This window comes from Sebastes umbrosus, chromosome 1 (assembly GCF_015220745.1).
Source record: "Sebastes umbrosus isolate fSebUmb1 chromosome 1, fSebUmb1.pri, whole genome shotgun sequence".
In the NCBI taxonomy this organism is placed as follows: domain Eukaryota; kingdom Metazoa; phylum Chordata; class Actinopteri; order Perciformes; family Sebastidae; genus Sebastes; species Sebastes umbrosus.
The window spans coordinates 6,815,831-6,887,919 of record NC_051269.1 but is presented as its reverse complement, the minus strand read 5'-3'; the positions used below and the strand labels follow the sequence as shown (position 1 = coordinate 6,887,919).

General features: G+C 38.9%; 4 protein-coding genes, 1 long non-coding RNA gene and 1 other non-coding gene across 6 annotated transcripts; 2 read left to right on the top strand and 4 right to left on the bottom strand.

Moving 5' to 3' along the window:
* Positions 1-14,077: 14,077 nt before the first annotated feature.
* On the top strand, positions 14,078-18,438 carry LOC119484662. The gene is made up of 6 exons (XM_037763639.1): positions 14,078-14,347; positions 15,482-15,517; positions 16,243-16,352; positions 16,440-16,586; positions 17,146-17,247; positions 18,148-18,438. Exons 3-6 carry the CDS (start codon positions 16,281-16,283, stop codon positions 18,436-18,438), a joined length of 612 nt encoding a protein of 203 aa, XP_037619567.1. The 5' UTR covers positions 14,078-14,347; positions 15,482-15,517; positions 16,243-16,280.
* Positions 18,439-20,393: 1,955 nt separating this feature from the next.
* LOC119486142 lies at positions 20,394-20,840 on the top strand. Its single transcript, XR_005206465.1, has 2 exons — positions 20,394-20,537; positions 20,794-20,840. It is a non-coding gene; the product is annotated as an uncharacterized LOC119486142 (long non-coding RNA).
* A 9,408-nt stretch (positions 20,841-30,248) lies between these two features.
* Positions 30,249-46,604, bottom strand: ahcy (adenosylhomocysteinase). Its single transcript, XM_037765683.1, has 11 exons — positions 46,447-46,604; positions 42,266-42,456; positions 39,272-39,347; positions 38,772-38,924; positions 36,483-36,595; positions 35,795-36,002; positions 35,366-35,453; positions 34,724-34,841; positions 34,422-34,544; positions 34,227-34,298; positions 30,249-31,497 (listed from the first exon to the last, which is right to left on the bottom strand). Exons 1-11 carry the CDS (start codon positions 46,472-46,474, stop codon positions 31,366-31,368), a joined length of 1,302 nt encoding a protein of 433 aa, XP_037621611.1. The 5' UTR covers positions 46,475-46,604; the 3' UTR covers positions 30,249-31,365.
* Positions 39,017-39,149, bottom strand: LOC119499111. The gene has a single exon (XR_005209286.1). It is a non-coding gene; the product is annotated as a small nucleolar RNA SNORA17 (small nucleolar RNA).
* A 4,856-nt stretch (positions 46,605-51,460) lies between the features above and the next one.
* On the bottom strand, positions 51,461-67,742 carry chmp4ba (charged multivesicular body protein 4Ba). Its single transcript, XM_037765881.1, has 5 exons — positions 67,362-67,742; positions 57,527-57,704; positions 56,479-56,593; positions 54,069-54,180; positions 51,461-53,961 (listed from the first exon to the last, which is right to left on the bottom strand). Exons 1-5 carry the CDS (start codon positions 67,540-67,542, stop codon positions 53,897-53,899), a joined length of 651 nt encoding a protein of 216 aa, XP_037621809.1. The 5' UTR covers positions 67,543-67,742; the 3' UTR covers positions 51,461-53,896.
* A 1,208-nt stretch (positions 67,743-68,950) lies between these two features.
* On the bottom strand, positions 68,951-71,618 carry LOC119486098 (uncharacterized protein C20orf85-like). Its single transcript, XM_037765962.1, has 4 exons — positions 71,427-71,618; positions 70,153-70,234; positions 69,779-69,880; positions 68,951-69,409 (listed from the first exon to the last, which is right to left on the bottom strand). Exons 1-4 carry the CDS (start codon positions 71,483-71,485, stop codon positions 69,254-69,256), a joined length of 399 nt encoding a protein of 132 aa, XP_037621890.1. The 5' UTR covers positions 71,486-71,618; the 3' UTR covers positions 68,951-69,253.
* Positions 71,619-72,089: the final 471 nt, after the last annotated feature.

Sequence of the window (72,089 nt, the reverse complement as noted above, 5' to 3'; positions counted from 1 at the left end):
CTGTTAAATAAGACAAACAACGTTTGCGATGTAAAGCCAAAGCTCACAATTTATGTGATCTCACTGTACGGTCCGATCATCAGCCGCGACCTGAGTGATCACACTGTGTGTCCCCTTTAATGCTTTAATGACTGTGGACCTCATGGAAGAACATTTTCCTATTCTTGCCTTAACTTTCTCGTTCTTGTTTTCGTACCGTGGGCTCGTACGAGTGTGCCACGTCAGATTCAGCAAACACTCCTAACTTCAGATAATCGTGTAAATGACCTGCGTAAACATGATGAATGCCACCTGTGCATAAATGAGCGCATGAGAAATGTGAATCAGCCCCAGTGATACTCTCCTCCAAAGGCCCGTTACACTCCCCGTTGACCTTATTACTGTCGACACAGAGACAAATTAACCTTCAATTGGTGTGGAATTTAAGTCGTTTTGCAGTTTAAGATGTTGATATTGATGTTGTAGTGTTATACTATAGAATGAATGACCAATTTAAATTGATGATGATGTTGTTAGGTTATATGAATACATTTATAATTATATTCTAATTATAATTGCAGAGTCAAACAGGATAATGTGACCATAAATATGAAGTGTAATTTATATGGGATTTTCAAACTCAAGTAATGAAATATACAATCCATTGGTGAAAAACTTTGGGTGGTATAACAGCAGATTAACTGAGTCCTACGACAGGTCTGGACCACTCTGTGAATTGTGTTCATACCTGAGAGAAAATTCAAAATAAAAAAAACGTGTTAAGTTCTCCTAAATCACTCGTACGAGCCGCTTAAGAACGAATCTGTTCGTACAAGAGGTTTTTGCGTGAGGCTTGTTACCGAGGATGTGCTGTGTGTTGTCTCTTGTTTGTTTGTATTCCTGCTGTGATCTCAAAAACAATAAAAATATTTTTTAAAAGAATGATACAAAAATAAAAATACACTTGAACTTCTCACTAAAACAAGACGATTATGATAATTCAGTTATAATATTTTGTTACTCTTGGATGACAACCACGCTGTCAACATCTGAACAGAGAGAAGCCTCACGTTACTCCACACACATCACTGATCCTTTTATTCCTTAAAAATGATAATAACTCATCCCACATGCCCAAACCACGACTCATTCTGGTGTTCTTGTGAGAAAATGGTCCAGCTTGGTTTTCGGTTATTTATATTTCAGTGTAATGACACTGTTTTAATGCAGTGAATGTGATGATGTTGGAAAACTTACTGTGATTATTAGCTTTATGTCAAGTAACCTTAACCTCACCTGATCTGTATCACTCTGTTGAAACTTTTTTTAAATGTTAGTAACACGCCAGTGTCATGGAAATAAATCATTTAAAATATTTTTAAAAAATGTATCTGTTCAAAATGTACCTTAAAGGGAGATTTGTCAAGTATTTAATCCTCTTATCAACATGGGTATGCTGTCCTCACTCAAAGTTGTTGCAGGCAACGTGTTTTTCAGCTATACAGCCAGCTCAACAATATATTCTCCAGCATTGTATTCTCCAAGGAACAGACGAGTTGTTGTGTTTGGCAGGATTTAATGGAGGAAAATATGTAATTTTATAAAACTGAAAAAGAGCACAAAATAAAAACATCAGATAAGTGTGCTTGTAAGTACTAATAATGTTTCTAATACATCAATAGAGAAAAGATCACTAGCATAACTAACAGGTGCATAACAGTATGTTTACATATGAACCAATGCTTTAAACATCAATAAATCTCTATGTAGTTGAAAACAAACTAACCATCAAAATACTTTACTCAACCTAAGAAATGGTGACATAAACATGTTCACATAACTGATAATAGTGAATAACTTACAGATGAAGCCGGTTTTGTGGATTTATGGCACAGGATTAAGAAGATTGTACACAGATGATTCCCAGAGCAAAAAGGAGCTTCCTGAACACCACTTCCTGTTATTCTTTGTTTACAATGACCTCACTTCCTCTTCAGTACAGCTATTTGCAGACGCCACTAGGGGGTGCCAAAGGACATACAAAGGGAACACTTTACACTGGTTCCAATACAATGGGAGTGGACAAATATGCTGCTTTATGCAAATATATGTATATATTTATTATTGGAAATCAATTAACAACACAAAACAATGACAAATATTGTCCAGAAACCCTCACAGGTACTGCATTTAGCATAAAACAATATGCTCAAATCATAACATGGCAAACTGCAGCCCAACAGGCAACAACAGCTGTCAGTGTGTCAGTGTGCTGACTTGACTATGACTTGCCCCAAACTGCATGTGATTATCATAAAGTGAGCATGTCTATAAACGGGAGACTCGTGGGTACCCATAGAACCCATTTACATTCACATATCTGGAGGTCAGAGGTCAAGGGACCCCTTTGAAAATGGCCATGACAGTTTTTCCTCGCCAAAATTTAGCGCAAGTTTGGAGCGTTATTTAACCTCCTTCACGACAAGCAAAACTGAACCCACTACAACCTAAAAATCACAAATTGCCTTAATGTGTTAAAGAAATTAGTGTCGTTAAAATGAATTTTAAAATAAATGCCAACATTTGAAAACACAAAAGAAACAGAACTAAGTGTGTTTTAGAGCCAAACAGTTCACATTTTAAAAAGCACGTTTTTGGTTTTATAACTTCATATTTTCTGGCTCGTTCACTTTTTTTACACCATGTTATCTTTTCCTTTTTGCTCACTTGTCTTCTGTCTACAAAATACTCTGTGACTATTGTTATATAGATGAAAGGAAATTTACTCATTGAACACTTACTGGAGTTAAATCGCCTTCGATCAGACACGCAATCCTTAGAATAATCTCAGGCACACCCTGCTGCTTGACCACATGATGCAAACAGAAGTGGACGCTTTGGTTTCGGGTTGCTGTTACTTGAAATATTGCAGGACACTTTTTCCACAGTGAGCGTGGTTTATTCTTCGGTCTCTATGGGACAAGAGTGATCTGCTTCTCAAGGCATTATTACAATCAATGTGTAAAACACCTGCATCCGTTTCCTGTGTAAAATCCCACTCGACGGCGAGTGTTGATTCATGTGTAAATCATTTTTTCAATTAATCATTTAGTCTATAAGTTGCCGTAATAGAGGTGACGTTTTTAAATGACTTGTTTTGTCCGACCAACAGTCCAAAACCCAACGATATTAAGATATAAAAGCAGCAAATCATCACCTTTGAGAGACCAGACCCAACATGTTTGGTGATGCATAGACAAGATACAGATACATAACAAAATAATAAAACATAAAAAAGCTGCTTGGTAGGAGATGAGATTGACTGTGAAAGGCCAGCATCACAACACATTACAGTCACGAAGCGAATAAAGCCCTTTTATTGACATCGACGCCAACATCAGACAACGATAACTGCTGAAATTATTGTCATATTTAGCGGTTGTGCCTGTCTGTCACACAGATTAAGGCTCATTATGTTTTAGTTTTTACTGGTAAATACTCCGACCAAAGTTAGTTGGGTGGATATAACGAGGTATTAACCACAGAAAAAGCTCCTACAGGACGTGTCATTTTGTAGTTCCACTTTCAGAATTTGTTAAACCAAACGGATAAAAACGAATGGGGGTCATTTGGTGTGAAGTGCGCCACTCGGCTCATCATATGAGAGACAATAAAACGACAATAAACGGGGGTTCTAAGTCTCTCACCTTTCAAACAGCTCACTGGATTTCCGCCCTGATCATAATTACACCCATGCACCGGAGCCGATTCCAAGGTCTGCCTTCACTTTCCATTAAGAGCGATTGTTTTTTGTAACCAGATATAAGACATGGACTTTGCTCAACTGACAGTTGTACTCGGGCAGAGAGGGCTACATGGACGGCCAAGGCGTGAGAACAAAGCACCAGTTTGGCTGCAGATGTGGATCTGGTGGGACACCAGCCAAAGAGGAGGAGAATAATGAGCTGTTTAAGAACACTGTCCAGACCTGAGGGGCTCATTAAAGCTCCATCTGAGGGCGGAGTTCAAATCGCATGACTCATTACAGACCTTTTCCTCCCTCTCGCCGGGTCCCGATACAGGAGCCGGATCCTCTGAAGGACTTGGCCCGTGAAGGTGTGTCCATCAGGTCAGGCTGACCCTGCTCTACTTCCCAAAATGAGAGGCCGACGCTAATGGGGCTTTTGGGCGACTCATAAATCAATCAGTCTCATTTCACTTCAGCACAGGAACGACAGCTAGCGAACAATGTTCCAGTTTAAAGGGAAACATGTCATTCATGACACCGTGTCAGCTGAGAGACAACAAACAACTTTTATGTCCTGCAGTGGCGTCGTTTTATTGGCCACCTGAAAACAAGCACCTGGTAGATATGACGTGGCTTAACAACACTTCGTGACTTTGTGGGTTTATGAGAATTACGCTTCGTTAAACAAATGACAATTAAAGAAATTAGAAGACGCTGAAGGCTGCGGTTGTTTTCGTCAGTTCCTTGGCCAGTCCCTTGACTTTGGACAGACCTCTGCAGAACGTTAATGACGCACTCAGCCACGAAATCTGGACTTCGGAGGATGAACTGGGACACTGCTTGTGTCCTTTCTGGGAAATGCCAAAAACACAATATGACCTAATCCAGCACAGTCACACCAGCTGCCTCTCAGCTATATGACCCAAGTCCTTGTGATATTGATTTCACTGACAATAGGACCAGGCGCCTGGGCTCTTTTAGTGTGCTTCTCGAAATAAGAGAAACAGGCGAAACATCCGCAGACCGCCACATGTGTGGCGCAGAATCACGCAGATCATTTTCAATTCCAAGGGCTTTACTGTTTTTACAGATAGTTTCTTCTCCCTGTTATTTCAGCTCTGAGCAGTCGTACCCAGTTTGTCTGGACCCTCAGAGGCGTGTAGGCCTGAGAATTGATTTCAAAATACTGCTGCTGGTTTACAAAGCACTAAATGGTTTAGGGCCAAAATACATTTCTGATCTTCTGCTGTGTTATGAACCATCCAGACCTCTCAGGTCATCTGGATCAGGTCTGTTTAGTGTCCCCAGAGTCAGAACTAAACATGCAGAAGCAGCATTCAGTTTTTATGCACCAAATATCTGGAACAAGCTCCCAGAAACCTGCAGGACCGCTCCAACTCTCACTTCTTTTAAAACAAAGCTTAAAACTTTCCTGTTTGCGGGTGCCTTTTATTCTGACACTGCACTATAACTTTTACTCTTTTGAGTTTTATGCAATTTTAGCTTCTATCCTAGCTTTTATTTTTAGCTTGTTTTTATTTTCTAATCTTTAATGTTTTAATGTTTTTATGTTTTTATAACTGTTTTAATTATTTCTTAATGTTCTTTTGCATTTTGTCGCAATGTTCTTGAATGTTTCTGTAAAGCACTTTGAATTGCCCTGTTGTTGAAATGTGCTATACAAATAAAGCTGCCTTGCCTTGCCTTGCCTTGCCTAGGCAGGAGTGGAGTTTCCAACAGGTTCGACAGTTACGCAGTACGATGCTGAGACTGGGTAGTACCCGGATCTTCCGGCAATCTTCCGGCAATCTTCCGGCGATCTTCCGCATCCATTGGGCCCATGGACACGGCGCGGTAGCGTCCGCTCGGTCACATGGCTCGGTCACGGGGTCGCGCCGTTGTCACGGCTCGCTAACTCCGCCTCCCAGCCCTCGCTCCAGCCTCGGTCTGGGTCTCATTCACATGAACGGAGGAAGAAAAATAACTCTGGATTCAGCTATTAGTGCATTTTACAACTTTAGAACCTAATGGTTTAAATAAGGACTATTAGAGTGTTCATACTGGGAAGTTCATTCACCTCAAAATAAATTATCCGCTGAGTTACAGACGTCTCTTTCCCGATGTAAGTCTATGGGGAAAAAGTCTTTTTGGGCCCAATGGGATCAGGTGACGGACACGGATGTTGTATTACCGCCGTTTCCCCACTACGAAAATTGGGATCAACGACCGGCGCTCTTCCTGGAGGACTTGGGACAAACACAGAAGGCTCTTCTAATTTTTCATCTTCATCTCATTTGATCATTCCAACACAGGGATATTTTCCCAGCATCATGAACATCTGGATTGAAGCTAAGTGGTGGGTGAGAGCGGTGTGAAAATGGTCGACAAACGCCACTTTTTTCATGTATGTATCATAACAACGGCTTGTATATCCACCCTCCTCTGTCTTCATGTTTCTCTTTTTGAATGATGAATACAGACTACCGCCGCCTGCTGGTGTGGAGAGCTATTTCTTCTCAAGCAGGCGCAGAACATACGTGGTAGTTGGCCATCGGCAGTAGTCTTTGCGGTGTGTTCGAGGCGTGAGGCGACGCAACAGTCGGCCTTCGTGGCAATTAGTTCTTTGATGTTGGATTGGTGTGTCTGGGCCTTTAGGTTTAGGCAAGAAAACTACTTAGTTAGGTTTAGGAAAGGATGGTGGTTTGGCTTAAAATCTCCAGAAGTGGTGTAGCTTAAGTAAGTAACTTGCACAACAAATAAATCAACATTGACTTCGGAAGTCCGGTATTTTTTGACCTCCTGTCTACGTGGCGTTTTCCTACGAATGTCCATCAACACGTGTCAATTTCTGCTCATTACAAGCATACAGTCTTTTCGAAATAAACATGCAACTTCACAGGACAAAGCTTAGTTAGGTTTAGGAAAAGATGGTGGTTTGGGTTAAAATAACTACAGAAGTGGTGTAACTGAAGTACGTAACTTATGTGACAAATAAATCAACGTTGACTTCCGGTTTCCGCTGCTCTTTATACTTCCTGGTTCACAATTACGTTAATTACACACAAATAGATTTTGTTGGATATACACAAGTTACAGTGCATTATTTTTTGTAGGTATAAATACGAATGAGATGAAAACAGCCTGCAACACTTAATGCAACTCAGGAAATGTCTCATAAGATAATATTACAGTAAAATGTATCATCGAGCCTTTAAAACAGCACTCTGAGTGACTTCAACATATAATGCTACGCTATCATTCACACCTTTCTAAATATGCATTATTCAGCAAACCTGTAACTCAGAAAGATATAAACCACATGTGAACGGTAGCTATAAAATGCTTGTATTTAATAGAAAAATAAACACCAAATCGCATCTATTTGTTCTGCAGTGGCGCTGCGATGGGTCAGTAGGGGTTGTGTGTTTATTTCAACATCTGGTATTTTACTGCTAGAAGCCGAGGGACAATAAATGGTGATAAGTGGTGGTGGTGGTGGTGGTACCATAAAAACCTGCAGTCTCAATCACAGCTTCACCTCCAACTAATGTTTGACTTGCAAGGGCACAACACCCCTTAAACCGAGACCCGGGTCCCTCTGAAAGCAGAATTAGAGCCTTTAAGGGTTGCAAAAACTGATGCTCATAAATCTTAATGGTTCATTATTTCTGCTTATGCTTTGGTTTGGAATTAGAAATAAAAAAAAATGGAATCGAACTCATGCTGCTCAACAGGGAACAGGAGAGGTTGTTATAAAATCAGTAATAGCGCCATTTACATTTCTCCACAGTTTGTTCCATTGTTTGTTTTTAATTACTAATAATTTTGCAAATATTGGCCTGACGAGTGCAGCGAGAAGCTTTCCCTTTACCCTCAACCGAGACCAGTCGTGTTCGCTGGTGAGAACTGTTTCCGTCTTATATCACAACCCTGATGTTAACACTAGAGTCCATGACACACTGTCAAAACGGAGGCAAACACTGTGCTTCTGTTTCATAAATCAGGGAGAAAGTAAGAAGACGTCCCGTACAAAAAGTTTATCTTATGAAGTAAAGTTCAAGTATATTAACCCCAAGTATACTTTATATATTAAGTATACCGATATCAATGTACTCGTAGTATACTTGAAAGTATTTCAATACTTATTGAGACTAAATTGGCTCACTTTTTAATTCATAAAAGTAATAATACTTTAATGTAAGAATAGTAAACTTTGAGTACTCAACTAGTTCACATCTGAGTTGTATTTTCTACTGCAACTATACTATGAACTGGTTCTAAGAATAACTATAAATAGGTATACTGTTAGTTTAATAGTTATATACTTTTAGCGCACTTTTTAATTTATAAAATAATACTTTTAAGTACACTCTAAGTGTAAAACTAGTAAACTTTGAGTACACAACTAGTTTACATCTAAGTTGTATTTTGTACTGCAACCATACTATGAACTATACTACAAGTTAATAGGTATATTGTTAATTGTATAGTTATATACTTTTAGCCCACTTTTTAGTTTATAAAAATATACTTTGTATACTTTAACGTATAGTACTAAGCCAATGATTTATGTAGTACATAAAAAGACTTGCTCCTTTTGCGATTTGACTTGATGTTTTGTGATGATAAAAAAAAAATGTGTTTTTGTCACATGCCTAGACATTTCTGTATACTTGTTAGTATAAGCCAAGCATACTTAGACTATTCTGTATACTTGTTAGTATAAGCCAAGTATACTTAGACTATTCTGTATACTTGTTAGTATAAGCCAAGCATACTTAGACTATTCTGTATACTTGTTAGTATAAGCCAAGTATACTTAGACTATTCTGTATACTTGTCAGTATAAGCCAAGTATACTTAGATTTTTCTGTATACTCGTTAGTATAAGCCAAGTATACTTGGACTTTTCTGTATACTTGTCAGTATAAGCCAAGGATACTTACAGTAACTATATCTCTGATAAGTACATAAAAAGTAAACTGCAAGTATACTCCCTTATTTTAAGTTTAAAATGAGTTTTAAGTTTAAAATGAGTACTACTTAGCTATACTAATGGCACACTTGTATAAAGTTATATTTGCTAAGGGGTCTCCTCTCAGTGTCTCTCTCTGAGAGCAAAAGATATAAAACTGCTAAACTAACACACTTTAGCTTTAACTGCCGTCTTTAAATTTCAGTGTGCTTGTTTTAAATATATGATTCGTGAAGAATATAATATATGTATGTTTTATGGGCAGTGGTGACCTAAAGGTTAAATAAGCAGGATTGTGATCAGGACGTTGCTGGTTGTTAACTGTGAGAATGTCAGCAGAGCTTTTCCTCATAAAGAAATCAAAGCTGTCAGTGATACTCCTGTTAAAATATGTGCCTTTATGAGTTTTATTTGTATTGTTTTGTTTCTGCCCACATGTGTGTTTACTGTGTGGAATCACGGGCGGCTGATCCTTCGATGAGGCTGCTGTGATCGGTCCACAGCAGGAGCTGCTGACAGTTTGATTTATTGTTTGTTACATGTATATTAAATAAATGCAAGTATATCTAATTCATCTGTAATTAAATATCATTATGTGTTTAACGCAAAAAATCCCCGCAGAAAACATGGGTTTTATGAAATATGACGGAATAAAAGGGCAGAATTTTGATGCTCTGGTTAAAATAAAAACACAATTTAGTCGTCAGGAAAAAATGTTGGCTTTGTACAATTCTGCAAATCAGGGATACGTTGAATGTGGATGTTTTTGCATTCAGTCAGAGCAAGTTACGTAGTACAACGAGTGACCGTTGTTGAAAGAATAACAAGCAAAATAGTCAAATTTTTTGCACGAGGTGCATGGGTCACACAAACATAGGACTCCCACCCAGGAGGCCGCTGTTCCTGTTTATAGGCTTGTTACATACATTATTTATTTACCCTAGATGTGTTGTTGTGTTACGTTGTTGTGTTACGTTGTTGCGTTACGCTGTTGCGTTACGTTGTTGGGTTACGTTGTTGGGTTACGTTGTTGCGTTACATTGTTGCGTTACGTTGTTGCGTTACGTTGTTTTACATTGTTGCTTTACATTGTTACATTATGTTGATACATTTTGTTGTTGCGTTACATTTTGTTGTTGCGTTACATTATGTTGTTGCGTTACATTATGTTGTTGCGTTAAATGATGTTGTTGCATTACATTATGTTGTTGCTTTACATTATGTTGTTGCATTGCAGTACGTTGTTACGGTACGTTGTTGCATTGCGTTGCTGCATTACGTTGTTGCGTTGCGTTGCTGCATTATGTTGTTGCGTGACGTTGTTGCGTGACGTTGTTGCGTGACGTTGTTGTGTTACGTTGGTGCTTTACGTTGTTGCTTTACGTTGTTACATTGTTGCTTTACATTGTTACATTATGTTGATACATTATGTTGTTGCGTTACATTATGTTGTTGCGTTAAATGATGTTGTTGTGTTACATTATGTTATTGTTTTACATTATGTTGTTGTGTTGCGGTACGTTGTTACGGTACGTTGTTGCGTTGCGTTGCTGCATTATGTTGTTGCGTTACATTGTTGCTTTACATTGTTGCTTTACGTTGTTACATTGTTGCTTTACGTTGTTACATTATGTTGTTGCGTTACATTATGTTGTTGCGTTACATTATGTTGTTGCTTTACATTATGTTGTTGCATTACGGTACGTTGTTACGGTACGTTGTTGTGTTGCTGCGTTACGTTGTTGCGTTACGTTGTTGCGTTGCGTTGTTGCGTTGCGTTGTTGCGTTACGTTGTTGCGTTACGTTGTTGTACGTTGGTTCAGAAATGTCCATATTCTACATATCCGTGGTTTGCAGAAACTGGTTTGTTAACTTTATATTTAGTTGCATGTTTGCAGGCTAAAGATTTACTGAATCTGAAAACTTCCTTTACTTTTTGTCTTGTCTGTTTAACACAGTGTGTGTGTGTGCGTGCGTGCGTGCGGCCAAATCAAAGATAAGATAAGCCCAATTCCTCGCTGTCAGAGATTTTATTGTCTACACTTTGTCGTCTCTTGAGTCCATCATTCTTCTGACATTTCAAAATAAACGCCTTGCTTTGCTCTTTTGTTTTTTTAAACTGTAAACTCTCACACTGCGGGAAGAGAAGAAAATAAAACTAAATGAAATACTCAGAACCCCAGAGTGTCCTAATGGTGTGTTTAACCCTCAAACTAGATGTAGTTTGTCCACACTGGCTGCATGTAAATGATTCAGAGAATTTGAAAACACTGACTGTGGTTCACACACAACCTCGAGTCAGATCACCCAGAACGCAGTCATCAAGAACGCTGTTTAACGGTCTGGTTCGTCTCTACAGAGCAGAGTTACTAGACGTTACTCTGGTTCCAAGTTTAAGTTTAATTTGAAACCTGATTCTCAGTTTTGGATTATCTAAATTAAGTAGAGAAGCAACTAAAGCTAAAGATAAGCTTATTTCTATGCACTAGTTGTAAACCCTGAAGCATTGGCCTATATCACTTCTAAAAGAAAAAAAAAAAGAAACTCAGCCCTGTGGAGTCCCAGGTAATTTTTATATCTTTGTACACTTATTGGAAACAGAGCTCCTTCGTTTTAAAGCCCCATAATCCAATACTTTGTATGAAGTAGAGGAAAAAGGTATAAAAAAATGAAAATAGACCATCAAAACATCACGTCTTGGCCTTCAGCTTGCATGACATTAATGATGGTGGGTTTACATTTAAGGTCTGAGGCATTTTGCCTTAGAAATTTAATGGATCCTGGTTTTATTGAGGAGTGTCTGTGTAGTTTATGGGGATTAGTTTAAGGGATGTATGGTGACTGGCTTTGATGTTTTCGTTCAGCATCATAAAGGAAACGGTTTTATTCACGAAAGGCAGCGTCTTCCTGCTGAAAGGACTGAACATTGTTTGGCAGGTTTATATGAAGATTTGCCTACCTAAAAAAAGTGAGTTTAAAATAAGATACAGAGGGAATAAAGATATAAAAAAGGTACCGGCGTTGAGTCTACTTGGTATAAAGACTTCAAGAACCTTTAAAAAGGTCAGAATCTGCACTTGCGGCAGATTTATTTTGTGTATGTTATACAAAACATAAGCATTTGTTTTAACAGAAGGGGTGTAAATCGATTAAAATATTTAATCAAAATCCATAGTCCATCCATAGTTAATGTCAATGACAAATATTGTCCAGAAACCCTCACAGGTACTGCATTTAGCATAAAAATATGCTCAAATCATAACATGGCAAACTGCAGCCCAACAGGCAACAACAGCTGTCAGTGTGTCAGTGTGCTGACTTGACTATGACTTCTCCCAAACTGTATGTGATCATCATAAAGTGGGCATGTCTGTAAAGGGGAGACTCGTGGGTACCCATAGAACCCATTTACATTCACTGATCTGGAGGTCAGAGGTCAAGGGACCCCTTTGAAAATGGCCATGACAGTTTTTCCTCACCAAAATTGTGCGTAAGTTTGGAGCGTTATTTAACCTCCTTCATGAAAAGCTAGTATGATATATGCCAGTATCTTCACTCTAGCTTTAAAACTAAGCCCACTACAACATCTGAAATATCGATAGCATCAATGCATTTAAAAATTAGCGGCGTTAAAACAAATTTGCGTTAACGTGCTATTATCATGTTAACTTTGATAGCCCTAGTCTCTAAATCCATTATTTTTTTCACTCTTGTTTTCAACTCATTCTCACTTCCAAACTCGTCAAATACTAATGGTCAGTATCCCTCCGCATTGGTACCCCTCTTTCATTATTTTTGGATGGACCAGGGACGGCGTGTCAATTTACACTCGATGCCTGCATAGTGTCCTTTCAAAACACAACTACTTAGGTTAGGAAACAGTCATGGTTGGCGTTAACTGCACGACTCACGGGACTCATGATACTAACGAGTCACGTGACTTTGACTGACGTGACAAAACGAGTAAACCTTTTCGTTTCACACGGGACACGAACGACAGTCTCCTGGTTGAAAGTCTTGTGTTTGTTTGTGCATCAAAACTCCCTCACGCACAGACACAACACTGAGGACGTGACTAAGGTGTCTTTACTGGTAGCTGCGGCGCTGAATATGAGTGATGAGTCATTCATAATAATATGATAAGTTGTTTATCAGAGCTGTGGTCTGAAGCAACTCAAACATTTTGACATTTTGATCGCTCACTTGCTGAATTTATTTTAAATGTTTTGACTCATCACCTCTCGAGCGGAGAAGATTTCCCCATTTAATTTTGGCAGCCTTCTCAGCGGGGGACGGGACGCTCCGCTCGGCTCCACCAACTCTTTCTGAAGGAGGCTAATAAGATAACCGGCTGGTGGTTTGGCTCCTGCAGCGGGGGCGTCTGTGTTGGACTCGGTCAAAGTTCAGGACGCCTGCCGGTTACATAAGCAGAGGTCCGGGAGGGAACGGAGGCTCCAGAGAGTGTTGCACCATCAACAAACAGCTGAAGTGATCTCACACACTCACACGCACACACACGTCCATGTTTAAACCAGCCACTAAATGGGAACAGTGAGAGGTGGCTGCTTTCTCTGGTCTCTGTTGAAAGCACGTTTCCTGTTCACGGGTCGCCAGCGTGACGTAACAGCGCGACGTAACAGCGTAACACAACAGCGTAACACAATAGTGTGACGTAATACAATAGCGTGACGTAACAGCGTGACGTAACAGCGTGACGAAACAGCGTGACGTAACAGCGTGACGTAACAGCGTGACGTAACAGCGTGACGTAACAGCGCGACGCGACTTAACAACGTGACGCAACAGAGTAACACAACAGAGTAACAAAACCGAGTAACACCACAGCGGAACGCGACAGTGGAACACAACAGCCTAACACAACAGCGGAACGCAGCAACGTACCTTACGCCCTTAGCAGATTTTCTTATGCAACGGAAGATATCAACGTTGATATTTGGTTTCACACGTGCTTGACCCCTCCCAGCCACCCTTTATCGCAGGTTATACTCGTTATTAACTTTCAATAACGGTCGCTCGTTGCACTACGTCACTGGCGCTCTGACCAAATACAAAAACGTTGACATTCAGCATATCTGTGGTTTGCAGAAACCTGCAATACCAAAATGTTTGTTCTGGTGACTGGGCTGATCTTTCATTTCTCTCCAAGTCATTAAAGAGGCATAAATATACTTTTTGCTATGTTGTTGCTTGTTACCTTCTTGTTTACTAAATGTGACATGAACAGCGCCCTGCTTGTGCAGTGGTCTATGTGTTTCCACACTGTAAAAACTGGGATTGGGGTTAATTAATATTTAATTAATAAATAATAGTAACTTTTACATAATAAAAAAGACTTTGGGTAGTTTGGAATCACATTGAGCTGAATTGAACAAATTACAATGATTTATTAATTGTATTTTACTTTGTTTTGTTTGAATAAAATCAGCTTTGAATCACTGAGTAGAACTTAATTATATTTTATCAGTTACATTAACGATGCAGAAAATTGATAAATTTGACTCATTGGGATGTCTTTAGTTTTAATCACTTTACTACACTTCCGCCCACGGCATTTTGGCGCCACATGGACTTCCAGCATTGTCTGCCACACATTGAGGGACCGACATTTTACCGTTTTCACAAAGGTAAGACCTGTTTAACTGTTTTTAGTTATTAACGAACAATTTATAGCCAAGTTGCTGTAGCAGTTTAACATTGTTTTACGTTACTGCAAGTTACCAAAAATGCCAACTTTACTGCACTGTAAGTCAAAAACCAACTATCTAATGTTAACTTTAGCTAGGCCTGTATTCATAGTCAGTCTGTGTTATCTTTGATTCAACTAAAGGCATGGACCTAAAAAGAGACTGACTCTATGTCACAATTTCATGTGACTTTCCCAGGTGTAACATTATACCACATATAATGCCCTTTGAATATACAAGCTAATCTACTTTTACACATGTTCATAGGAGCTTCCACCCATCCCCCACACTAACGAGCTAGCTAACGCCAGCAAGTAGCCAGACCCCACACCTGTTTAAGTGTGCATTAACATGCACAATTAAACTTAAACAAACAAACTTTCCTGCTCTCAGAGGTGATTAATTATAGGAGACATTGACATGACTACATTTCGTTTTCTCAAGTAAACTGTTGAAAGCAGTTACCAACTTTTCAGCTTTTGTTGCCTAAAATCAGTTTAATCAGGGTTTGTCATTACATTTTGAAAGTGCGTTATTTCCTCTTTCTTTCTCTCTCTCTCTAAAGTTCGTGATTGTGTTTAGTGAATGTTCTGGTTGCTGTTAATCACTAATTCACAGAGCCTCGCAGTTTAATGTCTCTCTTCACGGTGCTGTGAGGCCACAGCGGGATTCAGATGGTAGAACCGACCCGTTTTACGTTGACTCTGTTGGAGTAGCGTTACTTTCAAACAGTGTTTGCAGCTCATGCGGACAGATTACACCAAGCCTCGTTAGTGAATGCGGATTTGAGGTCAGTAAACTAGTTACCGCTTGAGCAGCGCAGCGTGGCTGCAGAGCTGCGTCTCTTCTACAGATTACTGGTCTCGTCTATTGTTTTCCTTGTGCTGCCGTTCACAGCAAAGATAGACAGTCAAAATGACCGTTTGACATTTTATTGACATCATACCAGCAACATTACTACAGTTTCAATGTCTAGACATCTGTAGAATATGCCACAGACGGTGAAAGTGATCTTTTGACTGTATATTGACATACCAGCTACATGAATTAAAGCTAATATGAATGTCTTTCCAGGTGCATCAAGAGTCTTTGACTGAAATCTATCAACAGGTATGTATCACACTTATATGCAATACACAATCTGATGTGATACAATGTTTCGCATACAGTACATGTTGTGTAATGTTTTGTACACCGTTTGTTTTGCAATACAAAATTTGATTAATACTAGCTTTTTTTGTTTCAACTTTTGCTGGTTAGAAAGCAGATTTGCTTCAGTTTTGATTATCAGTGATGTTCAAAAAACCCTGTAGTTCCAACCTGAATTTGAATTAAAGCAGCAGAAAATGTAAAATACTGATCACTCATTTCTCATAAACATATAATTAAGCTATGATACCACATGGTTTGTGCATACTTTTCCACACCCTAGTTACAATTTATATTACTCAAATTAATCACATGTTCTTCTTGTAATATTGTAAATAATAGTAATAATAATTTATTTTGAATTTTTTTTAGATTTCAGACAAAAACCCTATAAACTAAATTTTAATGTAATATATACAGTATCAACACATACTAAACAACAAATACTAATATTACATTTATGTTATTGATTAAATACAGAATAAGGAAATATTTGTAATTGGCAAATTTAAATATACTTTAATTACATTAACAATCTAATTAATAAATTAATTAGTTCTATTTTTTTTTCTATTCTGGTGGCACACTCCAGCCTCTTAATTACGTTACTCACTGTATGTCTTGTCTCATCTTTAAACTTCTGCTTGTGATGCTATTGAACTTTTGTCTATTCACATTCTTGTCATGCTGGCAGAGATGTAGGCAAAGCTCCGAGTGATGATTGATGACCGAATTGAGAAGTTGGTACTTCCATCAGGAATCCCGCAGTGTACAGTCAGATGATTTAACCCAGAAGGTAAACAATCAGCAAACACGGATGTCATAAAATTGTATAATAGTAATATTTGAGGCTTTAAAGCTGGTTTTATTACTGGTCTTTCAGATCCAGGATGAGTTTCACAGAATCACAACTGTGCACCTTGAATCAAAGTGCATGTCCAAGCTGGATGAATACACTCCCAGGCTTCTGAACCTCTTCTACTCCAAGGGCGGAACCATGGGGTTGAGGCTGCAGGCTATCCTACTCAAGGTATCCTTCAATGAGTATTATGTTTGTTAATATTATTTTTTAGGAATTTTGTGATCAAACCGCTGGAAGATAATTTGGTAGATGATATCAGATTGATATCACTCACATGTCTGTACTATAAATATGAAGCTACAACCAGCAGCATAGCTTATCATAAAAAACTGGAAACAAGGGGAGACGGTCCAAAGTTAACAAAATTTGCCTACCAGCACATTGAGAGCTCACTGATTAAAATGTAATGTGTTGTTTGTTTAATCCATACATAAAGAAAGGTGTAAATGTTGTAGTTTTATGGGAGTTTATGTGCTATGCACTCTTTCTTTGATGGGACCAATGACCTCCTGGAGTCCCCGCTGGTTCCCTGGAAACCTCAGTAATAACGGGAAGTGTTTCAGTAGACTGGTCACTTGGACAGCACATTAAGGATGCTTGATAGGAGTTTGTTAAACAGTAATATAAGCCACTTAGTGTTAAAAATTGCATCTTCTGGCCAGTTTGAGGTCAGTGGATGATTTTTACTTGAATAGAACTTGAACTATGTTTATTTTTGTCATTCCAGGCCCCAAGCCTTCCAAGCATCAACATGACCAGAGATGTTGTCATTCAGTGTTTGATGGTGTACCTTGGGGAATCGACGGATCAACTCTTAAAAGAGTATGATGTAAGTTGAATGTTAAAATATAAAGAAACTGATCTCTCTCTCTCTCTCATTTCTCACCTTGTACAGTATGTCTTGGGAAGGTCAAATAACACAATACGATCTTAACTCTATTTCTTCAGTAATTTTTGACAAGGTTTTTATAGGTTTGTTGAGTCTTGTAAGTAATCATTGTTCTCTCTGTGTGTAAAGTCTTTGTTTTCCATTACGGAATTCGTACGTACTACTGTAGAAATAGGTGTTACTAAATGCTCACCATCTCATTCTGATTTTACCAACTGACATAATTCAAGTTATCAGTAGTTGACTTCTTCTCTTTAAAATTTGGCCCTAAAAGTTCCTAGCTAAGAGTTTTTTCCTAAGAGCTATTCACAAAGCAGCTGAGACACAGTTTTACGGAGAGACTGAGGCAACTTCTAAAATAAATTAAGGAGCAGAGTTGATCCAGTTGCTGTGGATTACTTCAAGTTTCAGGAGTGAGCGTACACTGCCATAGAGGACTGGTTGACAGGTGACCAGCCTGTGTTATTGAATGTAGAATAAGCTATTCATCAATACACAAGTGCAAGGAAGAAATTAATTTATGGAGCACTGGATTGATTTAATTTCAAAAATTTCATTTATAAATATTTACAACTGTGAGTCAGTTCAGACCATCATCTCTGGTGTCACTGAATTGTTTTGATTTGTTGGTGATCTGATTGGATCTTTTTTAACTTACCTGGCATAAAAATATGCTTTTGCAAGTACATTATTTCAGATTTTTCTAAAACACTGATGTGCAACAGCTTTGACAGCCCCAGATTTTCTTCTCCAAAGGGTTAGAAGCAATTTGGGAGATGTTCAATTAGGACCTTCTCTATCGGCTGCATACTCTGAAATACAATGTTTGTGCTATTCCAGGATGCTGATGAAGACAGTGTGTCACAGGACCTTGCTGTACAGAGGATGAAAATCTACAACATCAAGACTAATACGTCAGAGGTTCCCGACGACATCGGTATTGTGATCGAGGGCATGAAAGTTCTGACTGCTCTGGGTAACTTTCCAAGGGCTTGCTCCTTGCTCGTTGGGTTGGCATATGCAGTGAACCTCGCCTATCCAAAGGAGCTCAGGTACACGCTTGAAGTCTTCCAGAAACTCTGCCTCAAGGTGGATTGTTTGAATTTGTCCCCAAAAGTGAATAGCCTCTAGAATAAGCTACTAGCTTAAGAAAATGGACCCTTGCAGAATGAAGGGAATTGTTAAGTAATTGTGAAAACTGTCACATTGTTACTTTCAAGGGTTAGTTATTTTTGTAAAATGCACAAGTTTCAGTGTTGCAGGTGGTTATTTAGAAAGAAACAATCATACTCATTTGAGGGGAGTGGTATTATGTTTTTGACTTAATAATGCCACAGGTAGCTGTTCTTGTACCTTGTGATTCTACTGTGTACACCAGGGATGCAAATTTAATAGGTTTTAATTGGGGAATTTTAACAAATGAATAATGTGATTGTCCAGAGTCCTATTTTAGCCAGTAGTGAAGATGTAAGGCAAATGTAAGCACCAAACTGTAAGTCAATTAACATGTGATATTTTATCGCTTACTTTTAGCTGTTTGAAAAACATAATGGCCCTGAGGATTTCAATTAGTGCATGTCATAAAAAAATATTTCATATTCAAATTTAAAAAAATAATTGCAGTCTGAAAACATACAACGTAATTTAAATGCAATAAACTATCAGGACTAAACCTTTAATCACATCCAAAAAAAGGAATCTGTGCCTGTAATAAAGTGATGGGCAGAGGTTATAGGTCATTGTGCAGTTTTGGTAAATTTAGCCTTTTCATCACTCCAAGTGAACATCTGTCTGTCAAGTAGTCTCAAGTATACATTTGTCAGGTAAATATTAATTGTATCCCTGTTGTACACATGCATGGTTTCTTTCTTTGTTTTATTATAGCCCCTCTCTACTTTATTGTTGTATGTTTGCACTTTGCACTTGAAAAACATTGGAGAAACTTAATAATTTATAAATGGCTCAAATAAATGTTTACCTGCTGTACTTATGCATTGTGATCTGTTGGCCCAACCAAAGTAAACTGTGGCACCAAAAAGGCATGATATTTAGTAGATTAGACATAGAAAATTTGTGGCAACAAAGTGACAATCAATATTATTGAATAGATCAAAGCAACAATGTGTTAAAATGTTAGTTGATATTATGTATTTTATATAGTGAATCCAAATCATTTTTACCCAAATAATTAGTAAATATAAATGAATTTCCCCCAAATAATTAGTAAATATAAATCAATTTTACCCTGATATTCAGTAAATATAAATCAATTTTGCCCAGATAATTAATAAATATAAATCAATTTCACTAAGATAATTAATTGATATAAATCAATTTCAACCAAATAATTAATAAATATAAATCAATTTCACTAAGATAATTAATTAATATAAATCAATTTCACCCGGATATTCAGTAAATGTAAATCAATTTCACCAAGATAAGTAATTAATATAAATCAATTTTACCCAAATATTCAGTAAATCTAAATCAATTTCACCTAGATAATTAATAAATATAAATCAATTTCACCCAGATATTCTGTAAATATAAATCAGTTTTCCTTGTGAAATTAATTTGGATTTACTTAATTTATTCAATACTTTTTAATCAAATTTGTAGTAGTAAAATCTACTCAATTATATTACGTGTCACTTTGTTGCCTTAATTTTTTTAAGTTAACCATTGATCACATTTTTTAGGGTGCATATAACGTGTCCAGACTCCCACCCTTTACTCAAGAGATGGCAAGGGTTATATAAATGATCCTTCGTTTTGGACTCATCCCTCAGAGGTCAGTCAAGAAGACAATTTGCATGTCAAAATTGAACTCGACATCAGTGCAGATGTACTTTACCTCAGCAAGTAAATCCACTGACTGCTGCAACTGTGTTTAAATGAACTGATTTTGGTGCAAAATTTCAATTAATGTCACTTTGACTTGGCCCTGAGTCTACATCGCTCAGACTGACGGCCGTGATGCTAAACAGTTTAACTTGGCTTTATCTGGCGATGCTCTGAGTTTTTATGTAGCCTGAATGCAGCATTATAAGTCCCTATTTATAATCAGTGAGAATCAACTGCAAATAGCTGTACTGAAGAGGAAGTGAGGTCATTGTAAACAAAGAATAACAGGAAGTGGTGTTCAGGAAGCTCCTTTTTGCTCAGGGAATCATCTGTGTACAATCTTCTTAATCCTGTGCCATAAATCCACAAAACCGGCTTCATCTGTAAGTTATTCACTATTATCAGTTATGTGAACATGTTTATGTCACCATTTCTTAGGTTGAGTAAAGTATTTTGATGGTTAGTTTGTTTTCAACTACATAGAGATTTATTGATGTTTAAAGCATTGGTTCATATGTAAACATACTGTTATGCACCTGTTAGTTATGCTAGTGATCTTTTCTCTATTGATGTATTAGAAACATTATTAGTACTTACAAGCACACTTATCTGATGTTTTTATTTTGTGCTCTTTTTCAGTTTTACAATATTACATATTTTCCTCCATTAAATCCTGCCAAACACAACAACTCGTCTGTTCCTTGGAGAATGCAATGCTGGAGAATATATTGTTGAGCTGGCTGTATAGCTGAAAAACACGTTGCCTGCAACAACTTTGAGTGAGGACAGCATAGTAAAAAGATGACCACCTAATGTGGGATTTTAAAAAGGATTTCAAGATAGACAAGCTACACTGCACTTCATCGCCATGGAAACCACAGTCAAGTCATTGTTTTTTGTTGTTAATTGATTTCCAATAATAAATATATACATACATTTGCATAAAGCAGCATATTTGATAAGAGTATTAAATACTTGACAAATCTCCCTTTAAGGTACATTTGAAACAGATATAAAAATGTGTGATTAATTTACGATTAACAGTGATTAACTATGGACAATCATGTGATTAATTGCAATTAAATATTTTAATCAATTAACAGCCCTAATAAAAACCGATGGACTGACACGGCTCACATGATAGCTTCCTCTGTTTTGGACTCTTTGGCTCAGTTCCCTCAGAGGTCAGTCGAGAAGACAATTTGCATGTCAGAGTTCAACTTGGCATCAGTGTTGATGTACAGTAATTCGCCTCAGCAAACAAATCCACTGACTGCTGTGGTTTTGTTATGTTTTGTACTGCTATAAATGCTGGTTTGACTTGGCCCTGAGTCTACGTTCACGCTCACACTGACGGTCGTATTGCAAAACAATTTAACGTGGCTTTCTCATTGCATTTTCATGGAGCCTGAATGCAGCGTTAACTCTCAACGTATAATCATAATACTCCAGCAAGAATGAACTCAAAGAAAGATACATTTAAAAAGAGTGAACTTGTGCATGCAGGTGTTTATAGGTTTCTTCATATTACATTTGTTAAACCAGGGGTCCGTGGCACTCTGTCAACGGTTCCGCAAAATCATTTGCTATAAATTATATAAATTGTTCTGTATCATTAAAAAGGGACGATTTCCACATATAAAACAAGAATATTGTATTGTAGCTTTGGGTCAATAGAAACTGTGATATGATTGTGACACACAGCAATAAGTTCGTAACTTACTGACAGTCAACGTTACAGAGGTAAGTTTAAATATCTGGATTTATTAGGACAGTGCTAGTCTTACTACTGTTTTTCTGAAAGTTTTTAAGATCAATTACTTGAAAATATAGTCTAGAAATGCTAAATCGAGTCCAAATGCAGTTTGAATAAAATCACCTTCTGTTTGAAGTATTTAGGTTGAAAAGTTTTACTATTAAGAAATACCTCCGATGGCATCTTAGAGTACAAATGGTTGTAAGCATTATGCTTTAATTGGTGTTACCATTTAGAGGGGGTCCTTGTGAAAATGTTCTCTCCTGTAAGGGGTCCCTGGCTCCGAAAAAGTTTGAGAACCTCTGTGCTAAAGGGACTGTTTGTAAGATTCAGAAATGCTTCTTAACAGCAACACCTGTGGCCGTTAAGTCAACGAAAGTCAGCGTCGGGCTCGCACTTGCTCGCTCTACATAGACATGAACGAGCATCACTCAAAACAGTGAGGCGACACACGTCAGCTAAAACCACAATATCACTCTATATTTCAGCTGCTTGGCAGTAATGTTAGCTGACCAGACAAAGGTCTCTCCATGAATCAATGCTAATCCTAGTGTTGGCTTTTCCTGCCTCAGCCTCCCGGCCGCGGCGGGAGGGAACAGGGGAGACACCAGAGTTTTGGTCGGAGACGATAACGTTTCCAAAGCTACGGTCTCCCCCGCGGCCAACACTGTTTTGCATGATGGGCTTCACTAGATAGAACTTTGCGGTTTTGATGCTTCCATGTAGTTTGTGTTGGAGTCTGAGTCTGAACAGCGTAGCCACACGCGAGTACGCATAGGACACCGACCCGGATTGATTTATACGTGTAAGAAGTTACAAACAGTCCCTTTAAACGACATGACTGCTAGGATTTAGTACGAACCAGGATCAGTCAGCAGAGTAGGATCTGAAACAGTCTCAGGAACCAAAACCTGAACTAGGTTCATGCAAGTCAAACACAGATCAAGTTTTCCTGATTAATGTACATAAGTCCAGTATTCGCTCTTGTTTGCTCACCAACTCCTGAGAGATATATCAGTCTCTTTAAGCTGCTAGATGTTCCACTTTCTTCACCAGCTGGTCTCTGACTGTGACAGATCAGCCAGTTGTTAGAAAGCTGAACCTCAAACTAAGTTATGTTGTAACAGTCCTGCATCACGATCTGAGTAACTCTGTTGTGTATATGTCTTTCTAAACTTAGAATAATTAACATTTAAAAGTCAGAATGAATGAGCAGAGAAGTAACAGGACAGGAAGTCAGTGAAGGTCCGGCATTCCTCCGCATCATCTGATCGGATTTTGAACCTTTTATCATCGTCTATAGCAGCGGTCCTTCAATATGTTTTCTATCACGGCAGCTCGCCACGTTAATGCCACATCGTCCAACTGCATTGTCTCGTTAAAGCGCTTTGTAAAGTTTTATTTTTTGCTCTGAACACCATCTGTAAGAGAAGAACTGAGGCGGCTTCACCAGTAAAGTCAAGATGATGAATGGCCCTGAACGGTGAGATCACCTCTCCACTTTTATACTTCTATAACTTCTAAGAAGCAGAGAGGTTGACTTTATTGGCTTTCATATTTAAATGCAAGTGAAACACGGCTTATAAATGAAATCACAAGACAGGCTTTAAATAAAATGTTAATATGGGGGAAGCCGAGGTTTTTTGTATTCCTTTTAGGAAACCACACTGCACTTCTCTTGTTAGAGAGAACATATTCTGTGTATATTAAAGTCAAACTGTAACTTTTGAAGAAGTTATAACACATTCTTCCTCTTACAGATGAAATGTTAAATTCAGACATAATAAAACAGCCTCCAGCTCAGGAGTTTTGCTGCTACAGTCTCACTTGGACTGGTATTACCACAAGTCTGTTATGGTGGCTAATGTTAGCAAACTGTAAGAGATATTGCAGGTGATGCCGAGTCAGTGTGCTGACTCAATTTAGCATTTTCAGGGTCATACTTGTATTTTGGGTTTCAACTAGAACATGTTTATCTGCTTTAATGTTAAAAAAACACTTAATTTCTCTCATCCTGTCTGTCTGAATATACCTGTATTCACCGTCCGTCTGAAACGCTCCGTTTTTGGCGCCTGCCTCTTTAACCACTTAAGCCTGAGGGTGCTGGAAGGTGTGGTTCGCCTAGACAGACATACCCAAAATAAATCAAGAATAGCTCCACAACTACCAGGTCTATCTGCATGATCTTGGTCTCTATGGATAGGTAAGACCTCAGAGAATTCATCCCCAGTGTCAGTAACAGTATGACTGTCACTATGTCTGAGTAAATTGTGATGAACCAAAGAAGAAATTTACATTTTTATCCTTGTCTAAAATGTTATCTAGATTAGACAGTGGATAAAACCATTATAGCAATGATGCCATGCACAGAGATGCCATTGAATTCATTCACCAAAGTGTGCCAAATGGGTTTTCTACTTCTTAAAAGGGAATCTGGCTCTAAACTACTACTGATATCCACTACAGGAGGCTATGTGCACACGATGGAGCCTTAGGCCATGACATTTACTCTGTGCATCATCACATTCTACCATTGTGCACAGTATAAAATCAATAAAAAACAACCAAATTGTGTAATTTTGACTCCAAATGGAGTAGTTTTATTATAATAATGAAATGTGATCAAGTAAAAACGTAGATAATAACAAATAAGATCAATAACAATGTAAATAAGATTAAAAAGAATAATCCAAAAAGAATAAAAATACAATTTCTCGTGTTGATTTTGTAACTAAAATATGGAAATCATTGCCAAACAAACATTGTTTGGACAAAATCCACTTGGAGTGTTTTTTTTAGTGGCGTTCAAATTATAATTAGGTAACAGCCTTAATAAATACAGTGACATCGATGGTGTAAATAGGCGACTAAGACACAGCTGGCTGGTTTCAATGCATTTCTACATTTTTAACGGCCCTGAAATTGAACTGTAGGCTATTAATGCCTATAATATTAAAATAAAATATATATATTATATATATATTTCCATATTTTGTCACGTATAAAATAAACACCGTAAGCAGACAACTTGATTACTATAAGCTAATTATTTAAACAGCATTTTATAGGAATAATTCTGTCGCAAGCTTCTTGATCCATATAAGCGGTTGATCACTGTAGAAATAGATAATTACAGTAATTACAGAGTCAGTTCTCCCAAATCACAAAAGTATTTCCCTCCTTAGCACTAGTGCTATCTAGCTATGCAGACCATTGGTTTTATTTATCTGTTGCTTTGGTTAAGACTTAATAAAGCAGGTGAGTGGACTTTTTTCTTGTAGTGATGAGAGAGCAGAAGAATATAGATATATTTCAAACTCAACAGCATCGTCCTGGCTTCTCCACACAATCCACAGACCTCAGTTTTATGAATAAAATCATGTTCAATAATGTTCAGTGGAAGCAGCAGCAGGATACTGACATCAGTAATCAAACAGTAAACATGTTATAATCCAGCAGAGCGGCGTCCTGTCAGATCAGACGCTGCAACAAAGATTTCATGATAATTTTTCCTCACAGGGCAAAACTGTTAAAACTGTTTCCAACTGGTCAGCGGCACATATTTGGGTTTACAGATTTGTTTTATCTTCACGATCAAATCTGTTGAACGTGGTGATTCCATTCAAATTAACTGAATTCCTCCCAAAAATGTGACTCACAGCATCTAATGTGTGATCCTCCTGACAGCTCCAACAGCACAGCCTTCCAAACAAAATGTACTACACCTTCATTATAAATCAGCATCTGTATTAATATATAAGTATTTAAACTAAAGAGTGTTGAGCAACCTGAACAAAAGACAGGAACATAATCAACGAATGTGGCTGCTGGCGTCTAAATGAAGGTTGTCTTTTTAAAGCATCCTGGTTTCCAATACACAGTTCACACTGACACATAATCCCAGTGTTTAGAGATTAGAGAACACAAGCTGCCATCTGCTGGTGGAAAGAGGGTAGTGAAACAAAGAGACAAGTGTTTCCTGAGCATTTTATTTATTTATCTATCTTTTATCTATTTATTTATTTATCTATCTTTTATTTATTTTATTTTATTTATTTTTTTTAAACACCAAATATACGCTGCTGCCATTATAAATTAAAATTATTACAGTCTTTAATGCACATTTTAAAATTAATTTACAATATTTAATGCACTTTTTTATTCAGTCATTTTATTTGCATATTGTAATATGTACGTATCTGTCACTGCAGATATAAATCCTACTCACTGTACATACAGTTACGGAAGCCCTGAAAGGCAAGCGAGAATTTTTTTTTTTTTCTTCTGGTGATCCATTTTTTAAATCTGATCTAAATTATTTTCTCTCCCGTGTTTATGACTTAAGAACAGGTTGAATTTTCTTCTTTTTTTTTTCTAATAATCTTTTTAAGTTCTTTTTTTTGTCTGTTAAAAAGGTAAAATAAAAAAAAAATCTAGGCTGATTTTTAGTTGTCTAGTTGAAGACCTTTTTTTGCCTCTAAGGGAAAACAGGTTGAAAAGAACGTAGGACTAAGCATTCAAAGAATCAACCTGAAAAATAATTTAAAAAAATTCTTCCACCTGTTGGCAAAGAAAAATAAAGTAGCTTAGAAAAACCAGCATAAAAAATTTAAATAAAAATAACCTTTTTTCCCTAGTTAGAAAGATTATCCTGGAAAAATCCACCTGTTCTTAAGTCATAAACACGGGAGAGAAAATAATTTAAATCAGACTTAGAAAATGTATCACCAGAAAAAAATAATCTTGCATGCCTTCTAGGGCTTCCGTATACAGTATCTCCATCTCCACATGTACATACTGTACATAATCATATTTATTTCTTCGCACTATTTGTATTGATCACAACTTCCAGAACACTTGACTTGTATAAAGACATATTATTTTCATTATTGTATTCTACGTTGTTGCGTTCCGTTGTTGCGTTACATTGTTCCGTGACGTTGTTCCGTGGCTACCTTGTTGCATTACGTTATGGTAAATGGAGTTGGATTTATATAGCGCTTGTCTAGTCTTCCGACCACTCAAAGTGTGAATGTTGCGTTACGTTGTTACGTTACGTTGTTGCGTTACGTTACATTGTTGCATTACGTTACGTTGTTGCGTTACGTTGTTGCGTTACGTTGTCTCACCAAAATTTTGCGTAACTTTGGAGCGTTATTTAACCTCCTTCACGACAAGTTAGTATGACATGGTTGGTTCAATGGATTCCAGGGTTTTGTAGTTTTATATGATACCAGTATCTTCACTAGCTAATTAGTGGTGTTAAAATGAATTTGCGTTAACGCGTTATCGCGTTAACTTTGACAGCCCTACATTTAGGTTTCTACTGTTGTATTAGTTTATCAGTCACCTGTCACTCTGCACTAACCTGCTGTACAAATAATCGTTTGATGGAGTGGGTGAACACGGATCTCTCCACAAGAACACGCTGATTTATTAAGTTTCAAACTTGGACATGACACCGTCCACTTCTCACATCTTTAGTCATACAGTTACACATTAAGTTAAAAGCTCAGGTTAGGTCGGGTCACATGGGCTGTGCTTCCTCCTCTCTCTGGCCTGGAAGTGTCTTTGACAATAACCTCATCTGAATCATGTGTTATAGAAAGGTCCCTCCTTTCCACCTCTGAGGTTTAACCCAATCAGCAGACTTCCAGCGTGGTTCTGAAAATAATTTAAAGTGCTTATATCTGTATCAGATCTGCTGCTGCTGACATCTGGTTTGGGTTTTCGTCGGCTAACTCAATTTTTATAATGAAATAGAAGCTCCGATTGATGCTCGGAGGAGTGATGCAGTAGAGATCTTATCGAAGTGTTCAGCTGGGGGGATCCCCAGACTGTTTGGATTGTGAGGCCAAACAGCAGCTTCCTCTCTAAAATATCACTTCAGAGACCAGATTACAAAACTATGAGACCACAACTCCAGTGCCACCAATAGTATTTCCTTACATTTGAAATATTTAACAACCCAGACTCTTCAGTCCTGCTGGTTGTGATATTTTTGGTCAGGATGTAATACAACTGAATATTGCCCCCCTTTTCTCCACAAAGCCTACAATCAGCTCCAACTCTTCAGACGTGAGAGCTCTGCACAATGTCACAGCTTCACTGGAGACTACAGCGCCTTGCTCAAGGACTCTAAGGATATAAGTTACCAGTTCAATACTGAGAAACATCCAATGAGAAGAAGAGCTAACACCGTCTATAATGCATTATAAACACTTAAGTGTTGTAATCTGCTGATAGCACTGTATAATTATAGCTATAGGCACTCATACATTTTCATAATGCGTTATATATATAAATATTTCATAATTGCTGGTCACTCACTGACAGATTAATTTAACAAAATTAACTTATAATCACATTATAATGCATTATAATAGTGATTATAATGCACTATTACAAGATTAGAATATATTACAACTATGGTAATTATAATACACTATGATCCTAGCAAAAAATAAATGTCAGTGAGTGATCAGCAATTATAAAATATTATGATACTTGACCTTATTAGTCATTATAAAGTGCTTTATAATGTGTTCTGATTATTGTTATAATGCATTATAAATATTATACATATATATATAATATACAGTGCTTTATGTAGATAATAACATATTATATGTTTATAATGCATTATAATCTGCTTATAGCATAATGTGATTTTAAGTCACTTTATGTTATAATTATTGTTATAAATCATTATGAATATTTATGAATGCTTAACTATAATTATACATTGCTATACACATATAACACATAAGTATGTTTATAATGCATTATAAACTCTCCTATAATGCATTATAATCTGCAGTAATTATAATGCGTTATAAAAAAGATTACAATGTATTGCAACTATGGGAATTATAATACATTATGATCCTTGAAAAATTCTGAGCAATTATGAAGTACTATGATACTTGACTTGATTATTGTTCTAAAGCATTATGAATATTTGAGAGTTTATAACTATAATTCTACAGTGCAATACGCAGATTATATTATTAACATACATATAATGCATTATAATCTGTTTATAGCATTATATAATGTGTTTTTAAGTCACTGTAAGTGGTCAGTGTTTGCTAAAGTGAAAAGAACATAAAAGGTACATTTAATTTTTACTTTACTTAAATCAAACAATGATCACTTAGAGTAACTTAGAATCACATTCTAAATTACTATTATAACAGTAATTATAATGCATTATAAAAACATATAATGTATTACAACTATGGGAATTATAACACTATGATCCTTGAAAAATTACGAGCACAAATATTATGATATTTGACCTCATAAGTAATTATAAAACACTTTATGTGTTATGATTGTTATAAAGTATTATAACTATAATTAAACAGTGCTATAAGCAGATTATAACACATAAGTATGTTTATAATTCATTATAGACATGGGCATCATAGAAATTGTTACCAAAGAAAACAAAGCTAGATTATTTTAAAAATATTTTCTATTCTATTTATGTTTTTTCATCCTGTTTTATAGCAGATGTAGACCACTGCCCTGGAACAAAGACCATCTCCGCTGACATAAAACAAAATCAATTACATCATCAACATTCAGGTATTGTAACGCACAGCTAATTCCACTAATGAATTAGTGTGACTATGGTTTAGGCCTCTACTACTGTACATGAGATGAGAGACGGAGGGACCTGGTAGCTACACACCTGTGTTTATTTAAATATTAAATGCCTTCATTCACCAGAAGACCGAAGAGGTTACCGGAAATGAGGGGAGAGAAGAGGAGAACGGCGCTCTTCGAAGGTCCACAGCTGGGTTCAAACCAGGAATGTTGTAATTACAGTATGTATGGCTTTAACCAGCAGGGCCTTTATTATTATACCTCCGACCTCTTTTTTAACCTGACTCGACTTTTATAAGGCCATTAAATAGGCGTTATCAGTCGCTATAAGCACCAGAGATGTGGGTAAGTAGTACGATGGTACAATGGTCGAAGCTTAGAAGCATTTGGGTCAGCCCTAATAAGGATATATTATGTATATATGTAGAACGTCGTCATGCAGAAACCTACATCAGGTAACGTGGGAAAATGTTTTAGAAGGGCTTGGGGAAAATATAATTTTGACTCTAAAACATATGTACTTTGACCAAAATGTGAATGTTTGAGGTTTTTATATCATTCTGTAGCTTCTCAGTGGTGTTCCTCATGTATTCAAATCCAAAATAATGGACCCGTCCTTCAAGGATACCAGAATGTGCAATTCTCATGTCTAACTGTCAGGAGCAGGACTTCCACTTTGTCATAAAAATGTGTTCTATCACACGACCATATGGAGGAGAAACAATTCAGAGTCAACATGTTTTTCTTTTATTCTCCATTGTCACAACTGACACTTTCAATCCATCGTTTACAAGCAGTTGAACTCTATTTCAGGCTGTAACCGTTGAGAACCGCGACCCCCGCTTTAACGTCACCATGATTGGCTACAGTGAGAAATAAAAGCAGCGGTGGGGAGGGGAGGGGCGTTGCACATGTTTTGGCCCTTAAAGTCAAATGAAATAATCACAATAAAAAAAGGAAGACAGAAAGAATAAGACTTTAGAAATCAGATGATGCGCTTTGGTGGTTCCTTTGGCATCAGAGCTCCTCTTTACCGATCGACCTGGATTATTAGTAAAACACACCGAGCGCTTCATGAGCATCTTGTCAGGTACAGTTTCCATTAAGCGCTGACCCAGGGCAGCAAATATGTGTGAACATACTGGAATAAGGCCGCTGTACACTAAACCGTTTGCCTCGATTCATTAAAAGACGCAGAAGAAGAAGAACCAGTTCGGTCACCTTCCACCTGGAGCCGTGACGAGACGGAGAGAAGAGCTAAGGTAGAAAAGGGTTTATTTTATTCCATAAATGGAGAGGGAATGACGAACAACAAGAGGAATTCTCTTTAACAGCCACAGTGGCACTTTCAGAAGAGTATTGATGAGAAAGAAAGAGGAGAGACGGTGGACGACTGAAGATATTGGTGTTAAATGAGATGGTTTTCAGTTGAAATTCAGGGCTGGATGTTTCTGCACCCTCCTGATGTGATAAACTCCTACACAAATAAAGCTCCAGATGGAAGCTTTGGGTAGTTGTCTGGGGCAGCAGTTTGAGCTCAAATGTCTCATGTTTTCAAACCAGAAATGAGTGATTCAACAGCAGCTGTATGGAAGGTTATTTAAAAGGGAAGAAACAAACACAAAATTGTCTCTCAGAGTCCCTGAAACGTTGAGATTTGGAAGTCCAAAACCTAAAGTGGTGCTCAGAGTGCAACCTGGCCCATCTCTGAGCTCCCACCCACCAAACCCTGCTACACCTAAACACCAAAACTGTTCTAGCCACACCTCCTCGTCCTCTTTCTTCTTCTTCTTCTTCTCCTCCTCCTCCTCCTCCTCCTCTTCCTCAGCTGGACAGGGTGCTCAGTAGCGATAGTGGTCCGGTTTGAAGGGCCCCTCGGTGGGCAGACCCAGGTACTTGGCCTGCTTGTCTGTCAGCTTGGTCAGCTTCACCCCCAGTTTGTCCAGGTGGGCAGCTGCCACCTGCTCATCCAGCTGTTGAGACAGAGAGAAATGGGAGAGAGTCAAGTCAATTTTATCTATATCTATATATATATAGATATAGATATATATCTATATCTATATCTATGCAGATGAACGGCGCCCCTTCGCCGGGACTCCTCGCTCTGTCACCCCGTAGCGTTTCACTTTGGTGGCCTTACGTGACGAGGTGTTATCAATCAACCTGACTAGGGTGGCTTCACCCACAGGTGCTTTCCCCGTAAACATTTGTTTTTTATTCAGAGAAAATGACCTTTTTCCCGTCATGATATCAACGTGCACGCAGCATCAGCCTCACGTATCCAGCCGGAAAGCAGACGGTCCGCGAGGCAAATTATCACGGGAGTGAAGTAAAAAACAAAACAGAAATTCAACTAACGTTAGTCTAAAATAGTTTTAAAATGTTTTTCCATATGTTTTCATGTATGAAAAGACCCAAAATGAACACTGTAAGAGGACAGCTTGATTACTATAAGTGAACTCTAAACAGCGTTTGTAGGAATGATTCTGTCCAAAGCTGTTTGATCACTATCAGCTGTTGATCTCTGTATTATTGATCTACTGTTTATATTGAAAATGAGGACAGAAGCAGCAGGTTAATCCACTGTTCATTTAACTTGAACAGAAGTTGGTTTATTAGATGTTTTGTTAAATATTGCTCTGCCTTGTATCTTGAGAACTGAAGCAGCAAATTAAGTATTAAACTACTGTGATAATCGACTAGTAATCTTTTAAGAAGAAAAAAGTCTAAATTCTCTGATTCCAGCTTCTTAAATGTGAATATTTTCTGGTTTCTTTACTCCTCTGTGACAGTAAACTGAATATCTTTGAGTTGTGGACAAAACAAGATATTTGAGGACGTCATCTTGGGCTTTGGGAAACACTGATCCACATTTTTCACCATTTTATAGACCAAACAACGACAAATTAGTCGGCAATGAAAATAATTGTTGCTTGCAGCCCTAATGTACTCGTAACTTTTCTGATTTAAGAAATTGCTTTTGTCAACATCTGATTCTTTGCACAAATTTTTATTTCGACGCTCACATTTTAGTTCTACAACTACATATATTTTTCTACACATTTACAGACTTCAAGACACCATTTCTCAAGCTCAGAGTCGTATTGACCCTAATCTGAGCCCACAGGTGATTAACCAAACATCTCTGTTGATGCTCTGATGTATTAAACTGTATTTCAGAGCGGCCTTAATGGATTTGTACAGCGATCCAGCTGTGTAAGAAATCTGGTGTATTCTGTTAGACAGGGAGTGGATATGAAGGACTTATATGGAGGGTCGTCTTGGATGGAGGGAGATGTTCTGAGGGCATAACCCCGCTCCTTAAATCTCCACATCATCTCTTGGCTTTTTACTGTTCAGCACCAAATACATCTGTTGCATTGAACAGCAGCTTCCTGTTTCATTTTTTTAATCTTCCAATTCTAGCCCGTCTTATGAACCCTGCTCCCTTTGATGTAACCGCTCTCTATCACTGTAAAAACATCACATCTGGGATTTCCTGCTTTCATTTTTTCACTGTGGTTTTCAGGCTTAAGTGAAATAGACCATGCCAAGATCACTGTAAAAGGAACTGAGATGAGATCATCCCTCTTTTTAAAGTCACCCAGCTTGATCTATATCTTAAATGTATCCGTTCCATCCTGAATAGACATCTAAGAGTTCAACTCTTGCATTAAAAGAGAAGAGGCTTATCTGCGACCACACCAACTGCACATTGTTTTCATCATTTCAAAACGACCCTTCCCTCGAGGTCTTAGATGATTATCAGGGGCGGAAATAAAATCTGGCAAGTGAAGACTGCAAAACAGCTGGCCGCGAGTCAAGTTTTCAGACCCCTCAACAAACGAAGAGAAGAGACCAGTCTGGCTTCTCCAAAAAGGGAAATCATTGTCTGGTAGGTTTTGGTGCAGGGTGCATCATTAATCTGGTGGCATTTCATTTTATTCTACAGACTAGAAGTGGATATTTATTATGGATGGACGCAATTAGTCGACTAGGCGATTAAACGTTGCTACTCCCGCTAGTCGGCATACTAGTTGGTTAAACATGTTATTAACGGATATATGCCGTCTCAGCTCTCCACTCTGGTCTGAACTCATCAGCCGCTCCTGACTCACATCCGCGTTCTCCTGGTCGCCGCCTGCCACCACTTCCTCTTTCAGCAGCTGAGTTCAACAGTCAGTCTTGTTCTCTCCTGATCAACTGAATTGGTCAGCGGATAGGGCTGTATCAAATGTCTTTTTATTTTTTTAGGGCTGTCAAAGTTGATGCAATAACACATTAACGCAAATTTGTTTTAAGGCCACTAATTTCTTTAACGTATTAATGCAACCAATCTTTCCAAGTTTGTAGCTCAGTTTTAAAGCTAGAGTGGAGATACTGGTATCATATGAAACTAGAAAACCCAATGAATCCATTGGTACCAACCATGTCATGCTAGTTTGTCACAAAGGAGTTTAAATAACACTCCAAACTTTACATTTTAGCGAGGAAAAACTGTCATGGCCATTTTCAAAGGGGTCCCTTGACGTCTGACGTTGAGATATGTGAACGAAAATGGGTTCGCCAACTATTTTGATAATAGATCAATTGGTCAATCTAGAAAATAATCAACAGATTAAAAAAGACAATATGCCCTAATGTCCAAGATCAGTTTTAATGCCGTGTAAGTGATGTACTGCATAAAAAACATTGTTCTGACCTGCTTGGGCAAGAAGTAGACTCCGAGGGGGTATTTGGAGGTGTTGGTCCACAACTCGATCTGAGCCAGAACCTAGAGGGGATGACAGGTGGTGAGACTCAGATTGGATGCAGCATCATTATGTCAGTATGTCTAGGACTTAAATTAAAATCTTGCTGCTCATGACTCCCGTTACTCTTCTCTGGCTCACAGTACCTGATTGGTGAAGGAGTTGCTCATGACGAAGGACGGGTGTCCCATGGCACAGCCCAGGTTGACCAGTCTGCCCTCGGCCAGGATGATGATGTGACGGCCGCTCTTCAGACGATAGCGATCGACCTGAAGGAGGAGAGGGAGGAGGATTACTGCTTCTGTGACAGTTCAGATACAGAACTCAGAGCGTCGACCGAGTGGGAACACAGAAGAGAAAACCAAGAGAACAGATGCCAAACTCTGAATATAAAATGGAAAAGTGAACTTGGTTTCAGCATGTAAAAATGAAGTCTAAGTTTTCCTACCTGAGGCTTGATGTTGACGTTCTCTGCAGCGTTTTTTTTGAGCCAGGCCATGTCGATCTCACAGTCAAAGTGTCCGATGTTACAAACGATGGCATCGTCCTTCATGTTCTCAAAGTGACTGAAGGGAACACACACACACACAATAATTACCATGCAGCTTGTTGTTGTACCAACATTTGACATTCTAACTTTCCGTAGCGGTGCGCAACAACCGGCTCTAGGTCGGCTCTGGGTGAAGGTGGCTCGCTGCCCTGACTGTGAGCTTTTCAGCACCGCTCTGCCGCTTCCCGGGCCCGTGGACTTAGTGCTCGCTGTGGCTCCCGGCGCGATTGTCAACCGTTTACCATGCTTTGTGGGTGTGAGTTTTTTGCCGTGTCATCACCATTAATATCTATACAACCAGTGGGTTTATGATTAAATTGTTTACTGGAGCACATTCTTCTTCTTATAATAATAATAATAATAATAATAATAATAATAATATTATTATTCATTTTGTTCTCAAAGTTTTAAAAACATACAAAATTGTCCAGGGGAGCGTGCCCCCAGACCCCCATAGAGGGTGGAAATTCCTGTATTTTTTCTTACGATGTCAGTTTTCCCCCACAATATGATGCAATCCTTTAAACTGGTCCAACTTACTGTCCCAGGATGATGTCCTCACAGCCGGTGGTGGTGACGAAGATGTTTCCTTCCTTAGAAGCCTCGTCCATGGTGGTGACCTCATAACCTACAGAGCAACAAAGGAGAAAGGGTTATATACTGTGGACTGATAATTTAGGTTGTTCTCAAATAATGGGTGGTGTTTTGAAGGGAGAACCCTGTCTTTTTTATTTTTAAACAAACTTCTAAGTTACTACATAATAAGTAAGTTTGACTTATTTTTTTCTTATTAATAATTTCTGCAGACTGCAGGTGTTTGGTACAATCTTGGCAGCTGCAGAGGCACGATTTGAATCTTAAATCCTAACCAACTATACACAGTCAACTCAAGTTTTTTTCTCTCTCCATGATGTTTGAAAAAAGTGTTGGTGGCATTAATATGCTGTCCCTTTGGCCATGATCACCTACCCTCCATGGCCGCCTGCAGGGCATTGATGGGGTCGATCTCGGTGACGATGACGCGAGCTCCGAACCCACGCAGAGCCTGGACGCAGCCTTTGCCAACGTCACCATAGCCCGCCACCACGGCAACTTTACCAGCGATCATCACATCGGTGGCTCTCTTGATGCCATCGATCAGGCTCTCCCTGCAGCCGTACAAGTTGTCAAACTTACTCTGCAGGGACGGACAGAGACAAGAAAAATATATTATTACAGTATTCAGCGGGATGCATGGAGCTTTATCTGGAGGGATAGACAACTTCCCACAGTGGGCCTGTTGTCAGATTTATAGATCCATAAATTTCCATAAGTCACAGCATTTTCATGACCTCTAGTTCAGAGATATTCAGTTAAGCTGTGCAGTTATTCAATACAAACAGCAGAGATTATGTCAAAAGGTCTACTAGAAGTCAGTTTGAATCCTACATGAAGAAAACCAAGACATACTCTGGATATTATTACACCATACTGACCTGTGAGGTCACATTTTACAAACAAACTCTCAGTATTCATTCAACAAACATTCTTAAAGGGGATATTTAACACACTATTCTTTCATTAATGAATGCGGATTATTAGGGATTTTTCTCCACCTTCATCTAATTCACACTGCACAGGATGCAGCTGGAGAGGGTTAAAGGTCGAGGCTGCTCACCTTTGTGACGGAGTCGTTGACATTGATGGCGGTTATTTTCAGCTCGCCCTTTTTCAACATCTTGTACAGGTTGTGGACGCCGGTAGTCGTCTCCTCTGATACGCCACGGATACCTGAAAACACAAGGTCACCTAATTATGGAAAACATATTTACAGAAATAGTTCTCCTGATGTTTTTTCCAACGTAAGGGTACTCATAACACTGTGCATAAAGCAAAAGTGAGCCGAATAAGATGTTTTATGTTTTAAAAACTATGCGAGACGTCACTGCAACTAGATGGTTTCTCTTAAATTACTGAGTAATCCAAGAACTGACTTTATGCATGTAAATACAACGACACGATGTGTGTTTAAACTGTTGGTGGTGAGAATCACTCCCGAGTCCTCGGGGTGTTGTAGAGTCTCAGTGCAGACTACCACCGGTCTTTTATAGAGTGTCAAATCATAACAGGAGTTATCTCCAGATGCTTTTTATATAGAGCAGGTCTAGACCGTGCTCTATAAACTTATTTAACTTCTTTCTGAGAGCCAGGTGAGAAGATTCCCAATGGCAGTGAATCTAAACTGTTGGTGGTGAGAATCATTCCCGAGTCCTCGGGGTGTTGTAGAGTCTCAGTGCAGACTACCACCGGTCTCTCTCTGCCACCTTGTGACACAGCTGCAACACGACAGTTGGGCTGCTTTTAAAAAAATTTGAAATGATCTTAGTATTTTTTCCCTTGGTGGACACGGTGGGGAAATGTGGAAAGACACAAGTCTCACAATCACAATATCCAGAGTAGGGTGGTCACAACAACCTATATGTATACCGGTAACAAGTCAGAATGCCCAAATTCTGAAAATGTGATGGTACTTGTTTTTCATACAGTACTGCAGGTACCGTCAGGGCTCAAAGTTAAAGCCTTTGTCGTCGATAGAAGATGTTTTTGGGACGCAGTAAACTCACTATTGACGCACCCTAATTTTTGTCTGATAGTGCTACATTGTGAACAACGAATCTGTATTGAAATCAGCAGGACGAGAGCTAGTTAACGTTAGCTGTTAGCGCCGTGCGCTAAGGTAAATTCTAACGTTATCATGACGTGTTCAAATGTAATCTTGTTCAATGTAGTTTTTGTTGAGAAACTTGAATAAATCCATTTGTTTGAAGGAGATGTTTTCACAGCAATAAAATATATATTAGGAAAGTAATTATGACCTGTTTAACTTCCTAACAGAAACCAGTATGCAAACGGTAATAAAGGGTGTGTATGTTGGAGTACAGGGGATTTATTGCTTTACTATTGTTTTTTACCGTAGTAATTGGTATCAAGAATCGTGGAATTTCACTGGTATTGGTATAGAATACTACATTTCTGGTATTATGACATCCCTGATCCAGAGCAAAACTTTTGTAATAGGAAGGAAGGAGGAAAGAACTAACAATCTTGGGAAGCTCTAAGTATGAAGTAGTTTAAGTTTGAAAATATTTGCTGTGAATTCTAAGTTCAAAATGATGTAACATGAGTGAAGTTGCCCTATGAACCAGCTTGTGTCAGACCACTGCCGCCATCTAGTGTCCAAAACTCTTCTCTACAGCTTTAACCAGTTAATATAATATTACAGAGTGGGAAAATCCATCACCAGCCACTGAATCCTGGGACATCTTCTGGTCAAAGTTAGTTCCCTGCAGCAGGACCCAAAACTTAAGTCTGGTTAACAGGGAAAATAGTGAAACCTAACCAGAATCCTGTGACGTCAAGCCTTTTTCTAAATCCCACTTTAAGCCCCCCTCCAGTGTATTTTGACATTTCTATGATATTTCATATTCATTTGAGTCATTTCCAGACTAAGTTGATTAGCCACAAAAATAACTTAATTTTGTGCTCGAAATAAAGAAGGTTTTTTCTAAAATGGGAATATGTCATATAACTGCAGGTCAAAGGTCATCCTCCAAGCTGCAGGTTCACTCATGATCGTTTGAGTCTGAGCAGCAGCAAACTAATAAATCTGTTTATCTGTCTGTCAGTTTGTCATTCTAGTTCGTTAGCTGTAGTTAGCTAGCCCAACTTGTTGCAGCTAACTGAGGAGTTTCATTTAATTTTTTAGTTTCCTCCACCTTAGTTTAGTGTGTTTATTTTCACCGTGGTATTTGTGTGTGCGGTGAACGGGTGAATTACGTCTGACTATTAACCACACCCCCCATTCTCTGTTTGAGAAAGAACATTAACTAAAAACAGGACATAAAACTGTCTGGAGAGGTCTTTAAACTAGGGAACAGGGGGAGGGTGGGAATAAACAGCAACCAACCTGCCAGCAGTTTGGGATACTTTGTGTGGACCATGTTGGTGAGGTCTCCTCCGTCATCCAGGATCATGTTGAGGGGCTTGCCGTCCTTGAAGTACAGAGTCTGTTCGATGCACCACACGTATTCCTCGTCGGTCTCACCTTTCCACGCGTACACTACACAAAGAGATGGACACATTTGATTATTTCAATTTATTTTTATATAGAGCATGTCTAGACCGTACTCTTCCCACTGGCAGCGAATCTAAACTGTCGGTGAGAGTATCACTCCGAGTCCTCAATATGTTGCTGAGTCTCAGTGCAGACTACCACCGGTCTCTCTCTGCCACCTTGTGACACAGCTGCAACACGGCAGTTGGGCTGCAACGCCTCAGGGGCATTAAACCATCTCACATACAATATCTGGTGAGCAACATAGAAAGTATCTTTTGCCAGAAAGCTAGAAAGTCATAATACACAGCTGGTCATCTTATAATTCACATGAGGTGGTGGTGGTGCATTACCTGGAACACCAGTCTTGGCGATGGCAGAAGCAGCGTGATCCTGAGTTGAGAAGATGTTACAGCTCGACCACTGAACCTGAGGAGGAAGAGAGAGCGTCAGGAAGAGTGAATTAATCTCTCTAATATTCTATAATTTACTAGAATGAATTGAAGCAATAAATTCATTTGACACACAGCAATCACCAGAATACATGGAATTGTTAAGCACATTTATATGAACTTAGGGAACCTGGTTATTTCTGCAGTAAGCTCATTTTATAAAGAACATGTAAACTACACGTTAATAAATAATATTTCTTGGCGATGTATAACTGGGTTGCTGACAGGGTTTCTACATATGACTGAGCAAAGGGGCTGAGTGGAGCGATCATTCCTCGAGGTGTTATAAGTCAGGTCACCTGCTGGAGCTGTTGCCCCCACGACCCGACCCCGGATAAGCGGTTGAAGATGAGATGAGATGAGAGAGAGGTTGCCAACGTTAATCAACTTGATGCCTGTCAATCACGCTCAGTCTCGTGTGTGTCGCCTCACTGTTTTGACTAATGCTCGCTTGCGGGTACGTAGTGCAACCAACAGGACGCTGACTTAACGGCCACAGGTGTCACTGTTAACAACCAATTTCTGATTATTATTAAAAAATATCTTAACCTTGCTGGACACAGTATGAAAACCTTAGCCTATAATTTTTATCAAGGCCTTTTGAGGCTTTAGTGAATGTGCTTGGCCTTGTTTTTATGAAGCCTAACTAAATGATCAGAGAGCATCTTTGAGAAAAGAAAGTTAGGCATGTTGACTGTGTTAACATCAAGATAAAATATATTATAGCATCATCATTGTTAATGATCAAACTCTTTCAATTATAGATTTATGAAAGCAGGAATGAATGAACTGGCATTGTGAACACACACTCTGCTGCCATCTAGTGACCAGAATTCTCAACTGCAGCTTAAAAGAAGCGTCACAGGCTCACAGTGAAATCTAAATGCCGTCCAGATGCAGAGTAAAAGTGTGTTTTACAGTCAGTTTCCTCCCAATAAATCACTGTAAAGTAAAACTCAAGCCAAGGTTCATTTAAATGTAAAATTGCCCTTTTAGAATATAAAGACCAAACAAGAACCACCAACTTTGGTTGTATGGGAGGTAGATTGACTCGGAATTACAGAGTATCACCAGCACTGAAAGAGAAGTATAATTGATTTTGGGGCGAAAGCGGAGAGAGGAGGTTGTTATTCATTCTCTGTTGGTTCTCAGGGTGCAGGTTCCCGCAGGATGAAACCAGTCCTGGTCAGACGGATAAAAACCAACATGATAACAGAACACAGCGGCCTTGAGGCAGACAGAGGGAGAGAGGAAAATCCCAGACTCACTGAGACAGTTTGTTCAGATAAATGAATCAATAAACATGTCCTCTCTGGAACTGCTGCTGTAGTGCACTTTAGAAAGGCAGAAGACGGAGGTTATACTGGCCAGCTTATGCACGAAGAAACCAAGCGACCATAAAGACTAACCGAGCCAATCGCAGATCTGGTAGTGAGTGTTTTGTCTCCTAGAAAAGTTTAACTGGACTTGAAAATGTATAACCAAAAGATGTTAATGGAACCGAGTGGAAACAAAGTCTGCGCTCACCACGGTGCAGGAGAAATGAAAAAAGATTATTTTCAGTTTTTGGATCTGTAATGCTCCTTTTCTGGATTTTCTGGAACTGCACCAGATCACAGCATCTTCAAGCCTTATGGTGTGTTCACACCAAGAGCGAAGCAAACTTTTCGCACGCCACGATTACATTCAAAGAGGCGAATGACGCTAAATTTTAAATATTTAAACTCGAGCGAGAACTTCGCGTGACGCTGTGTCGTGAAAGCCTTTCAGCGTTCAGATTCTCCTCCTGACATCACGACGTTGTTGAATCAGAAATGAAGGAAATAAATCTTGTAGGTGTCTGTGGTCACCCAGAGCTACGATAGTACATCATATCTCTACAGAGACCGGACCAAACTCTGTGAATAAACCACAGACTGTCTACGGTAGAAACAACAACGTTGCTGCCATATTTATGCCTATATGACTTTATGTTGAGTGTTGATGGAGCAGCAGCATAGCCTGGCACTGATCCATCCAAACTCCATTCAGAAAAGAAGCATTTTAAAAGTTGATTGCTTGTCGTCTTGCAGACAGACCTGACAAAGCATGATTTCAGACTTTTAACAAATTTAGCATCATTACGTTGTTGTTGTTTTTGCATTCTTTTGATCTGTTTATTGCAATAAAATCACAGCACAGGCGGTTTATTTTGGGTTCATACCGCAGTAGCGACGTGTGGCTTGCTAGATGGTCAGTGCAATGGCACTGTATGTGAATACAGCTCGCCGCCGGGTGATGTTATGAACCCAGACACGACGGCTTTTGGTATTTCCACAACATGTGCAAAGCAGCAACAGTGCTTATTTCTTCCATGGTTGGTGGCGGAAATGACGGAAAGAAAAGTTGTTGGTATCTGTGGAGACAAGCTCCTCCTCCTCCTCTCTGGTGCCTCTAGTGCGAATGAACACAAATGATACCAGCGGTCCAATTCACATGAATAAAGCAAAGCAAAGATTTGCTTCACTCTTGGTCTGAACACAGCATAAGATATTTCATATGTGTAAATTCAGGTCATTAAGACCAGTTTCCAGTGCATCACATCTAGGGTGATTTTATCAAATCCAAAAAAGCTTTTGAAAAACACACTGCACTGTATGTTTCACTGCTAGGGTTAGCAAATCTATTGAAAACGGCAGATTGATCAATATGACTACCTGTTTAAAAAGTTTTTCAGAATCTGGCAAAAGTTTAATAAAACTCTTGTGAGTAAACTCCTCCTGCAGTTGCAGCCGGCACATTAAATGTCACTACGGTGTTGTTACAGCAGGAACAGTGTTTTTCTGAAAGTCATGAATGATCAGCGGATGTTCTTTCTCGAAGGATAAATATTAATAAGCAGCTGGTAAATGTCACCTCAGCGCCGAGATCGGTGAGGGTCTCGATGAGCACGGCGGTCTGCAGGGTCATGTGGAGGCAGCCGGCGATGCGGGCGCCCTTCAGCGGCTTGGTCTTGCCGTACATCTCCCTCATCTTCATTAGACCGGGCATCTCATTCTCTGCAATATCGATGGCCTTGCGCCCCCAATCGGCCAGGGTGATGTCAGCTAGGAGAGAAAACAGGATGTTAAGAAGCTTTCTATACACAGTGGACACATTTTTTCAATTTCAATTGCCAATATTAAATGCTTGCAAAGGGCACTAAACATGTCCATATTTGCTGGAGGATTGGCACAACTCTCAACATGATTTAAACTGACTCACAACATGGATGAGATTCATTTCACGTTCTTCTGCACTTGTTAAATCGCTTCCTGAAAACTAATCAGGATGTGGTATTTGGAAATGTGCTGTAGTTTTGAGAAACCCGATGAGGATATCTGCTAATGTTTTTCCTGATGCATGTAAAATACTGTCATTTTGTAGTATGTGAGATTGTAGCCGTCTATTTGCAGACTGAGTTGTTGATGTACTGTGAAAATCCACACAACCACAGCTGTACAGTCTGTACACTGCACAGTCACTCCTTTCATTTGCAGACAGCTGCTGGTGCTGTACATGTGCAGTTTTTTTTCTGTTTAAGCTTTACTGGAGAGAGGAGAACATGATCTCTCTACAATGAATCTAACAGAAGTGTACCTATACATTCAAAACAAGACACTGAAAATAAGCAAAAATGTATCTTAATTAGCTGTCAAAGTTAACGCGATAACATGTTAATGCAAATTTGTTTTAACGCCACTTATTTTTTTTACACATTAAAGCAATCAGTTTGTAGCGGGCTTAGTTGTAAAGTGAAGATACTGGCATCATATGAAACAGGGAAATCTGAAATATTTAACTCAATGGGAATAATGTTTTGCCTTTTAAATAGGATTATTTTTACAGATTATAATTTTTTCACTTTACAACTTTATTACTGTTATGAAATAAGGCTGTCAAAGTTGCAAAGTAAATGCAGTACCTGTAAGGGTTTCTGGACAATATTTGTCGTTGTTTTGTGTTGTTAATTGATTTACAATAATAAATATATACATATATTTAGATAAAGCAGCATATTTGCCCACTCCCATGTTGATATAAGTATTAAATACTTGACAAATCTCCCTTTAAGGTACATTTTGAACAGATAAAAAATGTGCGATTAAATATTTTAATTGATTGACAGCCCTAATCTTACTACCTTTTGACAGCATTAGCTACAACAACTTGTATTTTTTTAAACATGTCAGAACAAGTGAATAACAATGAACAAGTAAGGTTGCTAAACCATCTGACCTTGATTCATACTTAAAGATAACTGTCACGATTTTACATGAAAAGCACACAGCACTGACTTCTTCTTCTTGTTATCCATATTATTATAATATGGTGCTTTGTACAATGTGTGTTTTTGTACTGTTGGAGAGAACACAAAGCAGGGGAGTGCAACAAGTGCTGCAGGTTTAACACCGGGCTAAATGTAGTTTGATAATCACCAGCCGGACCCACAGTTTACCAGATATGAAGAGCACAGATCTACAGCTTCAACTTTTGACACCACTAATCTCTACACTTCAATTTAGAGATCATCATGATACAACAGAAAACGACTAAACAGGAAGTGAAGCACTCAGCTCTAAGCTGCAGGCTCTAAAATGCTGCAGGTAAACCAGAAGGATGCAGGGTGGAAGTCCCAAAGTACAAACCCCCACCCTTCACCACCAGAGGCTGCAGTCTGTGCAAACACACCTCTGGGCTAACTGCACCAGACCAGAACTGGCCTGAATGACCAGCCAGACGCAGGATTAGGAACACAAGTTCACACTGAGGTCAAAGGCAGTTAACTACTATCATCATCAGATGTAAATCATTGTGTGATCCTGCATAGCCGCATGAGCAGAGCAACAATACTGACAGGCATTGTGGTCCAAATCCCATCAGTACAGCATTAACATTTGAAGTGCAGCTATTAATCAGGTACACGTTCCCTCATGACCTCAATGAACTTTGTGCAACAGCTCAAATCAGGCCAGTCATTTGAAGAGAGCAAAGCCAGACCTGTATGTATTACTCAATATATTTTGCTCTGTTGAAACCAACCAGCAATTTACTTTAAGAATTAAAAAAACACCTAACAATTATTTTTTATTATAAATCCATCTGCACATTATTTCCTCAATGAATCAATTCAACTCTTATCCTATAAAACTACCAGAAAATGTTGGAAAAAAAGTTATTGCTGCCAGTACATATGAAGATCAACTGATCATTGCAGCTATAATGGAATAACACACTGCAGCACTATTGATCATTAGAGATGCACCGATCCCACTTTTTAAGTCCCGATACAGAAACGTGGGCTTTGGTTATTAGCCGATACCAAGTACCGATCCGATACCAGTGTTTAATGAATAAGCTGTATGCCTCACTATGTGGACGTGACTGTTCTTTTAGGTGTAAGACATCAGGCTTTACTTAAACATTGTTTTCTTAACTTTATAAAACAAAATGTAACAAATAAATACATTATTTATACAAATGGAATTTTTATTCATTATTCAAATTTATAAATCATACACCAGCAATTTGGTAAAAAATCTTCAAAAGTAAGACTTTCTTATTTATTATTAAAATAATAAATGATATACCAGTAACTTGGTAAAAAATATTCAAAATTTAAACAGGAATTAAAATCCCAGTTTATAATGTATAATATATAAACATAATAATTGAATAGATCAGATCCATTGTCACCGATACCTGATCCTGCTATTTGAGTCAGTATTGGCCCAATATCCGATCCGGTATCGGTGCATCCCTAGTGACTATATCAAAATGACAACATACACTCTATTATTATACTGTACTGATCATGTGCTGCAAACCCACTAACCTAAATCATCAAACTAGTACAAAATGTACATTTTAATGACAAAATGTGGCACTGTATGACTGCTTCAAGTAAATGAGAATTTAAATGAAATTAACACGTCAGGACTTGACGGACAAGTTACTCAGGAACTCTCTGACACTTGACAGCATGTAGTTAATGGAGAATGTGTACTTTGCCCCCAGAGCTATCCCTTAGTCAGTGGGACATTGTGCAACTTCTCCTGCACCAACCAGCTGCTTCACAGCAGGTGAACAAATGTCTCGTTTGGCAGATAATGATTGCAATGTTACAACTGCAGTGTTAATGGATAATACCCTCTATTCCTCAATGCAAAGCTAGTAGCCTATTTCACTTCTGTATTTTTCCCCAAGTATTTTGCAATCAATTTATTGAGCATCTAAGATTTTTCCGATTCTGATTTTTCCTCACAACTGCAAAATAGGAGCACCACGTGTAGTCCCAGCATTACTACATAAAATAAGATATAACTGTATTAATCCCAAAGGAAAGAGATTGCCAGAGAATGCTCAAAATTACAACAAGTTCAAGTGTATAAAATACAAGTGTATAAAATAAAAAAGTACTATTTCTAGCACTAGTGCCTAATAGAATAACAATTAACTAAGATACATTTAGTAAAATGAGTAAATAAGATAAGATAAGTAAAATAAAAAAGGTAAAGTAAGCTAACAAACAGAAAAATAAGTAATATTGCACATGCAAGACATTAATATTGCACACAATGAACAGTGATATTGCACATGAGAATGTTAAAAGTGCAGCTCTGTCTCTACCTGCTCCTGTCACTCATGTAAATAAAAAAAATAAAAACTGGCGGCGAGGGAGGCGCCAGGCATCACGGGAATTGTAGTTTGTAAACACAGTTATGGCATAATGACGTGATGCCTGCGGCTCCGCTAATAAACTACAACATCCAGAGGCTTTAAAACGTCGTTTCTGTTCACCATGCTGGGCGCTAATACACGACTGTTACATATCGATTCATTCTCAGATTTAAACATACTGCGAGTATCGAAAAGTGGACATTAACAAGTTTGAAGCTAAAATGACTGTAAAGAACAACACTTTATGCGAAACACTTTGCTAAATAACAACAACATAAACGACATATAATTTACCACATGCTACCTAGCAACCCGCTAGCCCTACGAAACCGCTAGTCCCCTTAGCAACGGTTAAAATTATAACTGTTCACACTGACCGACTTTGTAGGGAAGTTTCTCAGACATGGTTGTTTTCTGGTGTTGTGTTGCGGGCAGGTTGAGTGTAGCAGCAGCCTAGCCGACGGACAGAGGCAGAGAGGGAGGGACGAGAACATGACGGCTCGCTTTTTATCCTCGACGCCACATTCAAACCGGTTTACACGACGGGGGCGGTTGACACACACCTCCACTCTGGATTCCTATTGGCTGCGGCAGAGCCCGCCCCGCGTCTGAGCGATCTGATTGGTTAACGGGTGATGTGGGACAGCCAGCCAATGGTAACTCGAGGTGCAGTGAGGGGCGGTGAGTAGTAGTGGATTAGAAGGGGAGCCAGCAAACTGGGGGAAACTCTCGCGAGATTGTTAAAGTTAGACGTTGATCTCGATAAATTAAGGTTAGGCATTGACGTCAAATAGTTAAGGTTAGGCGTTGATCTCGATTAGTTAAGGTTAGGCATTGATATGGAATAGTTCAGGTTAGGATAGGTCGTCGGGCAGAAAGTCTCGCGAGACTATTTGCACGTGTTTGCAGATCTCGGATTAGATTTTGCAGTTCGAGGGCTCCCTTCTAGACACGATGAGTGTTTGGAGCAATTTTTGCCTGGAATATGGTGTTTTCCGAATTGGCTAATAATTATATTGTCACAAAATAAATGCAAAACTAAATAAATAAAAGGGGAAATTAAACAGAAGAGTAAATAAAAAAAGGGAATTAATACAAAGCTAGATAAATAAAGAAGCAAATTAAAACAGAAATATGAATTTATGTCACATTTTATCAATTACTGAATGGCTGCTACTACTGCAAAAGCCCTGAGTGGACTGTGTGTTCATGGTAACTGCTTGGTGAATTTATTAATTGCTTTTATTTATTGTTTTAAGAATTTGTATCACCAGAGTTCAGTATCAACTAAAGCAAGGCTTGCATTTCAACCTGATCTTATGGCCTTATCTTATACTGTATGAGCCCTGTGTCAAAATCTACTTTGTAATTATTTTAGTTTACACTGTGATCACAAGGTTCATATCCTCATATAAAGGTGTGTTTAATAAAATTACCACAAACCAACTGACACACAGAAGACCTGGGGCGACATACCGGAGCATTCAGTCTAAGCAAATACAATGTAGATAAAAGGCAGCCGAGTATCTGCTCTTTGCTTTGGCAGAAAAGGCAGTTTAATGTTTAGTCAGTTAATTAAAGGCATGTTTAGTCAATTAATTTATGTTTAGTCAGTATCTTTAGTCAGATAATGAAGTGGAAAATGTTCTCATAATTAGTGGCTTTACATAAGACTAGTGTTGTATATAAGCATGCAGGAATGACAACTGGAGCTGGAGTATGCCTGACGTTCAGATGAAACTGCATGAAGCCAGTGTGGGGCCAGTCAGTGCAGTTTAGCCCTAAGCAGACAATGATGACATAAGGTGTTGTTACATAGCCAAGTATCTGCTCTTTGCTTGTAATGTGATAATGACGTGTTAACTCAAATTCGTTTGAACGCCACTAATTTCTTAAACGCATTAACACAACTTGCAATTTATAGGTTGTAGCGGCTCAGTTTAGAGTGAAGATACTGGTATCATATGAAACTAGAAAAACCTAAGGAATGTCCCCATGTCATACTAGCTTGTTATGAAGGAGGTTAAATAACGCTCCAAACTTATGCAAAATTTTGGCGAGGAAAAACTGTCATGGTCATTTTCAAAGAGGTCCCTTGACCTCCGACCTCCAGATATGTGAATGTAAATGGGTTCTATGGATACCCACGAGTCTCCCCTTTACAGACATGCCCACTTTATGATAATCACATGCAGTTTGGGGCAAGTCATAGTCAAGTCAGCACACTGACACACTGACAGCTGTTGTTGCCTGTTGGGCTGCAGTTTGCCATGTTATGATTGGAGCATATTTTTTATGCTAAATGCAGTACCTGTGAGGGTTTCTGGACAATATTTATCATTGTTTTGTGTTGTTAATGATTTCCAATAATAAATGTATACATACATTTGCATAAAGCTGCATATTTGTCCACTCCTATGTTGATAAGAGTATCAAATACTTGACAAATCTCCCTTTAAGGTACATTTTGAACAGATAAAAACTGTGTGATTAATTTGCAATTAATCACGTTTAACTATGGACAATCATGCGATTGATCACGATTAAATATTTCAATTGATTGACAGCCATAAATAATAATGTAATGTATATGTATTAATAATGTAGAAACCTTTATTTGTAAAGCACCTTTCATACACAGAACGCAGCAATAAATGGATGTCTTATACACATCTGTGTGTGTGTGTGTGTGTGGGTGTGTGTGTGTGTGTGTGTGTTTACTAATAATAGCCGTTGCCCAATCTTAACTCTAACCCCGGCCGTGGCCTCTGCTCCAGTATCTTCTCTATACTGGACCTTGTCTCAGTCACTGAGGGTAAAGGTCCTCACACACTGACGTTGTTTTCAACAACATTCAGTATTTTTACATTTGAATCATGGGAGACTAAAAATCAACGTGATGAAGAGGAGGAAAGTTAGTCAGCATATTTTGTGTGACTCATCTTTAGAAGGATATGCTGTTCTGCTGACACTACATATTACTGTAAAATGTACAAAAACCAGTTGAAATGTGATGCAGTGTTAAGAGTCCAAACCAACCAGCTTTATTTTCTGTATGGACTACGGACGGGATAATGTACAGCAAGCCGGTCATTGTGCGGCATCGCCCTGTCGAGGTATATTTCACAACACTGACCCGCTAGCTGTACATTATTCCATTTATGACACGGCTACTTACTGAAGAAATCAATAATTTGACACAAAAACGGTCCTCCAGAGTCCAACATCAGAACTGCGTCCATAGCATTGGTCTGTTTTACTGTACATAGCGACGGTCTGCTATAAAGAAATAATAGAACGCCGTGATTGACCAATCAGAATCAAATATTCCCCAAAGCCGTGTAATAAGTACGGGATAATGTACAGCGAGACAGTCATTATTGCGAAATGAACCCATTTCACAATATTGACCCGCTCACCCCACTTATTTTATGGCTACTTACTAAAGAAATCAATAATTTGACAAAAAATATTGGTTTAAAAGATATTTCATTGATTTAAAATGATTTTATTTGTTTAAAAAATATTTGAATGATTTAAAAATTATTTTATTGATTTAAAAATGATCTTATTGGTTTAAAAATATTTTAGAGATTTAAAACTTTTTTATTGATTTAAAAATTTATTTATTGCTTCTGCTCAAAAAGTAGTCCTCTTGCTGTGTACGGAGATCAGAACTGCATCCATTCCAGCGGTCTGTTACTCATAGCAGCGTCCTGCTATAATGAAATAACAGACCGTAGAACGTCGTGATTGACCAATCAGAATCGAGTATTCAACGAAGCCGTGATGTTGATGTTTTATTTTTACTTAAACATTTGAAGCAGGACTTGTGCTTTTAATTAATGTGAATCTTTTTCTTTAGCAAAGAATTTGAATGTTTTTTTCTACACACCCATAAACTATGCCCCTTACAAGAAGAATCAGAGATACATGTCAACCTAAATGAGGAATTTAACTGGCGTAATATAGCTGAAAATTAGCATTACAAATGACTGACTGATATAATATGAAAATGTGACTTGGTTTCTCCTGTTTCACCCTAGTTTTGTTCAGGGAGGACGTCACGGATATGAGATATTCATAAACAGCCTGAGGCAGATCAAATACTCTTTTCAAAGAAAATATTCTAGAATATGTACAGTACAATTCACACGCTAAAAGACGCCTTTTCTGAGAAGTCTAATTTGTCCTGAAAATAAGAAATATATATGGCTGTAAAATATACCTTAAGCCTAAATATAGAGGAAGTGCCAGACTCACTACCTCAAGCTGAAGGGGCTAAACTGAGCCCACGGGTAGAAACATTATACTACAGCTAATTTAAGAGCCTGGTTAAACTGGTCACCCTAACAGTCTCAAGTGTTGCAGGTTTGAGTTTAAATTCTAGTTAAACACTCAGAGATCACCAAATTACTACAGTTAATTTTTTCCGATTTTGGGAATTATGTTTTTCCTCGTAAATAGGATTATTTATTCAGTAGGATTGTTATTTTTCCCTTTATAACTATATTATTATTATTATGAATGCAGTGAGTAATACAACTGCTGGTGCAAACCACAGGTGGCACTACATTGTTGTGCCATTAAAACTGCGTCTGAGCTATATGTGAACTAAAGTATTAAAGAATTGAGTAAAAAGTGTTTTTATGTGTATAATAAGGGAGCATTAAATGAATATCTGCAATGTAAAAAAAAAAATTCAGATTTGCCTAAAGATTTCTAAATTACATACAAAACAGATAGTTTCACTATTGAAGTCTAAATAATAATATATTTAGTTCTTCAGGTTACAGTGAGCACCAATGTTAAATCTCCATGACAACTAAAAAAACATGTAATGTGGTTAAAAGGTCAGAACAGCAGCATCTTTAACACCTTGTGCAAAAATGCAGATCCTGTTAAAGGTAGAATATGTAACAGTTGTTGGTTGCTGTTGGTCAACACAAACAAAGTTGACCCCTCCACAGAGCGAGAGAGAAAGAGTAGCGATGGTGGAGCAAGCTACAGAGTGAATGAAGAGAGCGAGCGGCGTTAGTGAGTAAAACGTTATTGTTGAAGCCCAGAAACGTCCCGAACACAGCAAAATAAGAAGAAAAGAAACAATCCAGGCAGAGGGCTGCAAGGTCTCTGTAGATACAGACACCACCTAGTAGAGTAAAAAACACATCTCCCTCCTTCTTAAATGTAATGGAGTAGAAGGATAAAGTAGCATAAAGTGGAAATACTCAAGTAATGTACAAGTGCCTCAAAATCTTACTCAAGTATAGTACTTGAGATGGTTAAGAGGTGTTATGAAGACGTTTGAATACCAGAGTACTCACAGAACAACGCTCCAGATGATCGCTGATGAACTTATTTCTGTATGAACAGACACAACAAAGACACTAGTTGCATCGAACCCCAACTTTATTAAGATGAACTGTATACAACGCCAGTTACAGAGCAACATGGCCTCCACACGGAAAATCTCCAGTGTCCAACGTCTTCGTAGAGCTCTGAGCGGAACGGGCTACAGGTCACGCTGTGTTTCTGTACAGCCACATAGAACATGAGTGATATCGGAGGTAAACAGAGAGGAAGAAAAACAAACTATTGGCATATGCAAGTTTCTTTTCATTAGTTTGTCTATAAATATCAGGACTGGGGTCGATCCGCTCACCAAATAAAGTGATTTTTTTGCATTACAAAAATGAGCACAAGTTTCAAATCACTACTTCATTAGATTCATTTATTTAAAGGCTTTGATTACAACCATCTGATTGATTGTGGGCCGACCCCAATCCGTCTGTGCATAACAGTGTCTGCTGATAGGAGGAAGGAAGTGTAGCTACAGCCGTGAGGAACGAGGCAGTGAGCAGATCAAGAAGATCAACATGGATTCTCAATGTTTGAATCAGTTTTGCACTACAGGTGAGTCAAGAGCAAAAAAAAAAAGAATCCAGCTCACCATCTCAATTTGACTAAATATGCACAAGAGGTCACTGTGTCAAAAGGCTGAAAACTCCACACACACACACACACACACACACAGTCACACACTCACACACACACACACACATTATCTTTAAATTCAACCAATGTAGGACTTTCTCACAGTACATCACTGTTAAACCACAGACTGAGAAGGCTCTGGAGGTGTCAGGCACGTGTAACTTTAAACTGAGGAACAGAAGGCCTTCCAATGTGCCCTCTGGCAGCCATATTAGAGCTCCACGACTAAAGAGTCACTGAGGAATCACGGAGATAAGGTATCAAGTAGAAGCTAGCATCGGCTTGTTGGTATAAACCATGGATGAACCGGATCGTAAGCACACATTGAAGAGGAAGCTACGAAAATGGCTGTTCAGCTTAAACCAATCAGTGCACGAGAAGAGAAACGGAAGTGAGGAAAGCAAGCCAACGAGAAAAGTCAAGAGGAAAAACACTGAAGGCTCTTCTCATTTTTCATCTTCATCTCATCTGATCGTTCCAACACACGGATATTTTCACGGTGACATCAACATCTGGAATGGAGCTAAGCGGTGAGTGAGAGCGGTGTGAGAATGGTCGTCAGACGCCGCTTTGTTCCATGTACGTATCATAACAACGGCTTGTATATCCGCCGTCGTCGGTCTTCCCGTTTCCCTTTCAGAATGATGAATACAAACTACCGCCGCCTGCTGGTGTGGAGAGCTATTTCCTCTCACGCAGGCGCAGAACGCACGTGCTATCTGGCCGTCGGCTGTAGTCTTTGTGGTGTGTGCGAGTGCAACTTGTCGGCCGAGACAAAGGAGACGCGATGTGACTCAACGGTGGCCTTCGTCGCCGCTGGTTCTTCGATGTTGGGTTGGTGAGTCTGGGCCTTAACGTAACCCTCGCTAAGCCGGGGCCAGCTTTGAATGTTGCGTTTACAACCGACAAATCCTCCTCATTGTGCCTTTAAACAGGCACCGGAGCCACTGTAATATTCAGTGATGGAAAAAAGCCCTTTTCTATTAACAATACTCTGTTTTCCCCTCACATGACATTTGAGGAATTTAACTGATTAGATCCAGAGAGCCTGATGAGTGACCAAGACGTCGCCCGCAGACACTTTAGTCGGAGATATGGCTGACAGAGGGATGAGACCCTAGATCCTCCCTTTACGAGATGTTCCCCCTGCTGTAATATGTATTTTGTAGTTTGACAGCGATATTTCAAAGAGCAAGTCCAACATTTTCATCATTCATCTTTTTTTTGCAGCTGCAGAGTTTAGCAGAGACGGTGTAGACGACGGGTCGTCATCATCCTTGTAGAAGAGCAGAGAGATGACAACGCAGGAAGCAGAAAAAATGGCTGAATCATGTCTTTTTGACTTTGCTTCCCCCCCCACTCACACACACATTGGTTTATTCTTCACATTCCTCCTAGAAACAAGCCACGTCCTGTTCCTCCAAACACCCTCCCATAGAAGTATGCACTTGCACTCTCCTGCCCAAAGTGCGCATTCGTGTTCCTCAAAAGGAGAACTTCTATATACAGAACCACAGGCCGCCACATCTGTTATCCATACTCTATGCCCTTAAGAAACTGAGGAGTGTGTGCAGCTGGAGCAAAGAGATTCTTACTGTAACATTAATCAGAGGAGAAAAAGCCTGGGTTCATTTCATTTTAAGTCAGTGAATATAAGCACGAGTGCATACTTTAAAGTCGGGTTGTGGTTAGATATCGGGACGTAGGCTTTAAGACGGAGCAGCCAGCTCAGCAGCCCAGAGTCCCTGTCTCTCTTCCAGAAGTCTGGGAGCAGCCTGGTAGCACAGAGACAGACAGGAGAGGGACACTAGCTAGCTAGCAGGGCAAGCTAGCTTAGTTAGCCGCCCAGGCTTCGAGGTCCGCCATGTCGTCCTCCTCTTCTTCCACCTTCTTCTTGGCTAAAAAAAAAAAAAAAAAAAAGCACGATAAAATATGACATTTAATGATGTTATTGTGTAGATGATGTTTGTGATGTGGATGGAGTAGCACCGGGGACATATAATACCTGGTAGTGCCACAGATGGTACGCTGGGTAGAGGAACGTTGTCTGTGATTTCCAGAAGATTGTTGTCCAGCTCTTCCTGTTCCAGCTCCTCCAGCTCAGCCATGAGCTCATCCTGAACACACAAACACACACACACATGTAAATAAGTAACCAAGCAAACAGGTTTGTGTAGGCACACCACAGACATACCCTATAATTAAAGGTGCTATTGATAACGTTCACAGGGTTTTTCCTGTCTCAAGATGAGGCGGAGGGTCGGAGGACAGGATGGTACCACCTCTGCCCCAGAAGAAACTGTTGTTCATTTTAAAGTTAGATGCATCAATCTGGACAAGAGACAAGATCTTCTGCTCTTGTAAACAATGTGATGCTCTGGCAGTGGTGGTCTGTAGACTACTCCAAGTACTGTACTTAAATACAATTTTGAGGTACAGCGAGCACTCACTCAACGGCCCCGCGGGAGCCACGAGCCGCTTTCACCCCGAGCCCCGGGCCTTTCCGAGTCGAACCAGGTCGTGGAGGAAACGCGCCTGGTGAGGGCCAGCCAGCCCACCCGTTGAGAAGTGTAAAAGTATTTTTGGTTCATCATGAAACTATTCATGCACACATGTAACGTTCGAGGCGCATGGAGCGGCAAACATAGACTGCAACTGCATTTATTAACGCCAGCTGGCGATATAAAACTATATTAAAGGGACTGTTTGTAACTTTTTAAGCGTATAAATGTACCTGGTCGGGATCCCATTCGCGCTCGCATATGCGCGCTCGCGTGTGGCCGGAGCCTCTCCTCTTCTGCCTGCTTGCCTTCACTCAGACAGCGCGTGTTTTCGCGGTCTTGCTCCACCTCTAGACGTGAACGCGCGCATGCTACACACTGCAGGAGAGTTAGTTTAGCTCTGAGAATATCTAGTGAATGTAGAGTGGACGCTTGTGCAGAAATAACTGCTGCAGCTCCTCCAGACCAACAGAGGTTTTCCGTGTCTTGTGAAGTGACGGGGCTCCGCAGCGAGAAACGTTATCGCCGGTGTAAAGTTCCAGTGTCTTCCCTGCGGGCGCAGTTGGGAGGCGATAACGTTTCTCTTTGCGGAGCCCCGGCACCGACCCGCTTTTGCTAAAGCAGGAAAAGCCAACACTAGTATCAGCAGTGATTCATGGAGAGACCTCCGTCTGGTCAGCTAACATTACTGCCAAGCAGCTGAAATATAGAGTGATATTGTGGTTTTAGCTGACGTGTGTCGCCTCACTGTTTTGAGCGATGCTCGTTCAGGTATATTTAGAGCGAGCAAAGACTGACTTTCATTGACTTAACGGCCACGGTGTCGCTGTTAACAAGCATTTCTGAAAGTTACAAATAGTTCCTTTTAAACATCGAACGGCAGGGAAAAGGAATTGAATAAATCCAGTTGTTTGAAGGAGATGTTTTCACATTAATATAAAATAGATAATGGAGAGGGAATTATGACCTGTTTAACTTCCTAATAGGCCTGTCGCGGTAGTCGGTGTTGCCGGTGTAACACGGTGGTCGGGCACACACCGATTTTTACAGAATGGAAACCCATTTAGTTCATTTCTATTTCTAACTCTGTATAGAGTCTGAGCTCAGAGTAGCAGGAGTCAGATTTCACACCCGGTACGAGAGAGTTGACAGACCGACAGATGGTGGAGGATTTGGTGTCGAAGCGAAAAGCGAAAGCGCATATTTGGCAATATTTCAGATTTTAACCCAACGCTATAAGGGAACCATAACATTAATGAGGTAATCGCCACAGCCGGTGTGTGCGGCGCAGCGGCGCCAGGTAGACCCCTGTGGTCACAAGTTTATTAACCGTTGGGAAAATTTAATAAAAGGATAACATTTAGAGTTCTTGACGGTTTACACTGACCTTGGGACGGTTGGAATAATTTTTTTAAATATTAATCACTAATATTAAAAAACGCGATCGGGGCGTCTCTAGCGTGCATCCTGGTTGGTTGTGTTACTTATCATTCGTGGCGGTTGGGCTGAGCTCCAAAAGGCACAACTACACACAATATTGCATTTTTTATTATTTATGGTCAACGACTTTTTTTTCTAATCGAGTCTTCAGAAGTCAACTCTCATGTCCTTATTTTGGCGACTCGATCCTGAGTCCCACAGCTCTGCACAGATAAATATTACAGCACATGCACAGTAGAAAGTGTCTTCTCCAAACACCTAGGACTCTGAATGGATGCAGAGGGGACATGCAGAGGTCCTAACACTGATAACTAGAGTCTACTGTGCTTGTTTGGTGAGTGAATGAAGCTGTAAACAAGCTGGTGCAGCTGTCAGATTTGTGTTTGGCCAGCTGGCGATGTTTATGACTACAACTTCCCCCGGATAGTTCACGGGTCAAACGCAGGTTAAGGTTCCTGATTTCTACGTTCTCACCTCGTCGTAATCTTCTCCGAAACCTATCGGTCTGGAGATTACGTCTGAGATTTCTTGAGCCACTTCCTGTTGTTCTGTGATGTCCGCCATCAGATCGTCTACTTGGTTTATGTCCCTGTGAAACAGAAGGACACAACGAGAGAGACGATATTAAAAAATGTATGCATAAATACAAACACGTCTCGATATAAACCAATGATGGACCACGAGCCATTTAGATACTATAGGAAAACAAGGAAAGACAAAAACAGCAAATACGATAATAAAAAGGGATGAGACACAAATAGAAGTAGTATCACTAGTTAATGCATACAGTAACTCATAATTATGGAGGTTGGAAACTGACAAAAATAAAAAATAAATAAATGACTTAATAAATAAATAAATGTCATTAAATCTAGCAAATATAATATTACAAATAAATGTAGCCATTAATTAATTGATAAAATGTGACATAAATTGATATTTCTGTTTTATTTTTTTCATCTTTGTATCAATTCCTTTATTTATTTAATCTTCTGTTTGATTTTCCCTTCTGTTTACTTATGCATTTATTCTATTAATTTTTAAATGTATTAATTTATTTTTTAATTCATTTTATATTTCTTTTCAAATATATGTATTTATTTCTGCATTTATTTATTTCTGCACAATGTTCCCTTTGCATTTCACCCCGTATTTATTTCCTCAAACTTATTTATTAACATATTCCTTTCTTTATACATTTCTGCCTCATTATGCAAATGAGGGGATTGTGGCAGAAGAGTACATAAATAAGGGAATTAATATAAAGATGAATAAATAAAAAAGCAAATTAAAACAGAAATATCAATTTATGTCTGATTTTATCAATTAATTAATGACAACATTTATTTTTTATATTAGTTTTGCTGCATCTAATGACATTTTATTTGTTTATTCATTTACCGAGTCATTCATTTATTCATTTATTTTTGGCAGCTTCCATCCTCCATATGTAGTACTTACAATAACCACCTACAAGAACCTTGGCAACTACAAACAAATCTGACTTAAATGTGTCTCTTACATGTTTTGGTGTGCAGCCTGCATCGCCTTGGCGGCGTAGCTCATGGTCTTGAGCACCTCTGTGTTGGTGTTGGAGTTCTCTAGCGCCTCCCTCTGGAACTCGATGGTAGACAGCGTACCATCGATCTGCGCGAGCTGCTGCTGGTAGCGCTTTTTCCTTTTCAAGGCCTGTAGAGCCGCTGGACAGACAAAGACAGGGTGAGACAACGTTAGTTAAGGACAGGAGACAGCTAATACTCCATACTGAAGCAGCTGTAGACTCTTACTTTTAAAGAAGGCTTTTCTTTTCTTCCAGGGGTAAATTAGTGTTTTAAAATGTGAAATTAAAGTGTTAGAAAGACAGAGACAAAGAGCTTGAGGACACAGTGCTTCTGATAACACTTCCAGTGGACATTGGAACTGTGATTGAGACACATGAAGCTGATGAGCTGCATGTTGAATTACAGTGTTTGTCCTAATGGAGCAGGACTCTGTTAATCTGATAAAATCCTGTCTGAGCCGAATTTCTGCCTGCAGATGCACTAAGCTTTAGTTAGGTTGTTTTAGGTTTGTCCCCTCACTATTGCTCTCTTGAACAAGCTCACAGAGGTCTGCTCTCACCTAAATAAGATCTATAGAATATAATAAGGGGTGGTAATATTTGGAAAACCTGACGTGCAAAGAACACCTCGAACTGGTTTTGGTAGATTATGACAAGTGACATTTGTCGCATTAGTGCTGAAACAATTGGTTAATTCGATTGTCAGACACTATTTTGACAAAGGATTAATTGTTTAAAAGGGACATATTATGAAAAAACTCCCTTTTCAGTGCTTGTGCTCATACATGTGGGTATCTGGACTGCCTACCAACCCTCAAACTGTGAAATAAGACAACCCAGTCATTTGTTTTTTGTGGGCTGTCTAGATCAGAAAACCGCTTCCTATGTCACATGCAGGCTCATCAGAATATGTCGCCCACAACTTGAGAGCTACTGTGCGTTTCAATACCCATACTATCGTACTATTTAGTATGCCAGAAAAAGATTTAGGCCCTTCTCATACCACCCCCTACACCCTCCCCCTATCTACTTCCTCTCAGTTTGCGTGTTTGCGTGGAGGCTCCGCCATATTAAGTGCCATCTCAGAAAGTGGGTTATAAATGTACCCTCGTCTAGTCTAGAAAACAGTAGACATGTTCATTTTATTGTAAAGTAGTGCTGGGACGATACACCTATCTCCCGATTCGATACTATCACAATACTGGGGTGCCGATAGGTATTGTGATTCGATATTGCGATTTTTGTTAACTTCTTTAACACTAGACCATGGGAAAAAAATTGAATCATACACTTCTAGGGACTTTTACTTTGGAAAATCTCTAAATTAATCCAGTAAAAATGTTTGATTTGGTCTGTAATCAGAGATGTCCTGAAGTCAAATATATCAGTCTCAGTCATTGTCAGGAATTATTTTTAAAAAAAATTTCAGCAACCCAAAAATCAAAGAATAAAGACATGTCCCTCACAGATTAGTGGTATTTTCTTTTTAATTTATAAGGGACATGTAATGTTTTATACTTCTGGTGAATATAATCCAAACAATCTTATTTCCATATATGTATTTTGTATATACAGTTCCCTTTGTTAACACCTTATTTTGAAAACCAGACGTAGTCCCACGTGTCTACTTCCTCTAACTTCTCCAAGGTGGTCTCTAGCTCTCCCGTCAGCTCCGTTCTCTTTATACATCCATGGTCAGCTCCATCAGGGACGTTTCAATGCATTTAACATAAATGTCAGTATATGGGTGCTCTACAGTTGTAGCGCCGGCCCATTTGACCACGGAGATGAGAGTGACGGCCGGCTCGACCGCACGTTACCGCGATACGATAACGTTTCCTGTCCGTGACAGAGTTAGCATGCAGCTTTAGCTGTGATGTCTAGCTCTGCTTTTCCTGCAATGTGTGAAACCCAAAGTGTTTCCATCCTTTACTGGATGTGTAGTGTTTACCACGCTGGATTTAAAATGAATGACGAATACAGACTACCTCCTCCTGCAGAACGTACGTGCTAACTGGCTGTCAGCTGTCGTCTTTGTGGTGTGTTCGAGTGCAAATTGTCGGCCAAGACAAAAACGACATGAGGCGACGCAACAGTCGGCCTTCATCGCCGTTAGTTCTTTGATGGCGGCTTAATGTGTCTGGGCCTTTTAAGAGATGGGTCTAAAACGGAGCGTTCCAGACACAGGGTGAATACTAGAGGTGTATTCAGACAGACAGTAGGAAAGAAATGATGTGTTTTTGAACATTAAAGCATTTAAACATGTTCTAAAGACTTTTTAATTATCCGATGATAGTAAACTGAATATATTTTTGGTTTTACTGTACTGTCAACTTGGGCTCTGGGAAATTGTGATTGGCCATTTTCACTATTTTCTGACAATTAATAGACTAAAACAGTTATTTGGCAATTTTGCTACTAAAACTCGAGTCCAGCTGACATTCAGTCATTAACTAATCGATTAGTTCACCAATTGACAATTCTGTCTTTAGCATTTCAGTATCGCTCTTTGAACTGTGACACTGTATGTTTTGGCACTTGCCTTTCTCCATGTGGAATTATCTGAACCAGGACAAAGGGAATTCCCCTGTTGGTGCTGACATGGAAAACCTGAACCCGCTGAGTCATGTGTGTGAGGAGGGAGGAGGGTGATGAAGTAACAAGAGATAAGTGCTGCTGTGTGTCTGGATTACAGCTTCACTTTAGAGTAATGATTAAAAGACGAGATAGAAGTCTCATAAGGTTTATCTTTTAGATCAAAGTTAAGATTAGGATCTGGGTTCAGCATTAACATATATTGCGCTTGCTGTCGCCCCCTGGAGCAGCAACAAGTAGCTGAAATGATTCAGCGGAAGGCAGCCTGTTAGTAGTGCATGTTTTAGGTTTATATTTACATATATACAAAGATGCACAGCCATAAGCAATTACTTTGCTTTCGTTGTGTTTTGTTGCTGCCACAGCGATGCTTTCCTTGTCAAGATCTGTGTCACGCAAATGTACGAACAACAGTTAAAAGGTGTTTTAGGAACACAGGTAAGACTATACAGGATCAACTCAGCAGTTTTTCCAAGTAAAAGTCTCTGTAACCGGGTTATTCTTCATCCTTTAAACTGAAAAAAAGTCACCGTGTGTGTTTCTGAAATGTGATTTCTGCATGTAAACAAACCTCAAAGATTCATTCATTTTTTTCATTTTAGACTGAAATATCTCGGCAGGTACTCAACAACTATCGGATAGATTGACATGACATTTGGTGCACAAATCCATGACTCCCCCGATATGAATTCTAATCCCTTCTGTGACTTTTCATCTAGCACCGTCATCAGGTCAACATTTTAATTTGTTCGATAATTTGGTTTATGTCGAAACAACCTGCGACACCAATGACATTCCCATCAGCCTCAGCTGTGCTTTGTGTTTAGTGCTAATTAGCAAATGTTAGCATGCTAACACACCAAAACAATGCCGGGTCCACACTACACGAGAATCAAGCCGATTTTGTGCCTGATTCCTCCTGACAATTGTCAGCAAAGCCCGGATTTTGTTGATATTCCTGTGGTGTGAGGTATGTTCAGAGAGTTTTTTTTACAACCCCTGATCGGCTCTGAAGTCCATCCTGGCTGCACCGATTTAAAATCGTAAATATTAAACATGTTCAGGACGGGCTATCCTGTTGTGTGTGGGGAACCCCGAGGAAAGCTGATGACGCAGTCACGCGGGAAAGAACGATAGCCAATAGAGAACCAAGCTGACTGAAGAAGGAAGGACGACCACCACCGTCATGTCGTCCGCGGCTAATGCATGAGCTAATGCATGAGCTAATGCATGAGCTAATGCATGAGCTAATGCATGAGCTAATGCATGAGCTAATGCATGAGCTAATGCATGAGGTAATGCTAAACGTGAAGCATAAAGTAGTAGTAAGACGGAGCTCAGAGATGGAGGAGCAACTTGTTGATCAGTGGCAACAACATGAATGTGTATTTAACGTGTCTCCATGACTTCATCCATCCATCCTTTGTGAAAGTAACTAACATCGCTAATTCTTCCTGCCCGTCGTCCGCCATGTTTGTTTACACTAAAGTCACGTTTGATCGCCAGAGATTTAGTGAGATTTCCGTTTATTTATTCGCGACTCTTGTTGTTCATGAATGAATCTGTTAGTGTGTGGTGTGTGCTGTTTGGGCCAAATCGTGAGGGTGAACACGGCTAACATCATACCTGCTTTACATCAGCATGTTAGCATTGTGTTAGCATGTAGCTCAAAAGCACTGTTGTGCCTAAGTACAGCCTCACAGAGCAGCTAACGTCACAGGACTTCAAACAAGGTGAAATCGTTACATGCAGCTTTACAAGAACTTCAAAAATCTGAAACTGAAAATTAGAACTGATAAAGAATAAAGACGAATCCGAACAGACATCTGTTCACAGCTGGTTTAAATACATAATAACTGGGCTTTATCTCGTACAAACACGAACACACCTTTATCAGTCTACTGTATGTGGTCGGCCCGGTCCACCAGGAGCCAGACAGCAGCTGACAGTTCCAGATTCATCTGATTATATCAGCACGCGGCTTTATTCCTGGACCGATAACTTCATTACCCAACATCACACAAATCATTATTAGATTACCTCCGTTACAGAGCTGCATTCAGACCGCCGCACCCTCCAATTTAGTCTCACTTTGATACTGTGACCCTTTGTTTTTCCTGTTGTCCTGCTCTTTTCTATTGACCCAGTGTGATCCTGACCAATTTGGTGCTCTAGGCCAGATTTTAGCTGTTGCCCATCCACCTCTTTATTTTGTGCACCCAGCCCGGGGGTTCTTTAACAATGATATTTTTGTGCATACAGGATTGACATAGCCTTTTAACCTAGTTGCTTATAATACAGCTACCATTTTGAGCTTTATTATGAGACAAAAATAATAATTAAATCTGACCAGAATGCACCAGTCACAGCAACATAGTGAAAAAAAGAACAAGATAACCTGATATATATCTTTTAAATGAAATAGTCTTGTTAGAATAGGGCAACAATTAAACTGTAGCTTACTGGTAGGCCTATTTCTGACATCATTTAACATCTAAAAGTGAAAAATAGAACCATATGTATTATTTTATTTAGACTCTGCCTGTCTCATTGATCAACAATGATCTTAAAATTGGAATATCATATAGGAATTATTCTCCTCCTCAGTTCTTGGTTTACTTGGCCAACTGTTAACCCTCTGAGAATGATCTGACTGGCGTTAACATCACTGTCATTTGAACGTTGTTGCAGGTTTCAGTGTGTAAAACAGTGGACATTAGGGCTGGAACGATACACCTATATCCTGAATCAACACTATCACGATACTTGGGTGCCGATTCGATATGTACTGCGATTTGATATTGCGATTTATTGTGATTTTTGTTAACTTTTTTAACACTAGACCATTGGAAAAAGTTAAATCATACACTTCTAGGGATTTTTACTTTGGAAAATCTCTAAATTAATACGGTAAAATCTTTTTGATTTTCAGCATGTATGTAGTCAGAGATGTCCTGAAGTCAAATATATCAGTCATTGTCAGGAACTATTTATTACATTTTTCCAGCAACCCAAACATCAATCGAGCAGATGCGGTTATCGTTGTTGGTTTGGTTCGTTTGCTTTGAGGAATTTATAGATTGTGTGTGTCGTTATTCATCCCTCGACTAGTGACGCTAACTGACGAACTGTGTTCAACTATGTTGAAAATCAGGTTTTCTTGGGTGGAAGCTGGTGGACCATGTAATGAAGAAAAGGACTTTTAAAACCAGAAGTATACGAGCTCACATTGTTCGTGTTAGTGTTGTGTTTTCATAGAAAGGATTTGGTTGCATCACAGATCTCCCAGCAACCACATCTGGACACCTGGCCGTATGTTATTAAGGGTGTATCATTGTGGCCTAAAACATCACGGTAAATGGTATTATCACAACATTATAAAAACTTTCCTGAAACAGGAGAGCTGAATAACAGTAAAATTACTTCACACCATGTTTGCCTTGGATCTTATCCAACCTAACAAATAGGGAACTGTGTTATGCAATTTTGTTGGACTCTGCAAAAGCAGTAAAATATACTTAAACACACAGCAAACATGATCTGGCTGCTTGTTAAAAGTTGTGCTTTTTCGTACATTTAGACTTATTTTGGGTGTTAATGGTTAAAATGATTTATTTTTAAAAGGCATGTGTAAATGCAAACAAGCCACACTGCCCGTCCCTCTGCACTAAGCAAATACAATAAATGTCTCTGGTGTCGTTCTCTTCTGCTAGTCGGGTGATACGAGTGGTGTGTCCCCAAAAAGCTGAAATAAAACCTTTGCCATGGCCTCATTGCTTGTTACGTGAAATACCCACTAGTCATCATGCTTGAGGAGGTTGAGTGACTAATACTGACATAGCAAGCCATATCGCCCATAGCTAATGTTTGACAGTTTGCAGGTCCAGCTGTGGATAATTACTGCCTCGGTTTGACCAGTAAAACGGCGCTCCCACGTAACTAATCAAGATAAAACTGCTAATGAAGACAGGAGCACTGTGCTGTGTTCACAGCCCTCTTAAAAGTACGGTTAGTCGCAGCACATTGTTGGTGGTGTTATAAACATTAGTAGAAGAAATGAAATATGTCACCTTGCTCTATTTGTAAAAGAAAAACATAAAACATGTCATTGTGGATGAAAGTATTAAATCATATAGTACAATTAATATCGACAAATTCAACAGATAATACAAGTTGTAAATTGTACTTCTCATCATAGACCTAAAGGAAAGAAATGGCAAGGAAATATGTCATTTTCAGCTATCCACCATCTTTGTTTGTTGCGTCACATACTGGGGAAATGGGTTCAAAATGTTTTTTCATCATGCAGCAGAACTGATGGTAAGAAGACCATTTGAAGATTCTGGAAATACGTTCAACACAGCTGTATGTATTGTTAATAGGGCTTGGACGATTCACCTATCTCCTGATTCAATACTATCACGATACCTGGGTGCCGATTCGATATGTATCGCGATTTTAAGTATTGTGATTCGATATTAGCATTTATTGCGAGTTAACTTTTTTAACACTAGACCATGGAAAAAAAGTTGAATCATACACTTCTAGGGACTTTTACTTTGGAAAATCTCTAAATGAATCCAGTAAAAATATTTGATTTTCAGCATGTATGTAGTCAGAGATGTCCTTAAGTCAAATATATCAGTCATGGTCAGGAATTACATTTCCCTCACAAATTAGTGGTATTTTCTTTTTACTTTATAAGGGACATGTAATTTTTTTTTTTTACTTCTGGTGAATATAATCCAATCAATCTTATTTCCATAGATGTATTTTGTATATACACTTCCCTTTGCTAACACCTTATTTTGAAAACCGGACGTAGTCCCACGTGTGTACTTCCTCTAACTTCTCCAAGGTGGTCTCTAGCTCTCCCGTCAGCTCCGTTCTCTTTATACATCCATGATTAGCTCCATCGGGGCCGTTTCAATGTATTTAACATAAATGTCAGTATCTGGGTGCTCTACAGTTGTAGCATCGGCCAATTTGACCATGGAGATGAGAGTGACGGCCGGCCCGACCGCATGTTACCTTGATATGATAACGTTTCCTGTCCGTGACAGAGTTAGCGTGCAGCTTTAGCTCTGCTCTGTCTAGCTCTGCTTTTCCTGCAATGTGTGAAACCCAAAGTGTTTCCATCCTTTACTGGATGTGTAGTGTTTACCACGCTGGATTTAAAATGAATGACGAATACAGACTACCGCCACCTGCAGAACGTACGTGCTAACTGGCCGTCAGCTGTCGTCTTTGTGGTGTGTTCGAGTGCAACTTGTCAGCCAAGACAAAAACAACGTGAGGCGACGCAATAGTCGGCCTTCATCGCCGTTAGTTCTTTGATGGCGGCTTAATGTGTCTGGGCCTTTTAAGAGGCGGGTCTAGTGTTTCCATACTTTACTGGATGTGTAGTGTTTACCACGCTGGATTTAAAATGGGAGGGTGCAGGTCGTATCCACGCAGACCCTCCAACGTTTTATACTTTCTCGTTTCGGCTGGCTGCGGTTTGTTTTGGTTGACGGATACGGAACTGATATGATGTCACATTACTCAGACTACAACAATAAAAGTGATAAATAAAATAAAAATATTGCGATACATAGGTGAATCAAATTTTTTTTTCCCACCCCTAATTGTTAAATGAACTTTTATCTTTCAGAAATACTAATCTTTTACTCGAATGTTATAGTATACATGATAGGCTGGGGCTATACATATGGAGTAGACAGAAGAAGCAGTGGCATGTTTACAATATGGAGAAACAGTAATGACAAAAAGTAAATAGAGTATGAACATGTAATATTATGCAAACATTGGTTTTGTCAAACTTGTGTTTAGTTTTGGCTGGTTGTCATTGAGTCAGTGTACTTGCCAAAGTCTCAGACTTTAGATGATAAATGGTCAACCAGGTGTATGTAACAATATATAGCAATTTATTTCAGATTCTTCGTGATCTGATATGATTCTGTCTAGATATTTTATTCTACAGCATTAGTACTAACTGCCCTCTAGGCCAAACCAAGTGCTGCCATGTCATGGGGGGGATTTGGGTTTAGTTAGTTCTGCTTTGTATTTAGTTGTAGTTGGTGTCCATCTTGGTTACCCCCCTTGTGCGCTATTTGGTTTGACTAAGCTCCTACATATATCTGCCCTCATGTGTCATTGTGCAGGTTAGTTTTGTTCAGTTAACATATTGTTTAGTTGTGAGAATAAGTATAGTTTGATTGCTTTAAAAGGGACTGTTTGTAACTTTTTACACGTATAAATCGACTGGGTCGGGATCCTATGCGCGCTTGCATATGTGCGCTCCTATATACACGCTCGCGTGTGGCTATGCTGTTCAGACCGCTCCTCTGCCTGCTTGTCTTCACTCACACAACACGCGCGTTCTCGTGTTAGTTTAGCTCTGAGAATATCTAGTGAATGTACAGTGGACGTTTGTGCAGAAAAAACTGCTGCAGCTCCTCCAGACCAACAGAGGTTTCCCGTGTCTTGTGAAGTGACGGGGCTCCGCAACGAGAAACGTTATCGTCTCCGTCCAGGTGCCGGTGTCTCCCCTGTTCCCTCCGGCCGTGGTCGTAGACGATAACGTTTCTCTTCCTGCTTCAGCCCCGGAGGCTGAAACAGCAGGGCTGAAGCAGGAAAAGCCAACACTAGGATCATCAGTGATTCATGGAGAGACCTCCATCTGGTCAGCTAACATTACTGCCAAGCAGCTGAACTATAGAGTGATGTTGTGCTTTTAGCTGACGTGTGTCGCCTCACTGTTTTGAGCGCTGCTCGTTCATGTCTATGTAGAGCGAGCACAAGCGCGAGCCCGACGCTGACTTTCGTTGACTTAACGGCCACAGGTGTCACTGTTAACAAGCATTTCTGAAAGTTACAAATAGTCCCTTTAAATTCTTGGTTTATCATGTTTAGTTGTTTTTTGGGTAAATAAAAAGCCCAATTACTTCAACAACTCCTGTTTCCTCGTTGCCTCACTGCTCGATCCCTTACAATTGACTTTTAAAGTCCCTTTTAAGGACAAAAGACACGTTTAAAATGGAGTCAGGCGACCGTGTGACCAGACCAGTGCTCAGGTGAGCCGCCTGTCAACTGTCAACTTCCTGGTTCCTCCTCTGTCGTTAGCCCGCAGGCTAACTCACTCACTAACTCTCGGTTCAACTAATCCACCAAACCAACACCTTCAGGAGCTTTTCCTCACCTCGTTTGTTTTTCGTGCCGTTCTTCTTCGCCGTGACGAGCTCTACTTCGATCTTCTTCTCTAGAAAGTCCTGTTTCTTGGCCAGCATCTCCTCGGTCTCCCGGAGTCTCTGGATCGCATCCTGGGGTGTCGGCGCTTTCCCACTCTTACCGCCGCCGAACAACTTAGCAATCAACGACATGTTGACTCTAGATGTAAACTATAACGGGTGAGTTTACCGTACACGACCAGCCGGTACTTTGTGATACCGAACAGGTAATCGTTAAACGGGTCTGTTGTCTTTCCCGTCGACTATCGTCGCCGAGCTGGAAGACTGCTGTTACTGCTCTGCTCTGCTGTCGCTGCTGTTGTTGTTGTTCTCTCTTCTTCCGGTCTTCCAGAAAGGCCTCGTGATGTCATTACGTCATTACGTGACTCATGCGTGACACACACACACCGTGAGACGTTCAGGGGGAATTTCACAGATGAGTTGACAGAAATATCTTCTAAAATTGTGATTACTATTATTAGAGGTCGTTTACTTACATAACTGAATAATATTTCTAAATATAAGAATTATATTAATTACATCCAAATATATATAAAAAAGTTGCCTATTATTATTATTATTATTATTATTATTATTATTATTATTATTATTATTAGTAGTAGTAGTAGTAGTAGTAGTACCCTAGTAGTTTCCTAACATAAATTAAAACATTGTTTTAGCGCCGACACTGTAGTATAAATAATATAATATAATATAATATATTGTATTGTATTATATACTGTAATATAATATAATATTATTATTATTATTATTAGTAGTAGTAGTATAGTAGCAGTAGTAGTAGAAGTAGTAGTAGTAGTAGTAGTAGTAGTACCCAGTGGTTTCGTAACATAAATAAAAACATTGTTCTAGTGCAGACACTGTTTTATAAATAATATAATACGATATAATATAATATAATATAATATATTATTTATTGCAATATTATATTATTATTATTATTATTATTATGATTATGATTATGATTATTATCAGTAGTAGTAGTAGTAGTAGTAGCAGTAGTAGTAGTAGTACGCAGTAGTTTCCTAACATACTGTAAATAAAAACATTGTTCTAGTGCCGACACTGTATTATAAATAATATAATATAATATATATTGTAATATTATATTATTATTATTATTATTATTATTATTAATGTTATTATTTTTTAGTAGTAGTAGTAGTAGTAATACTAGTAGGCTGTAGTTTCCTAACATAAATAAAAACATTGTTCTAGCGCCGACACTGTATTTAACTGAGGAGGAGGAGCACTGCTGCGTGACCCTAGTGGTAGTGGTAGTAGTAGTGGTAGTAGTAGTAGTAGTAGTAGTAGTAGTACCCAGTAGTTTCCTGTGAAAAAAAATAACGAAGTATATCTACTCAAGTAGCCTTCTGTTCTTCAGTACAATTTTGAGGTAGGCTACTTGTACTTTACTTGAGTATTTCCATTTTATGTTTCTACTTCTAAACCACTGCATTTATTTAATACCTTTAGTTACTAGTTACTTTGCAGATTCGGATTAATAATACAAAATATGATGAACAAATAAATTATGATGTATAGATAAAGATAAGACTTTATTGATCCCTTGGTGAAATTCACAAGTAAAAAAAAAGAAACCCGCAACATTAAAGCAATGTACATCTATGTATGTGTATGTGTATGTAAACTACAACCAAAGCATTGAGTCAACGCTCAGAAAGCAAATAATAACTACTGGATGTTACTGGAATGTTGGAGGACAGACTGGAGAACAAACATGGCTCCGTGTATTTCTAAAGACTATCTTGATGAAGGAGCTGCAAATGCATAATGAAGAACAGTAGTAGTAGCCAGGACGACACAGAATGGAGGTTTCCAGTCAGATGCAAGCGTTTAAAGGCCAGCCCAGCTCCTTCAGAAAACTACGCCTCCCATGACGCACCGCGGCATACTTTTCCAGCTGAAGATGCGAATGAGCTGAACGCCAACCAATCAGGGCCTGAGTTGTCTTAGGGACTGGAGGAGAGGGGCCAACCTGAAACATAGATAGATAGATAAATTAGATAGATAGATAGATAGATAGATAGATAGACGGTCAGATAGATAGATAGATAGATAGATAGATAGATAGACGGTCAGATAGATAGATAGATAGATAGATAGATAGATAGATAGATAGATGGTCAGATAGATAGATAGATCGATCGATAGATAGATAGATAGATAGATAGACAGTCAGATAGATAGATAGATAGATAGATAGACGGTCAGATAGATAGATAGATAAATAGACAGTCAGATAGATAGATAGATAGATAGATAGATAGATAGATAGACGGTCAGATAGATAGATAGATAGATAGATAGATAGATAAATAGACGGTCATATAGATAGATAGCGTACTTGGGTGATATTTTCTTGAGGGGTCGGAGGTCGTGCTGCCAGGTGTTGATGGGGATGCTCCTCTCTGAGCGCCTCCTTCAGCTTCACATTCTCCCTCTGGTACTGAAACACAGATATTACACACTTGTGTTCTCGTGTGACTGCAAAGACTTGAAACAAATATCTGTTTTATTTTTTTCTTTCCAGAGGACAATTAATTTGTTATGTATTTCTAAGGTGTAGTCTGGTGTCCTGCCTATATCATGCACTTGCTGTGGTACTTTTTCAACAGTAGAGGGCAGTGTATGTGTGTGTGTGTGTGTGTGTGTGTGTGTGTGTGTGCGTGCGTGCGTGCGTGCGTGCGCGCGTGCGTGTGCGTGTGTGTGTGCGTGTACCTCCTTGTAGGCCTCAGTTAGGAAGCCCCACTTGTTGGGCCAGATATCAGCCGAATTCTTCTCAACTTTTACATGTGCTTTCCTACACACATAAACACACACACACACACACACACACAGATATAAATAACACAAAGCACATAGATTCTACAAAGGTTTTAGTCAGGATAGGACTAGGCAGACTCTTCATTTGCCTACTTGGACACCTTAAGTGTGCCAAATGGGTTTTCTACCTCTTGAAAGGGAATCTGGCTCGAAAATAATGTCCATTTTATTGCATTTTGCAAATAAGAACAGGTACCAAATGTTAAATAAAACTAAATAGTTTTACGTCTTTTTATCTATGTCTGTGGATATTTGGTAATTTAATTAAAGGGAATGCTTAGCTAGTACACTGAAAAAATAACACTAATTGAAACAAGATCGATATTAGTGAAACCATTAAAAAACATATTAGTTCATTCAACAAGATTGATATTAGTATAACAGACAAAACCTAAAGGCCTATCGGTTCATTCTACAAAGGAAAAATAATTGAATGAACATATTAACATTACTTTACACCACAAATCTATGTTGTGTTCAAAAAACACAATCAAGATAGACTGATTTTACTTAATTGATTTAGATGGAATATACAGTAGGTGGCAATTATAAATTACGTTTATACAATTAATTATTATTAAGGCACACAATGGAGCCTTTGGCCAGGACATTTACCCTGTTCATCATCACATTCTACCATTGTGCACAGTATAAAATCAATAAAAAACAACTGAACTGAATAATTTTGACTCCAAATGGAGTAGTTTATTATAATAATGAAATATGATCAAGTAAAACTTAGATAATAACAAATAAGATCAATAACAATGTAAATAAGATTAGAAAAAATAATCCAAAGTCAGGTACATTCAATATAAAAACAGTCAAAAATATTATAAAGTAAAAATACAATTTCTCATGCGTTGATTTTCTAACTAAAATATTGAAATCATTGACAAACAAACATTGTTTGGATAAAATACACTTGGAGTGTCGTTTTAGTAGCGTTAAGGCCTCTGCTTTTAGAAACTATTCAGAAAAAAGACCAACACAGCTTTTTATGAAGTTTTTAAAGGCAGTGTTTTAACACACAGCTCAGCCGAACCCGGTACCGGGTCCATCTGGTTAAACATCCAGTCAACGTGATAAGAATCCTTCCACCAATACTAAGAACATCTTTTCCAAATGCTTTGTCTTGCTTTGTTTGAAATAAAACACAGCAGGTTTACCAGATTTCATCTCGATGCACAGAGTTGATTGGTTCAGATGTTCGCTGTGAATCCGCCATCTGTCCAGACTGCTGGTTGGGTGTCTGTTAGTGTGTTTGTGTTCCTTCTCGCTGTCCGGCTAATGTTTCAACTGTGTGTAAGTTACACTGAACAGACCTGTTTACCGTCGCCATGGAGACGGAGTTCCCTGGACACATCTAGCTCTCTTCTCTCTGTGCTGTGTGTGTGTAACCATGGAGACGGAGTTCCCTGACTCTCTGTGCTGTGTGTGTGTAACCATGGCGACGGTGGGATGGAACCTACAATCTCAGACATGTTTGTGTTTGCAGTCACGCTGCTGAAAAATCTCAACAACTCACAAAAAGACTAAACTAAAATTAAGTTAATAATGTGCTTTCTGATCATTTTTTTATTGTATTGCATCTTTTTCTATGAAGTTGAGCTGTTGATAAAGTTTTAAATGGTATTATCAAATGAGAGGAAAATTAGTTCCAGGTGGAAAATAGTTGTGCAGTAATTCAACTGTGCATTACTCTGGTTTACTCTGGTATTAATACTGCATTTATTTACACTGTACATTTAAACTGATATTCTTATTTATATTCTTGCATTTTAACACACAAATCTCATTTATCAGGTTTATTATTATCTACACTGATGTTA

Excerpts from the sequence above, each read along its gene's own strand:
- LOC119484662 (XM_037763639.1), top strand. The coding sequence starts at position 16,281 with ATGACCGAATTGAGAAGTTGGTACTTCCATCAGGAATCCCGCAGTGTA. Across the intron at positions 16,353-16,439 it reads CAGATGATTTAACCCAGAAG|ATCCAGGATGAGTTTCACAG; the intron begins GTAAACAATCAG and ends CTGGTCTTTCAG. Across the intron at positions 17,248-18,147 it reads AACTCTTAAAAGAGTATGAT|GATGCTGATGAAGACAGTGT; the intron begins GTAAGTTGAATG and ends GTGCTATTCCAG.
- LOC119486098 (XM_037765962.1), bottom strand. The coding sequence starts at position 71,485 with ATGGCGGATTCACAGCGAACATCTGAACCAATCAACTCTGTGCATCGA. Across the intron at positions 70,235-71,426 it reads GTGCATCGAGATGAAATCTG|GAAAGCACATGTAAAAGTTG; the intron begins GTAAACCTGCTG and ends TTATGTGTGTAG. Across the intron at positions 69,881-70,152 it reads TAACTGAGGCCTACAAGGAG|TACCAGAGGGAGAATGTGAA; the intron begins GTACACGCACAC and ends TCTGTGTTTCAG.
- ahcy (XM_037765683.1), bottom strand. The coding sequence starts at position 46,474 with ATGTCTGAGAAACTTCCCTACAAAGTCG. Across the intron at positions 39,348-42,265 it reads TCACCGATCTCGGCGCTGAG|GTTCAGTGGTCGAGCTGTAA; the intron begins GTGACATTTACC and ends CTTCCTCCTCAG. Across the intron at positions 34,299-34,421 it reads GCAACTCCTTCACCAATCAG|GTTCTGGCTCAGATCGAGTT; the intron begins GTACTGTGAGCC and ends CATCCCCTCTAG.
- chmp4ba (XM_037765881.1), bottom strand. The coding sequence starts at position 67,542 with ATGTCGTTGATTGCTAAGTTGTTCGGCGGCGGTAAGAGTGGGAAAGCG. Across the intron at positions 56,594-57,526 it reads CAGGCTGCACACCAAAACAT|GGACATAAACCAAGTAGACG; the intron begins GTAAGAGACACA and ends TCTGTTTCACAG. Across the intron at positions 54,181-56,478 it reads TCGGAGAAGATTACGACGAG|GATGAGCTCATGGCTGAGCT; the intron begins GTGAGAACGTAG and ends TTGTGTGTTCAG.